The sequence below is a fragment of the Dermochelys coriacea genome, chromosome 5 (genome assembly GCF_009764565.3).
Source record: "Dermochelys coriacea isolate rDerCor1 chromosome 5, rDerCor1.pri.v4, whole genome shotgun sequence".
In the NCBI taxonomy this organism is placed as follows: domain Eukaryota; kingdom Metazoa; phylum Chordata; order Testudines; family Dermochelyidae; genus Dermochelys; species Dermochelys coriacea.
Genome location: NC_050072.1, coordinates 74,372,040 through 74,444,128, shown reverse-complemented (window position 1 = coordinate 74,444,128; position 72,089 = coordinate 74,372,040). Strand labels below are relative to the sequence as shown.

The 72,089-nt window shown below is 43.7% G+C and overlaps 1 protein-coding gene and 1 long non-coding RNA gene across 3 annotated transcripts; one reads left to right on the top strand and one right to left on the bottom strand.

Annotated features, from left to right (window-relative positions):
* Positions 1-34,233: 34,233 nt before the first annotated feature.
* LOC119856066 lies at positions 34,234-43,157 on the bottom strand. 2 transcript variants are annotated; one of them, XR_005293140.2, is made up of 3 exons: positions 42,201-43,157; positions 37,831-37,937; positions 34,234-35,424 (listed from the first exon to the last, which is right to left on the bottom strand). It is a non-coding gene; the product is annotated as an uncharacterized LOC119856066 (long non-coding RNA). The 2 variants fall into 2 exon arrangements; XR_006281768.1 differs by lacking the exon at positions 34,234-35,424 and having other exon boundaries at positions 37,721-37,937.
* A 1,298-nt stretch (positions 43,158-44,455) lies between these two features.
* TMED7 (transmembrane p24 trafficking protein 7) lies at positions 44,456-52,639 on the top strand. Its single transcript, XM_038402218.2, has 4 exons — positions 44,456-44,577; positions 44,767-44,990; positions 48,792-49,037; positions 51,660-52,639. The coding sequence occupies exons 2-4, from the start codon at positions 44,796-44,798 to the stop codon at positions 51,894-51,896; spliced, it is 678 nt and encodes a 225-aa protein (XP_038258146.2). The 5' UTR covers positions 44,456-44,577; positions 44,767-44,795; the 3' UTR covers positions 51,897-52,639.
* The last annotated feature ends 19,450 nt before the right edge of the window (positions 52,640-72,089 follow it).

The window sequence follows — 72,089 nt, the reverse complement described above, 5'->3', positions numbered from 1 at the left end:
TGGCCAGCATATCTTCAAGTCTTTGCTTTGGCAAGATGACTAGTGCATGTCTAAAACATTTCCCTTTTAAACTTCTAGAGCCAGTTCTTTCAAGAAGAGATTTTGCCCTCTGTGCTGCGGTGCTTTTTCAAACACAATTGAAGAAACTGATGGAAAATGAAGAGAATTAGCAACTGAGTTGATGCTAGGTTCCTGCTCAGGCCAGGCATCTGACTCTGAACTAAAACAAAGCTAACTTCCAGCTCTGTCAGCTGGAGGGCAGTAAACCTACTAGAACTTTTGCATCAAAGGATGAGGTCAGGTCTCATCCCTCTGTTGACACAGAAAGATTTGCTTATATACCAAAGATTGAGGAGAGTTGTGACCCCTCTTTTCATTACACAAGCACAGATGGACAGTCTTGCTGTAAATTCCCTGTAATAAGGCACCTTGTGAAAAAATTGGCTTGTGGTTGTTGGTTTTTGTTTGTCCCTCAACCCCAGAGCTAATCTATTCCTCGTTTTATTCCTTACCGTTTAAACTCACTCAGGTGATGAGAAAAAGTAACAGCTCAAACAAATGCTAATTTGAAAAACAACCAAACTTTTGTATTACTACTATTATTAGCATTACAGTAGTGCTTAGAAGCTCCAGCTGAGATGGAGTTCCCATTATGCTAGGCATTGTGCAGACATGTAGTGAGAGACCATTCTGGCCCCAAAGAGCTTACAACCTACACAGACAAGACAGGCAAAGGGTAGGAGAAAGGATGTATTACCATTCTGTTTTTCAAATGAGGAAGTGAGGCACAGAGAAATTAAGAGACTTGCTTAAAGCTACACAGGGAGACTGAGGCAGATCAAGGAACTGAACACAGATCTGTGTTCCAGTCCAGTGTTGCAACTGCAAGACCATCCTGTCTTTCCATTTTGATGCTATGGGGCAAAATTTTCACATAATACATTGTGAAAAGGTGGTGAGATGTAAATGTGACCGACTGACAATTTCCCGCCATATGCTGAATGAAATTTACTGAATTAAGTTAAACATTATTGAATTAGGTTTAACATCTTTGGGATTCATTGTACTGAAAATGAAGTTGTGTGTGTGGTACTGTGGAATTGTAAGTATTTCCATGGGAAGGGTAAATAGGAGAACAACAAGGGCTGATAAGGCAAATTCACTCAGATTGTAACACCTCCAGAGAAGCCACCCCCTGGAGAGGTGTGCAAATACTACTTCAGATTGGATACTCTGGGGACCAACAGACAAAGAAATGGTTTTTTGTTAAGTAGGCTGGCTTTAAACTGGCTCAGGGCCTTCTTCCTGATCCAGTAACGGACAGGATACCTTATCGATGGAGGACACCAATCCATACGGTAGGGTTGGAAGGGCTGGGCCTGCTGAGGCCAGGTAGGAGTGTGCGCTCATTCTGAGCTGAAGCTGTGGTAAACTTGTACCCACAGGGAATCCCCCTGGGATAGGGGCCTGAAGGACTGCTCCTGCCAGTTGGAGTGAACTCTGGCAAGCTTGTTAGCATGCATGTGAGTTCTTTTATTGTGTTTAATATGTTTTCTCTGTAATGCTGTGTATCTTAAGAATAAAGTAGGCTCTCTTAGAAGAGCTATGTGGTAACTTATAACTGCAGCAATTACTGTTAACTGTCTTTGCAGAGAAATCAAGCAGGTGTCCCTGGGCAACCTGTCTGTGCTGGGGAATTACACAGTGAAAGCAGGGAACTGTACAGCCAGGAGATATCCCAGTAAGAAGGGAGAGAGACCCATGTCTGCACCCAAGAGAGGTGATGGCCAGGGGAGCTGGAAGCCTGAGAGTGAGCATCCTTGGAGGGCCACTGAAAGAAAATACAGGAGCAGTTGCCCTGAACTCTGACAGTAAATACATACAAAGATCAGCAACTTGGCCATCTATGCTCAAATCCTGACTTGGTCTTTCACGCATGTGGGGGAAAAGTTGGCCAGGAAGGCAAACATGGGATGCAATTTTCCAGCAAGCTCTTCTGGTGATGATGCTGGAATAGAACACAGAATTCTTAGGGGTAGCAGTTGGGAGGAAGGGGAAATTATGTTACCTGGAAACTGAGGCTGTTTGATATGGACAACACGGATAAACACTAAACCAGGAACCCCATCTGCCACATTCACAGAAGCAGTTTTTAGAGCAGAACTGCCCTTTGTGGGCTCAGTCCAAAGGCCATTGAAGTCAATGGGAAGCTTTGCATTGGCTTTAGGTCAGATGGTGAAGACTTAACGGCATGCTTGCTCACCTGTCTGGAATCCCTGCTTGACTGCAGTCACTGTGGGGATGTGCTAGTGTTTCAAGCATTCTGATTGGCATGACAAAGCCTATACACAGTCCAAACAGAATGCAGATGCATGTCCAATGCTATTTTGTAACACAAGTTTTTATGAATCTTAAGTGTCTCTGGTTACTGAGCCTTGCTGTGTCCATTTAGTGCAGAATACTTCTCCGCTTTAGCATTCTAGAACAATCATGGGGTTAGGAAATGGACAGAAATTCAAACTACTTGAAGGTGTTCTTTGTTAACCCTTTATGTGGTTTCACTGTAATCCTTGGGGGGATCTTATTTGCAGATGCCTCACTAAGGTGATGTGTTGCCTGAGCAGAATTCTTACTCTTTTGGTAGGATCAGTCTCCCAGTTATGAATGAAACATTTGTAATAGTTCTCATTTAGGAGCTTTGTTCTGTGGCTTAGGTTTATGGGAAGCCAAGGGTAGAAGAGGGACTAAGAGATTGGCATATATACACCTCTGTTCCTTTTATTGGAAACTGTTTTAAGATTGATTTTCTTCTATCATTTCATTCCTAAAACCAACTCCAGAAAATTACTACATTATATTTACTACTAGACTGAAATGCTATGTGGATCAAAGATATTGTATATCAATATTAATGTAGTGGGAGGAGACACCTGCTATCTTCTTATTCTGTTATATTGATGCTCTGAGCCCCTGAACCAAGGCACCTCTCTCTGACCTCCACAGTCTTCTGCTGTTTAATAAAGTGCCACAGGGCAAATTAATGCAAAGAGTAAAACACTGCATTAAATAAGCAATAGGTGAATACTTAGGAGCCATAATTCTTGTGATAGTAGGTATACAAATGGTTCTGTACCAGAGCTTATCTACTCAGGAGGTTGAGAAATGGATCCTGTATCCAGGGTGTGAAAGTCTGGCTCCAGGGAAGTCAATGGCAAAACTCCCAACGAGAACACAACAGTTGATGGTCTACTGACGTTTAGGAGTAGGGATATTGGGGCTAGGGGACTGCACATCTTCCTCTTTCCACTGTCTTGCTATTTTGTCTTGGTGCTGCTGCCAACTCTTTCAGGTGTATTTAACATGGATAAATTGTGCTGAACATTAAATTATTTAAGTCTCATTCTTGGTTGCTTGCCAGAGAGAAAGACAATACGTAAGATCCCTACTTCCAGTGTATTTTCCTTCCATGGTGTGGAATAAGTTATGATCAATTCTGCATTATTCTTTGTATAGCCATTTTTTTAAAAAGTCCATATATGACATTCCGAGCCTCTGAAATATCTTGCCCCACACCAGCAAGTGCCAGCATCTCCATCTATCTGGAGGGCAGGGAACAGCATGAATCTTTTGTGCCACTTAGATCTACAGGACATTTAAAAAGAGAGAGAGAGATGTGTGTTCCAAATAAGAGAATGGGGCAAAAATGGATTGTTGTGTTTTATACTAGCCTTATTGGTGGTTGCTTAGATGAGATGCGTCTTCTAAGGTTAAAAATAGTGAAACCAAATTATTGTTAAAATATATGAAACCCAAAATGTCAGAGCCTAATCCTGAGTTTTTTAAAATCAATCCTTATGCAAACAAAGCTCCCAGTAACATAAGTAGGAGATCAGAATTATTATAAATCTCATCACCCAAAAGACTTACTCCTTTATCTTTGCTTTCCGGCAGTAATATATATTTTAGAACTCCTGAACAGCCAAAACCAAACAATGCTCTTTGCCACTGAGGGGGAGGAGAGGAGGAGGCAGAGTGAATTCCTCAGGAACTAACTTCCTCTTCTGATGAGTATAGTAAAAATACTTAAAGTATAGACTTTAGGACTGGGTCCTATAATAATACACAACGGAAGACCAAATAGAAAATGAACCTCACTCCCACTTGGCTCCCTATAACTTAATACCCTTCCAATGGCCCATCATATTTTCTGGAAGTAATAGATATTCAGGAATTAGGAATGAGAGTTTTGTTTCACTAACAGCTCCTTAAGGGCAAGACTACAATTCTGCAAGCATTCAGAGTGCAGGAGCAGAGGCATTGCTCATAATTACATACTGACATGAATGGTGCTTTTGTGACTATTTCATAGATTCCAGATTCCAAGGCCAGAAGAGACCATTGTGATCATCTAGTCTGACCACCTGTATAACCCAGATCAGAGAACTTCCCCAAAATAATTTCCAGAGCAGGTCTTTCAGAAAAACATCCAATCTTGATTTAAAAATTGTCAGTGATGGAGAATCCACCATGACTCTTGGTAAATTGGTCCAATGGTTAATTACCTTCATTGTCAAAAATGTACACCTTATTTCCAGTCTGAATTTATCTAGCTCAGGGGTTCCCAAACTCGGTTCGCGGCTTGTTCAGGGTAAGCGGGCTGCAAGATGTTTTGTTCACCTGAGCGTCTACAGGTATGGCTGCTCGCAGCTCCCACTGGCCGAGATTTGCCGTTCCCGGCCAATGGGAGCCATGGGATGCAGTGGCCCAGCCTGCACCGCTTCCCACAGCTCCCGTTGGCCAGGAATGGCGAACTGCGGCCACTGGGAGCTGCGAGCGGCCGTACCTGCGGATGCTCAGGTAAAGAAAGTGTCTCCTGGCCTGCCAGGGGCTTACCCTGAACAAGCCATGAACCAAGTTTGGGAACCCCTGCTCTAGCTTTAACCTCCAGCCATTGGATCATATTATACCTTTCTCTGCTGCACTGAAGAGCCCATTATTAAATATTTGTTCTCCATGTAGATACTTATAGACTGTGATCAAGTCACCCCATAACGTTCTCTTTGGTAAGATAAATAGATTGAGCTCTTTAAATCTATCATTATATGAGCTCTTTGAGTCTACCACTATTTCTGTCATGCCTTGGGCTGGAGTAACTTTCCAGTATAATGTCTGCAAGTCACTTAAGATACAGTATATCTAACTTCAAGCAGCTGAATAATTGGGACTACTTATGCTTAAAGTTAGGTACATGCTTAAGTACCTTGCTGAATTGGAACCTAAAATACTAAATGTTATGGGCCCTAGCATGTCAATTTCTAAGAAGGAATTCTATTTATGTAATCTGGCTGTAAATGGCCTATTGCTAAAACAGACCCTAGTGCTCATTCCCTGCTTTGAACTCTGCTTCTGATTCCTAGATTGACCCCAGACTCTGAGACTTGGCTAGATTCCTGATTCCTGACTGTGGCTCTGACCTTAGGCCTGGTTCCTGGTTTCTGACTCGCTCTGCCTCCTAGCTTGACTCCGGGCTCTGATTTCTGCTGCAGCCACCCGGCCCTATTCCTGCTCCAGGTCCTACTCCATAGCCAGGCCACCCACATCTCAGCCATGACAATAACCTCCTGTGCAATGACAACCTTTATGACCTGGTCCAGCAGCAATCTTTCAATAGCAGTGCACAACTCCAGCAGAACAGACCCAACAGTTGGTCTACTCACACCACACTGGTTAGTCCAGATAGCAATGGCCATCCATTTCTCCATTCTGAGGGGAACTATCATGCTGGAGTTCTGCCACTGCAGTTCTGGAGAAGCGCTGCACAGATTTCTATGAAAGGAGCCTTCATTATCCTCAAGTTCTCATTGCTTGTCATCCCAAGCCTGCATCGCTATCCTGTTTCACGAGTCAGTGCTAATTGGCCAAGCCCAGAAGTGTCGCTCCACCAAGTGAAGCTGTTCCAGGATAATGCTCTGCTGAAGTAACTACTTGATTTTATTTACATCCTCCTCTACCTGCATTGCTGCAGAATCACCGTGGCTGTCTCTGAAAATCATCCAAAGCCAAAGACATCCAAAGCTGCATGCCCACCAATACATGATGAGCCACTTCTTCATATTAATGATGTTCAGGATCATGGTACTCAGCAGTGTTCCCTCCATTCTTACTGACAACAATTTGAAAGTGGCACTGGCTCACAAAAAACAGATTAATTATGGGATGCCAGAAGAGAAATCATGGGAGTGGTTAAGTTTGACCCCAAATCCCAGAATTACAATAAGTTCTGGTAGGCACCCCACAATTCACCATGAGAAAAATCTCAGAGTGCACAGAGCCTAGGGACAGAATATTGAACCATGGGATATCTCTCCAGAATCCTGTGCGATTATTTGGGGAAAGTGCAGAGCTGTGTGGATGCAATGATTCACAAGGGAAGTAGCTTAAAGTGGCATAAACAAAGCATTTGGATGCACCCTTTCATTAGTTATAATGTAATAACATATTCTAAGAAACTTTCCAGTGTAGATAAGGCCCTAGAAGCAAAAGCATTGCCTACTAAGCAATATTGACATAATTGCATGGCTGACTGGGCACAAGACAATTCCCATGGTATCTATGTATCAAAAAAATTTTTTTTTTAATGTAATGGCACCCAAGACAATAAGAGAGAGAGAAAACAGTAATCCCCCTACCACAGGACCTTTCATTAAACAACATTCACTTATTTCACTTTATTTGGTTTGTATAGTGTCTTTGTATTGAATGTTCTCTTTGTGCATAAAGGCATCAACTTACATTTGGTAGAAAACTTTGAAATCAGTCCATTATTCAAACAGACATAAAATTGCTAAAAGACTTGGAATACTCAGAGTCAGCATATGCACAGAAATAGGAAATCTAGTATCTGTGGTAGTGAAGCTTCTACCTTTATTATAGGAAGGTAGGTAAATGGAGCTAGCAGTCTGCTATAGTCACATGTGATTGGCATTACTCCACTGAAGTCAATGAAGCAATGGCAATCTACATCAGCTGAGGATCTGTCCGATCTATTTGTAGACAGACTGTGATCCCAGGTTCTTCTCCCCTCCAACATATGCCTTAAAGTAGTAGAGGGAAGGGAATAGGAAGGGAATTTCCTGCCCCCATATTGTTGCTGTTATAGGCTCCCCAGCAATCTGGTAAACTATAACAAAAGAGCTTTAAACCTCCCATGTTCTCAGGAGCTAAAAGAGCCCAGTAGCTCAGGATAGCTTTGACACCATAGACAAATCTATCTGGAGTGGCAAGCCCCAGGGACTTCTAAAATGCTTGGGGGTATTTTTGGGGGCTTTTTTTCATTATAAATTGCTCAAAACTTACAAAACCTGACATTCAAGTTGATAACCTGACAGATGGCAAACTTAGGCCAAGAGTGCAGGCACACCAATTTATCAGATCAAACAGACTCAGACAGTAATTCAGTCATCCTCACTATCCAGGATAGGGCAGATAAGCGGAAGTATATGATACAACATGTGTGCGGCTTTGAAGTGTTCTTGACAATTCTTCCCTGCTTTAGAGCCTTCCCTTATTAAGTGTCATCCTTACCTTCCAAAGGGATGTTTTTGCTGTAAAATAACAAACATATTGTATCCTCTACCAGCTACTGCATTTACATGCAGTCCGTGCTTGCCAGTGTATAGTTGTTTCTTTGTATTTTTTTAAGGTATTAAAAAAAATAAAGGGCCCGATCCTCTGCTGGAGGAAAAAGGCTCTGTTGACTCAATGGTATTCCTCTGATTTAGACCAACTGACGATGTGGCCACTAAAAGCTTATTGGGACAAGACACAGCAGTTTACAAGAGGTAACTCCTACTACTTAGACTGAAAGTCCCTGGGACCACACACAACTCTCTTTTTCTTTCTCTAAATCACCATGGACTGTGGAATAAATTCCACGGATGACAGAAGAGGTAAGAAATGGAATTGCTGGCATTACAACTAACACAATTCAGTGATTAGGCTTGTTTGATGATACACTTCCTGGAGTAAAAAGACTGATCTGAAACTATTTTCCCTTAGACAGTGCAGAAGGTGATAGGATTTCTCAGAGAGTGGTCGGAGGTGGCCCTGACAGGATGGAGTAATAGTCTGAATTATATTGCACATTCCATGGTTTAAACAGTAATTTATTTTGCAAGACATGCATCATAGATTTAGGAGTGTTTGCCTGGAACATTTAATTTGTAAAGAGGTCAATATTTAAAGAGATTTGTGATAGCAAATACATCCTGCAGGATTCCTTGAAAGTTAATATGTCACATTACTCAATAATGATCTACAGCTGGAGTTGTCACTGGGCATACCATCATGTCTGCTAAAACAAGACGTTATAGTGGAGTTTAGTGCCCTCAGTGAGAAACTACTTAAAAACTTCTCAGGAAACTACTGTGTATCTTATAATCAAATTTCAGCAGAGCTTAAAGAAACATCTCTATTTGTGAAATCCCAAATGATCCCCTCTGAGCCATAACAGAGGAACAAAACGGTGCAACTAGGACAAAATCAGTTGGGCTATGTTCACTACCACCAATGCGTAGTGATCAACCGTCCCCTCTGCTCAGCTCCATCCTAAAAGGCAGTATGGGGGAAATAGGTATTCGCAGCAGAAGAGGTGAGGCTATGGAATGTGCAATTGTTCTGGGCTTCTGTAGGACTCAGCATAAAGATCTGCCCACAGTAGTGCTACTTTGAACAGCAACATCCTTGATGCCATGTTAACACCACTAAAAGACTCACATGACAACAGGTGTTGGTGGGACAGTCAACTGCTATACAGCAACTGTGCAAAGTGTGCTGTCTGGACTTGGGAACAGAAAAGGAAATGGAACCAGAATCTGATCTCATTTGCACTGATATAAATCCATTGAAATCAGTGGAGTTACTCTAAATGTATATCAGTATAGTAGATTAGAAAGGATTTATAGAATCCTTTGAGTGCCAATGGCCCAAGAGTTGCAGGTTTGTCCTCTGCTAGTCCTGAAGATTTTAGGCAGCCAGCCCTTCCCCAGACCACACCTCTTTCAGATCCTTATTCCTACAGACTCTGCTGCCTCCTAGAGGGGATGGTGCTGCAGACCAGAATGTGCCCACAGCAGCACACCTTTTGAGGTGGGTATTTGCCCTCTGTGCACATTTCTGACTGAAGGGGAAGCTATAACCCTAAATTGTTAGTGGACAGATGAAAGATGTTTGAGGAATTCCCACAATTTTCTGAGTCTTAAAGATACTTTGCTTTTATAATCCCCTTTTTGTAAAGGGGGTTTATTTAATTAGATAGAGGGCTTCTGGTTTTATGTAATATTTGCAGCAGATTTGGGTCACCTCAGTTCTGCAAATACAAAGGAAATTAGCCTGGTGAATTATAAAAGTAATTCTGGAGTCTAAAAAGATTTTAGTTGAGGTCCCCAGTGTCCCCACTGCAGTCTCCCCTAAAATGACCTCTCAGCAGATCCCAGAATTTCACAGTAGAAACCTTTAAGCAATTATGACAAATTCTTGAAATGAAAGATGGATCAAATTGGTTTTAAATTTCAAACACCTCTGACTGTGAGGAATGGCTGCAGTAAATCTGAAATATTCCTTTTCTAAAAAAAAACTCCAAACAAAATATGAAAATATATCAAAGGTAACAAATTCTCCTGGCACTTTAATGAGGCTTCATGAATTTGCAACCCTTTCAGCCATTTTCAGATGTGGGGGTAGTTTCTGCTGTGATTTTTTTGTCAATGCCATGTTTTTGTGGATGATAAATGTGTTGCTAAGAACCTACAGATTCCAATGCACAGAGAGAGAGCGAGGACTTGCGGTGACTTTCTAGAATATCATGATGATGCTATTGCAAACACTTACTGTGCCACTCAAATCTTCTTCTTAGTGCATCTTGCTACCACGGGGTATTGTGATAGCAATAGACCAACAGGATTTGCCACCTAATCAACCACCTATGAGCCTGCTAATGCCTTATAGCAACAGGATTTGAGAATTTCAACATCTACCAGGTCACCTTCCAGGCAAGGTCAGAGAAGGATAAAAAGGCCAAAGGAAGGATCAGATTGAAGAGGGAGGTTTGGAATAAATCTAAGGTCTGACAGTTTTCAAGGTAATGATTTTTTGAAATTTAAGAAGACCAGCCATTATGTATAAGTATAACTAAACAGCATGAAACATTTAGCTAACTGATGGAATAATGGTGCTTGTATATTGTCAAATGCTGTAGGACAATAACAAGAGAGAGAAAATGGAGTGTAAGCATTCTGCAGCACCCCATTTTATAAGCTTTTCAATAGTTTAAAGAAAGGGCCAAATCGTATTTTCATGAAACTCCTTAGATTTCAATGAGGTTGGAGGAGTGTTATTGAGAACAAAATTTGACCCACTGTATCAAGTTTTATGCCACAAACACCTACTTATCATTGAAGCATGTCTTCAAAGTACTTGAAAAAACAAGTTCTGTTCTCTTCTTGCAGTTCCTTTTGTCCTCGTGTCTAACGGTTGCCATTCTCCACCTCACTATAGAGTTCTGTGTGCTGTGGTTCCTCAGACGTTCTTGTTAACTGCTGGAAATGGCCCACCTTGATTATCACCACAAAAGGTTTTCCTCCTACCCCCCCCTCCTTCCTGCTGGTAATAGCTCATCTTAAGTGATCACTCTCCTTTCAGTGTGTATGATAAAAACCATTGTTTCAAGTTCTCTGTGTGTGTATATAAATCTCCCCACTGTATTTTCCACCGAATGCATCTGATGAAGTGAGCTGTAGCTCACGAAAGCTTATGCTCAAATAAATTTGTTAGTCTCTAAGGTGTCACAAATACTCCTTTTCTTTTTTGCAAATACAGACTAACACGGCTGCTACTCTGAAACCTATACAAATATGTGGTGCTGTTGTTTGTATTGGCTTTGTAGATATTTATATTTCAGTGCAGTGGGATAGCTGGGGATCTGTAATTATGTTTCTTTATGCTGTTAAGTCTTGATAACTTTTGTCCCTCAGTGGGATTACTAATGTGTTTAAGTACATTGCTGGATCAGTCCCGTAGCGCATAGTACAATGGGGCCCCAACCTGGTTGAAGCCTGTAGTCATTACCTCCATATGTATTATACATTTTATACTTGATATAAAGGCAACTAGGAAAATATTAATCCTGTGGATTTTTTAGGCTGTTTTATGCTTTAAAAAGGCTTCCTGTCCCAACATATTTCATCCCCTTCCTTCCTACACCCTCTTACCTTTTTTGTCACTTCTGCCCCATATCTGCATTTTCTTTTCCCATTTTCTGCTGTTGCTCTTCCTAGACTTGACTTCATTCTGCACAGTATTTTGGGCTAAAATTTGTGTTTTATAGTAAAAGTGAGAATTCTGGCTGCTGAAAGCTTTGCGTTTCTTTCTTTCTGTCTTGGTGTTGGGATGGCTAATAAACAGTAGTAACTAATGTAAAAGAACAGGATCCTCCCGGGACTGACATAAATTTAACTAATGTATCAAGAAGAAACAGCAGCAGCAGCATTAAGGGGAAGTATTTAATCCCCATCTTCCTGTGTGAACCTCAAAAACAATAAAAGGCACACACACTAAAAGCAATGATTTGCAAAAGGCAAGTCTACGCTACAAAATTATGTTGACCTAAGTTACATCGACGTACAGCTGCCACAGTAATTACATCACTTTTGCATGTCCACACTACACTCCTTGTTTCAGCAGTGCATGTCCTCACTAGCAGCGCATATATCAATGCAGAGAGAGCAGTGCACTGTTGGTAGCTATCCTGCTGTGCAACTTGTCACCATTTAGTGCTGGGTGTTTTGGAAAGGGTTTGCAAGCCTCTTGTGGGCAAACACGTCATGCAGGGGTGTCTGAGAACATGATTTCAATGTCCCATGATGCAGTTTTCTCCTGCCCATAATTTTATCTACAGCCCATGTTTTGCGCCTCTTTTTAAAAGCCCCTTAAACCTGTGCACTGGCCATCTCTGTGAGAAGCATGGATCCTGTACAGCTCTGCACTATTGTGATGAGCATTGCAAATGCAACGTGACTGATCCTGCAGTATTTGCGGAGCCGTAGGGAACAAGACAATTCCTTGGAGACTAGCCTGCTGTGGGACATAGAAAGAAACAATTCAGTTATTGTTGGCATTCATGAAGCAGCTGCAGATGCTGGAGTGCCGGTTCTAAGACAGAGAAACAAGCACTGAATGGTGGAATCACATTGCTATGCAAGTCCGGGATGTTGGCTGAAGAACTTTTGGATGTGCAAGGCCACATTTCTGGAAGTGTGTGCAGAGTTTGCCCCAGCCCTTCGGCACAGCATCACCAAAATGAGAGCTGCACTGACAGTGGAGAAGCGAATGGAGATCGCTCTGTGGAAGCTTGCAACACCGGATTGCTACTGGTCAGTCGGGAATCAATTTGTAGTTGGGAAATCCACTGTGGCGGTTGTTGTGATGCAAGTGTGCGTGACCATTAATCATGTCCTGATATGAAGGACTGTGACTCTTGACAATATACAGGACATAGTGGATGGTTTTGCAGCAATGAGGGTCATGAACTGTGGGGGAGTGATAGAGAACATGCATCTCCCTCTTTTGGCACCAGACCACCTTGCCACAGAGTACATCAACTGAACGGGCTACTGTTCTATGGTTCTACAAGCGCTGGTAGATCACTGGGGATCCTTCATGGACATGAATGTTGGCTAGTCAGGAAAGGTGCGTGACGCTCACATCTTTAAGAATACAAGACTGTTCAGAAAGCTACAAGCAGAGACTTTCTTTCCCAACCGGTGAATTGCCATTGGGAATGTTGAAATGCCAACAGTGATTCAGGGGGACCAAGCCTATCTTGCTCTCCTAGCTCTTGAAGCCGTATGCCAGCCAGTATGGATGGAGCGTAATGGAGGCTGGGGGAGGCTAAACTTACCCAAACCTCCGCTAATGCTCCCCACCCCGGGGTTGGGCCACAGCAGAGCTCAGAGTTCCTTTGGACAGCTGGGACTTGGGGTGGGCTGGGGCTCAGGGCGACTTGGGCAGGCTGGGGCTTGGCGCGGGGCAGGCCGGGACTCGGGGAGGCTTGGCCAGGGGGGCCATGGCCAGCTCAGGGTAGCTCGGGCAGACCAGGGCTCAGGGCAGCTCTGGTGGGTGAGTTGGCACACAGGGTGGCTCGGGCAGGCAGGCTGGGGCAAGGGGCTGCTCAGCCGGGCTGGCTGGGGATTCTCTGGCCACAGTGTGAGGAGGGGCAGGGAGGATGGGGCCCCAGGCAGAAGGGGCAGGGCAGGGGGCTAGCCTCCTTGAATGGGGGTTGTTGAGGGAAAAGCTAATATGTACAGAGCTGGCACCTTTTGGCGCCAGCCACTGTCTGTGCAGCACAGACCGCAGCACATTTGGGGAATCGTTTCGGGCCTTGAAACTGTTCTCCTTCCTGTCTTTGTGGTATGTGAGGCACGTTGTGTAACTGCATGTTTTGTTTTAATGATAAAGCTGTTGACATTCTCAGAACACGAGAAAGCACTCACCAAAGAGTGGCTGAGGATGGGGTGAGGATGGAATTCATTGGTTAAGGGTGCCGATGCACGAGGGCAGCACGCGATGTCAGATGGTATATAAGCTTTGCCAGGTTTCAGAGTAGCAGCCGTGTTAGTCTGTATTCGCAAAAAGAAAAGGAGTACTTGTGGCACCTTAGAGACTAACAAATTTATTAGAGCATAAGCTTTCGTGAGCTACAGCTCACTTCATCGGATGCATTTGGTGGAAAAAGCAGAGGAGAGATTTATATACACACACACAGAGAACATGAAACAATGGGTTTATCATACACACTGTAAGGAGAGTGATCACTTAAGATAAGCCATCACCAGCAGCAGGGGGGGGAAAGGAGGAAAACCTTTCATGGTGACAAGCAAGGTAGGCTAATTCCAGCAGTTAACAAGAATATCAGAGGAACAGTGGGGGGTGGGGTGGGAGGGAGAAATACCATGGGGAAATAGTTTTACTTTGTGTAATGACTCATCCATTCATAGTCTCTATTCAAGCCTAAATTAATTGTATCCAGTTTGCAAATTAATTCCAATTCAGCAGTCTCTCGTTGGAGTCTGTTTTGAAGCTTTTTTGTTGAAGTATAGCCACTCTTAGGTCTGTGATCGAGTGACCAGAGAGATTGAAGTGTTCTCCAACTGGTTTTTGAATGTTATAATTCTTGACGTCTGATTTGTGTCCATTCATTCTTTTACGTAGAGACTGTCCAGTTTGGCCAATGTACATGGCAGAGGGGCATTGCTGGCACATGATGGCATATATCACATTGGTAGATGCGCAGGTGAACGAGCCTCTGATAGTGTGGCTGATGTGATTAGGCCCTATGATGGTATCCCCTGAATAGATATGTGGACAGAGTTGGCAACGGGCTTTGTTGCAAGGATAGGTTCCTGGGTTAGTGGTTCTGTTGTGTGGTGTGTGGTTGCTGGTGAGTATTTGCTTCAGATTGGGGGGCTGTCTGTAAGCAAGGACTGGCCTGTCTCCCAAGATCTGTGAGAGTGATGGGTCGTCCTTCAGGATAGGTTGTAGATCCTTGATGATGCGTTGGAGAGGTTTATGCAAATAAGCTTTGCATAAACTGTATACGGAGTCCCCTCCTGACTAGCGGGGGTGGGGGGCACCACGCTCGAGCGTAATACATTAAACACAGACTGGAAACTCTGCAGATCTGGACCTGGTTTTTGGTGCCTCAGCCTAAAAACTTGAACCGTGCGTGACCGATCAGGTATAATTCGCAACAGTTTTGGCACCCCAGATGGGACCTTAGGCTCGTCACAAAAGGCGTACTGAGGTCGCGTTCCTCCTCGCGGACAGCTCTAGCCGGCAAAAGGTGAATTTACCTTGGAGAATTCCGACGGGGGGAAACACGAACAGTCGCTCGGACGATAAGGTGGCACATTAGGTGTCCCCTCGGTTGCCCAATTATGGGCTCTGGGCAGAGTATCAAGAAGGGGACCCCTTTGGCGGAAATTCTAGAGAATTGGAAGAATATTTCAGGCACCCATGGGTTAAAGAAGAAGAAAACTATTGTTTTATGTAAAATAGAATGGCCAGTAATTCAGGCCCTTCCTCAGGAATCTATGCAATGGCCACCTGACGGGTCATTTGCAGGGGAAATATTGACTGCGTTGAGAAAGAGGCTGGAAGATAAGGCTCCAGCCCAGATGGATTACTGGTATGTATGGGACAATTGGGCTTATGCGTGTGCGAAAGGACGTCCTCTTACGTCTTCTTTTTCTTATCTGTCCCAGGGGTCTTCAGCCCCACCCTATCCTCTGCCTACTTCTTCTCCCTTTCCTTCAGCTTATTCTCAGCCTTCTGATTCATGCCCGCAATCCTCCCGGTCGCAGCCTCCCTGTTTATGTGGACCCATTCTGGATCCACCGATTGCTTTGCAAGCCCCTCTTATTCAGCAACCTCTTGTCTCCCATACGGTGGACGGAGGTGAACAAGTTGTTTTCCCCTATGTGCACCGCCCCTTTGGCCCAGGCGACTTGATAACATGACAACAGCAGATGCCTCGCCTGCGTGATGATCCGGAACAGGTATTACAAACGATTCGATCTGTGTTTACTGCTTTTAATCCTGCCTGGGGGGATTTTCAGGTAATTTTGGACACACTTTTTACTCCCGATGAGAAGTATTCCATCTTGGATGCCAATAGGCGCTGGGCAGGAGAGGATAATGTCCCTACTGCCTGGCCCCTTGTTGATCCTGGTTGGAACCCTAATGTTTCTGCCCAAATGGACCTCCTTAAAGCAGGCAGGGACGATCTCTTAGAGGCGGTGCGTAAAGCAGGTAGTAAGTCAGCTAATTAGTCTAAAATTCGTGAATGTCAGCAGGAGGTCACTGAGCATCCCTCTGCCTTCCTAGCCCGCTTGTCAAAACGAGTCCGCATATACGGCGGTGGCGTCGACCCAGAAGCAGAGACAAACCGTCCAATGATGGTTTCCTTTTATGTCGATCAAGCAGCCCCAGACATTAGAAAATATTTCTCTAAACATGTGCCTGATTGGCCAGGGAAACCTCTCCAGGAAGTAGTCCGCTTGGCCACTTTCGTGTTTAATGGCAGGGACGAGGAGAAAGCTAAGGAAAAGCGTAAACAAAAGAAGGAAGAAGTAAGTATGTTGGCAGCCGCGTTGCAGGTCCCAGTTGGGAGTCAGAATTGGCGGGAGCATGGCGGGGTGAGAGGCAGGGGGCGGGGACGAACAGAGCCAAGAGGAAATTGGGTAAATACGAAATTTGGCACTTGTAACTACTGCAAACAACCAGGACACTGGAAAAGGGAATGTCCCCTGTGCCCAAAGGGGGCCCCTTGGCAGGAGCCAGTGCACAATGGCCTGTCCGGTTTTTCCCAGACTTCTCAAGGGTATCCTCCCACCAACCCTTTGAATCAAATTGACCCCCAGTGACTGGAGGCAGAGATTTTGGGAACTTTGGGAGAGTTGGAGTGGGACCTGGGAATGCAGTCACAAATTTACCTGCAAATTGGGGAACGTTTAGTGCCTTTCTTGGTAGATACAGGAGCCACCCTTTCCACTATAACGTTTGTGCCAGGGCCCGTGTCTAATACTAAGGTGTGGGTGCAAGGTATAGAAGGAAACCCCTGCCCGGCTCGGTTATCTTACCCTATCCCCATTAAGCTTGGTTCTCTAAAGCTATCCCATAGGTTTGTTATAATGCCGGAGGGCCCAGCAAACCTTCTGGGCCGAGATGTGCTGGGCAAATTAGGAGCACATATATATTGTGCCCCTGAGGGGCTTCGTCTGATTGTTCCAGATTCGACAGTTGCCTCTCTTATGACATTGACTACGTCTGTTCCCAGTGTACCCTTTGAATTGTCTAGTGTTCTCCATTTTTTATGGAGTACAAATTCCACTGATGTGGGTCTCCTTAAATCTGCGGTTCCGGTGAGTCTAACAACTAAAGATGGGCCGCCCCCTTCTGTGAAGCAGTATCCCTTGCCAAGGGAAGCGGAGGAGAGTATCTCATGTGTTATTGACAGCTACTTGGCACAAGGAATTCTGGTTCCTTGTAGTTCACCCTGTAATACGCCCATCCTTCCGGTAAGAAAACCTAAACCAGGAACTGACGGGCACCCGGTTTATCGGTTTGTTCAGGATTTACGCGCTATTAATGACTACGTTATAGCCCCGCATCCAGTTGTTCCTGACCCGAGTACTATTTTGACATTAATTCCTCACTTGGCCACTTGTTTTACTGTAGTCGATTTGTGTGCCGCGTTTTTTAGTATCCCTTTACACCCGGATTCCCAATATCTATTTGCCTTTACCTGGAAAGGTCAGCAATTAACATGGACGTGGCTCCCCCAGGGATTCTCTGGATCCCCTACTATCTTTTCTCGCATTCTCACAGCAGATTTGAAGGACATTGTTTTGCCCGGTTCTTCGGTTTTGGTTCAGTATGTAGATGATTTGTTGATTGCCTCTTTGGACTATAGCACATGTTTAACTGATTCTGTCGTTTTACTTACTTCACTAGCGAATAAGGGTCATCGTGCGTCCCATCCAAGTTACAGCTGTGCCTAAATCAGGTAATTTATCTGGGTTTTGTAATTTGGCCTGGGGAGCGTTTATTATCTCCCGATAGAGTGCAGGCAATCCAGGATTACCCGCGCCCGACAACAAAAAGACAGTTACGGGCTTTCTTAGGGGCTGCCGACTTTTGTTGACCTTGGATCGTGGGGTTTGGAGAACTGGTAAAACCCCTGGTCCAAGCTACCACGTCATCAACCCTCGACCCGATTTCCTGGACTATGGAGAGGGAGACTGCCTTTACAGCGGTTGAAAAGGCTTTGGTTACGGCGCCCAAAGTTTGGTTTGGGATTCCCGGACTACAGTAAACCATTTTTTCTTTTTAGTCATGAACAACAGGGAGTGGCTAGTGGAGTCCTCCTACAATATCTTGGAGACCGCCCACGCCCCATAGCTTATTATTCAGTACAACTGGATCCTGTTGTCCGGGGCTCTGTTTCCTGTGTGCGGTCGATTGCCGCAGCGGCAATCATGGTTGAGCGTTCGCGACCCATAGTTCTGGGATATCCCCTGACTGTTTGGGTCCCCCACGAGGTTGAAATTCTTTTAAAACAGCATTCTACCCAGGCGTTGTCTCCACAACGCGCTCATAAATATGAATTAATTTTGTTGGCCGCTGATAACATCACTCTACGCCGCTGCAACACTTTTAATCCAGCGACTTTGTTACCCCTCCCAGAGGATGTCACGCCTCATCATGTGTGTATGGACGTCGTCACCCAGAATGGTAAGCCCTGCCCGGATCTAACAGATTCTCCTTTAATGGAGTCCGATCTGCTTCTCTTCACAGATGGGTCCTCATATTATTTAGATGGCTATCGGGTTTCGGGGTATTCAGTGACTTCCCAGACCGATGTTATAGAAGCCGCTCCTTTACCACCATCATTTAGTGCCCAGGGTGCAGAGTTGTATGCGCTCACGAGAGCTTGCTTATTGTCCGCGGGAAAAACTGCTACCATTTACACAGACTCGAGATATGCTTTCGGAGTTTGTCATGCTACAGGCCAGCTTTGGAAACAGCGTGGATTTCTAACTTCATCAGGTGCAAAAATAGCTAATGGTCCCTTGATTGCCGCGTTGCTAGAAGCTATTTTAGTTCCATGCCAGGTGGCTGTGGTACATTGCTATGCACACAAGCACTCCGATAGTGCTGTTTCTCAAGGTAACGCGTTAGTTGATTCAGCCGCAAAAGTGGCAGCTCTACAACCTCTTTCTTTGTCGGTTACCCTCCCCTTGGATGGGTCTTTCCCACCTGCAGATTGGACATTAATGTACACTGATGTATCCTTGGAAGAATTGGGCGAGTGGAAACGTTGGGAGGGTGTGGAGGGCGCGGACAAAATTTGGCGAATCGGGGGCAAACCTATTCTTCCCCGTCGTTATTTACTGGCAGCTGCTCATTATTTTCATTCCCTTGGCCATGCTGGTATTCAAGGCACAGTGGCTGCCATACTCCAATCCTGGGCGGCACCACACATTTATCCTGCGGTGAAGCGTATTCTTGGATCCTGTTCAACTTGTTTGGCATTCTCTGCTATGACTCGGTCTGATGCCAGTTCGCGGGGGGGGGGGGGGGAGACCTTGGGCGAATTTTCCGTTTCAGCGTCTGCAAATGGATTATGCAGACATGCCCAAGTGTTCAGGATTCCATCACCTTCTCGTTATAGTGGACCAGCTATCTGGGTGGCCTGAAGTGGTACCGACGAGGAAAGCAGATGCGAGGTCTGTAGTTAAGTTTCTAATGAAGGATATTGTACCTAGGTTTGGTGTTCCTGAAGTTATAGATACAGATCGAGGCTCGCACTTTACTGCGAAAATTTTGGAGGAACTGTATAAATGTTTGGGAATCACTCGACAATTACATACTCCGTATCACCCTCAGTCTGCTGGTCAGGTGGAACGCATGAACCGAACAGTAAAGACAATGATAGCAAAGTTCTGTAAGGAAACTGGACTTAAATGGCCGGAAATCCTGCCAATCGTCTTATGGCATATAAGGCGGACACCGTGCATGCCCCTGGGCCTGTCCCCATTTGGGGTGTTATTTGGTAGACCCACTTTAATTCCAGGAACCTACGTTCCAGCACATGCTAGTCTCTTGGATGGTGACGAAACTCTGGCCAAATATGTTGCTAGGTTACAAAAGGAGCTGATTGATAATCAATTTAAAGCTCAATTGTGTCAAACTGCACCGTTGGGATTGCAAATTCACTCATTTAAGCCAGGGGATTGGGTTATGGTAAAAAGGATTCCCCGCACAGACCCCTTGGAACCTAGGTGGGAGGGGCCGTATCAAGTTCTGTTATGTACTTATTCTGCTTTAAAGGTTGCAGGAAAGAGCTCGTGGATCCACCACAACTACGTTAAAGCAGCAACAGCGCCTCCCCAGGACCCGAGTGATCCAGCGTACGAGCCATTCCACGGATGAATATTACAACCAACCCGTGGACCGAACCCTCCAATTACTGGAATCTTCACAGCCCACCAGGACTTCTTGTATTTCTCTTTTGGACTTGTATATTGGGAATAGGGGGTTTTGTATGGTACCGGGGCGGATGTTATTATTGGTATGGTTGGCCCGGGGGCTTTTCCTCCTACTCCCAAGTCCAGTACAAGGGTGGGCAGGTAATAGGTTTTTGAATTTGACTCGGGCTATTATGCAGAATATAAATCAAACACAATGTTGGATATGTATCCATACCCCCACATATATTAGTCAGGGAATTCCATTGGTGGGGGTCCCTATCCCTACTAATGAAATGCGGTTGTCTACATTATGGGCTAATACTACCTTTCATTGGAATATCACTATTCAAACATGGTCTATTGACATGGTGGCCCAGGGCAATTATGCAATCTGTGTTAGAAGAAATTGGAATCCTGAAAATGGGAATTTTGTAGGAACTTTTATGGGGTGCAATCGTACTATCAAAATTAGTTCGGGGATGGCAACCGTTTCAAATTATTCAAGGGCCCCTTGGCCCATCCCTGAAGGATCAGGGTGGTATTGGTTGTGTAACCACACAGCCTATAAAGTTCTTCCAGTAGGATGGTATGGTACCTGCACCCTAGGAGCAATAATCCCTGCTGTAACAGTTTATCAGAGTCTAACACGAAAAGAAATTCGCAATATAGTATGGAGGGATCAGCGAAGTATCCCTTTTAATTCCCTTATCGAGCGGCCCACGGGTTTTCATTCCTTTGCGCGCTGGTTTCTGCCATGGTTGGGAGTAAGTGAGCTAGAAAAAGCTATAGTTAATATTTCTGCTGCCTTAGAGCAGATGGCCAATGCCACTGCAGATGCTTTATCTGCCCTCCAAACTGAAGTCACACAATTATCTCAAACAACCCTGCAAAATCGCTTAGCATTAGATTACCTCCTCGCTAATCAGGGTGGGGTATGCGCTTTAGTAAACTCCAGCTGTTGTGTTTTTATAAATCAACACCATAGGGTAGAGACTGATATCCATATCCTCAAGCAACAGGCGACTTTATTTCATCATATCAGTCTTGATAATACCAGTACTGGATTGCAGGAAGTATGGAATTGGCTCACATCATGGATGCCGGATCTCGGGATCTGGGGAAGACGTGCTCTGTACATGTTCATATTGATTGCTGTTTTCTTTGCCATGTTATATGCCTTCAATGTTGTAAAATGTGTTATTCGCAGTTATTAGTCCTTCATCGTGGTTACTCAGCTCCTATATAGTGTTCACTGACGTACAAAAAAAAAGGGAGGACTGTTGAGGGAAAAGCTAACATGTACAGAGCTGGCACCTTTTGGCGCCAGCCACTGTCTGTGCAGCACAGACTGCAGCACATTTGGGGAATCGTTTCGGGCCTTGAAACTGTTCAGCACAGACCGCAGCACATTTGGGGAATCGTTTCAGGCCTTGAAACTGTTGTCCTTCCTGTCTTTGTGGTATGTGAGGCACGTTGTGTAACTGCATGTTCTGTTTTAATGATAAAGCTGTTGACATTCTCAGAACACGAGAAAGCACTCACCAGAGAGTGGCTGAGGATGGGGTGAGGATGGAATTCATTGGTTAAGGCTGCTGATGCACGAGGGCAGCACGCGATGTCAGATGGTATATAAGCTTTGCATAAACTGTATACGGAGTCCCCTCCTGACTAGCGGGGGGGCACCACGCTCGAGCGTAATACATTAAACACAGACTGGAAACTCTGCAGATCTGGACCTGGTTTTTGGTGCCTCAGCCTAAAAACTTGAACCGTGCGTGACCGATCAGGTATAATTCGCAACAGGGTTCACGCCCCACCCATGCCAGCCACATTGGCAGCATTGAGGAAAGATTCAACTGGGGCTCAGCAGGTGCAGAATGACAGCTGAATGCACTTTTGGTAGATTGCAGGGACGCTGGCATTTTTACTCATGAGACTGGATCTCAGGGAAAAAAATCCCAATATTTATCCTGCATAATATCTGCGAAGCAAAGGGGGAAAAGTTGCAGCTGGGCTGGAGATAGAGTAGCTGTTCGCTGAGTTTGAACAGCCAGACACTAGGGCTACTAGAAGAGCTCAAAGTGGAACTATCTGGTTCAGGCAACCTTTGAAAGAGCACTTTAACAGTATGCCACACTAATGCATTGTGGTGTACTGTGCTCTACTTGGCCCTGGTGTTTTGGGGCTGTTAGGAATTGTGTGGTGCTCTGGTGTACATCATTGCATATAACACTGTCAATGCACCCAGACCCACGGACAGCAATTCTGGGCCCCAGGGCAGAACAGTCAATGGGCTCCCGCATGTGCCTAGTGACCTGCCAGCTGCGCTGCTGGGTGAACTCTTCTGGCATGGCCAGGGCTTCCACATGCCTGCCCGGCAGCCTTTGCTGCTGCTAGTACCACCCCGCATGCGCCGAGGAGCACAAGCGCTGACTTCCAGATTTCCCCCTGCTCCGTCCTAGGCCCCTTCCCCCAATGCCCCACTCCCGCCCAACCTCTTCCCACTCCTGTTCCGCCCCCTTCCCTGAGGGCGCCCCATATACAACTGGTGCCTTCCCATAGTGGGGAGGCACAATCTAAAGGGCGGGTCACGTGCCCCCTCAATGCTGGCAATGTGGCTGGCATGGGCAGTGCCTGAACCCCCATTTGAGGAGGCTTGCCCCCTGCCCTGCCCCTTCAGCCTGAGGCCCCACCCGCCCTGCCCCTCCTCCCCTGCCAGGGCCAGAGGAGCTCCAAGCCCCACACCGCAGCCAGAGAATCCCCAGCCAGCTCAGCTGAGCAGCCCCTAGCCCTGGCCTGCCCGCCCGAGCTGCCCTGTGCACCAACCTGCCCGCCCGAGCCGTCCTGAGCCCTGGCCTGTCCTGAGTTGGCCTAGGCCCACCTGCCTGAGCCCATCCTGAACCCAAGTCCTGGCCTGGGCCTCCACGCAGGACTGCCCAGCAGCGTCTCAATGGCTGCAAGGGGCTGGTCCCATCCCTTCCACTCCCGGCATCTGCGCCATGCATCGCCCAGGCCCGCCCCTGCACCGCCTCTTCCCACCCCCCGCTCTTCACCCCCCAGCACCTCTGGAACTCCGCCAAACAGCTGATAGGGACAAGCTGATCAGTGGGTGCCAGGAGGCGTGGGGAAGGAGGGGCCCGCCAGTGGGTGGTCAGCACCCACTTGGCGCCTATGCTTAGGAGCCGTGGCCCGCCCCGTCGATTTAAAAGGGCCCTGGGCTCCCTGCCTCCACCGCTGCTACTGGCCCCTGGACAATTGCCCCATTTGCCTTCCCCTCCCACCATCGGCAGGCCTGAATGCACCTATTAATTTTGTGGTGCTTGCTATACATTTATGATTATAACACTGTGTTTGTCACTGATTCTATGAATTGTGTCACACTGTACAGCCACATGTAAATTGGTGCTTTCAGAACCACTAGGCACTCTGCAGCATACGTTGTGAACTGATAAAAATTATTTTCCAAATAGTAGAATTTTATTCAGTAACAAAATCAGTGCAAAAAAAAATCTGAGACATTTAAAAGCAAATATATTAAAAATTAATAAATTAGTGGGAAAGAACTTAAAGGGAAATAAATTAATGTTAATTTTAGCTACACATACAGCTACTATGGCTCTCTCAGGTCAGTGTATGTGAAGCTGTGGTTGTCCTTAATGTCTCCCATTAGGTAGGGGTAGGGATGCAGCCCCAGATGCCATGTGGAATGTTGAGGGTTGGGTGTTGGGAGGTGCTGCAGAGGAGCTTCCCATTGACAGCAAAGGTGAGCACGTGATTATTGAACCTGTGGGTCCACAAGAGGCAGCAGTATTGGAGTTTGCTGCCAGAGAAACCCCATTATATCCTGGTGCATCTCCCTCTTCTTTACCTGCTGGGGCTCCTGAGTCTTTCTCCTGTCTGCTATTTCCTTCTCCAGGCTGCAATGTTCACTCTCCAGGGCCTGTGCTCACAGTCTGATGCAGCACTGGCTTGTAGGATCTCCCTGAACATGTCATCCCGAGTCCTCTTCTTAATCCTCCTTATCTGACTCAGGCATTCCACAGGGGTGGAGGGGGAACCCTTTGAGGCCACACAGCAGAAGCTGCAGATAAAGCATCTAGAGGTACCATTGTCAGTATAGTCACAATGGAAAGCCAAAGTTAAGATTCAGAACTCCATTCCCTTGCTCCCCTAAAGTTTTTAAGAAGATATACTTACTGACACTTGTGCTTGTGCATGGTGCCACTCACAGCAACAGCCGTGGTGAGTCGGAGCCACCAGGGTGAAGGAGATGAGGAGAGAATAGCTCAATTGCATGAAACGATGAGTAAAGGGCAGTGGCACTGAACACTGGCACCATTTTCCACAGGCAGTGGTGATTTTAGCTGATCTCTCACTCCTGAGGATAACAAAGGCAAAGAGAGAATAGCAGCTGCTATCATCCCGAAACCATGTACTGCAATGGCGCCTGCAGAAGTTATCTCCAAGTGGTGTGGGAAAGTGTCTTACCATGGAGGAAGAAATAAGGCTGCCATCCGTAGAAACCTTCAGGAGAGGGTTGCGGAATATCCCCCGGAAAGTGTTGTTGAGATCTCTCAGGAGGATTCATTGGACATCCCTGTGTGCACGAAGAAAGTGATCTGCTGCCCCTCCTCCCCGCATACTTCTACAGGGGAATCAAAAGCAGATAACAATGCTCTCTCTCTTTGTCGTATTGCTATCTCTTTTAGTATGAGTAAATTAATGAAAGGTCAGTAGCTGTGTCCTGTTACATTGGGGGCGCCATCAGTGCATCATTGTAATGGGAAACACAATTACACATTTACCCAAGGTTTCTTCCCTGGCATTGGACTCACCTATGCTCAATTGCTGGGACTGACTGAACTGCAATGGAGTCTCAAACAGGTCCTGGCTCGCAGCATAGCTGGACCTCCCCAGTTGCATGTCCCCCATCCTCCTCCTCTTCCTTCTCTACCTCCTTGTTCTTGCTGTTTGCACCATTGGCCGTGACTCAGGCTCCTCAGAAGTATCCACAGTGGTCTATGGGATGGTAGTGGGGTCTCTGTCAAGGATGGCAGGCAGCTCTTTGTAAAACTGCAGCGTGGCCCCCAATTGGTTGTTGGCCTCCTTGGCTTCTGATATGTCTGACACAGTTCCTTTGCTTTCATGCGGCACTACTGCTGGTCCCTGACATAGCCATTCTCCTGCATCCCCCGTGCAATCTGCTTGTAGATGTATACATTTCTATGGCTGGTCTATAGCGCAGCCTCCTCCTCACAGGCCCAGGAGATCCAATATCTCCTGTCTACTCCAAGCTGAAGCAGGTCTGGAATGTGTAGCTGGCCTGGTCAGCTAGGCAGTTGCACACAACAGGAGAGAACTGCTAGGTGTGCTTGCCAAGCTGGAAAATCAGGAAAAGGCATTTCAAAAATTTGCTGGGCTTTAAAGGGGAGGGGGGCCTGCTGGTCTCCAGGATCCTGGGAAATGGCGCTCACAATTGTGACCAGAGCAATCAGTGTTTGGGCATTGTGGGACAGCTGCTGGAGGACTGTTAGGGTCAACATAAGTAATGCAGTGTCTACACTTGCAGGTGTTGACCTCCAGTACATCTACCATGACTCAACGCTGCTTGGGGAAGTGGTGTTACTGCTTCGCTGTAATGGGGCACTTACCTGGAGAGAAGACAAATTTAAATTAGACACATGCCACAACTAGGTCCGTGCAAACTGGCTTACATCAACCTAAGTTTGTAGAGTAGACCAGGCCTAAGATGTGAGTTGCTAGAACCAAAACTTTTAATTAAGTGAACAATCCAGCTTCTGAATTTGTGATTCAGTTATGACTGGATACACACAGTACAAAGAAACCCATGTTGTTTAATCAGCACAACTGTATGCTTGGAGTTCTAGAGGATGATGTTTGCTTGGCAACAAGTTGGATATTTTTATCAGTGAAAGGTGAAAGTAAATGTAGATCTCTGGTTGTTTATCTTCCAGATTATCCCTTTATGTAAACTGAGTTGTGTACATGTACCATATTATGGGCTAGTTGGGGGTAGAGTGGTGGTAGGGAACTCTAGCGTAAAATAAATGTCAAAACTATGGGGTACCATGATTTCTCTGTTCTTGTGTACTGCAGAGCATGGAGAACTTAAAGGGGACATGCTTATCCCCTTTTTTGCTTTTTTATGCTGTATAAAGATAACCTAAAAATGTAAGGGCTTTGGGATGGGGAGGGAGTGGGGATTTTTTTAACTTCAAAAGATCAGGAATATAAAAATGTATCTTCTGTAGTTTTGTTGGATGAGCAATCAGAAGGATAAGGAATGTGTACAGTGAGTTCTTACTACCTTAATAGAGGTGCTGAGGATGGTGAATCTTTAACAAAAGCTTTTTATTCACAATGTTAATTAATGATTAAAGATAAACAGGTGTTAGGAAAAAAACTGTGTGTTAAACAATCCATCTAAAATAACAAATCCAATCTAAAGATTCCATCCCTTCTCTATAACTCAATTTTTACTTTCTTGGTCCTTACAATGTCACCATTTCACTAGTTCTCCAGTCATAGCCCTGGTCTATACTAGGAGTTGATGTCAAATTTAGCAGCTTTAAATCGATTTAACCCTGCACCCGTTCACACAATGAAGCCCTTTTTTTCGACTTAAAGGGCTCTTAAAATCGATTTCCTTACTCCACCCCCGACAAGGGGATTAGCGCTGAAATCGGCCATGCTGGGTTGAATTTGGGGTACTCTGGACGCAATTAGATGGTATTGGCCTTCGGGAGCTATCCCAGAGTGCTCCATTGTGACCGTTCTGGACAGCACTCTCAACTCAGATGCACTGGCCAGGTAGACAGGAAAAGGCCTGCGAACTTTTGAATTTCAATTTCCTGTTTGGCCAGCGTCGCAAGCTGCAGGTGACCATGCAGAGCTCATCAGCAGAGATGACCATGATAGAGTCCCAGAATCGCAGAAGAGCTCCAGCATGGACAGAACAGGAGGTACAGGATCTGATCGCTGTATGGGGAGAGGAATCCGTGCTATCAGAACTACGTTCCAGTTTTCGAAATGCCAAAACATTTGTCAAAATCTCCCAGGGCATGAAGGACAGAGGCCATAACAGGGACCCGAAGCAGTGCCGCATGAAACTTAAGGAGCTGAGGCAAGCCTACCAGAAAACCAGAGAGGCAAATGGCCGCTCCGGGTCAGAGGCCAAAACATGACACTTCTATGATGAGCTGCATGCCATTTTAGGGGGTTCAGCCACGACGACCCCAGCCGTGTTGTTTGACTCCTTCAATGGAGATGGAGGCAACACGGAAGCAGGTTTTGGGGACGAGGAAGTTGAGGAGGAGGAGGTTGTAGATAGCTCACAGCAAGCAAGCAGAGAAACCGGTTTTCCCGACAGCCAGGAACTGTTTCTCACCCTGGACCTGGAGCCAGTACCCCCCAAACCCACCCAAGGCTGCCTCCCGGACCCGCCAGGTGGAGAAGGGACCTCTGCTGAGTGTACCTTTTAAAATACTATACATGGTTTAAAAGCAAGCATGTTTAATGATTAATTTGCCCAGGCATTCGCAGCTCTTCTGGATGTACTCAGAAAGCCTTTGCAAAAGGTTTCTGGGGAGGGCAGCCTTATTCCATCCACCACGGTAGGACACTTTACCACTCCAGGCCAGTAGCACGTACTTGGGAATCATTGTAGAACAAAGCATTGCAGTGTATGTTTGCTGGCATTCAAACAACATCCATTCTTTATCTCTCTGTGTTATCCTCAGGAGAGTGATATCATTTATGGTCACCTGGTTGAAATAGGGTGCTTTTCTTAAGGGGACATTCAGAGGTGCCCGTTCCTGCTGGGCTGTTTGCCTGTGGCTGAACAGAAATGTCCCCCACTGTTAGCCACGGGGAGGAGGGAAGGGCTAACCACACGCTGGGGGAAGGCAAAATGCAACCTTGGAACGAAAACATATGTGCTATGTATGTAATGTTAACAGCAAGGTTTACCGTGAAAGAGCGTACCCATTGTTCTATAAAATGTGTCTTTTAAATACCACTGTCCCTTTTTATTTCTTCACCAGCTGCATGTGTTTCAAGGATCACAGGATCTTCTCCTTCCCAGAGGCTAGTGAAGATTAGAAGGCGAAAAAAACAACTCGCAATGAAATGTTCTCTGAGCTCATGCTGTCCTCCCACACTGACAGAGCACAGACGAATGCGTGGAGGCAGACAATGTCAGAGTGCAGGAAAGCACAAAATGACCGGGAGGAGAGGTGGCAGGCTGAAGAGAGTAAGTGGCAGGCTGAAGAGAGGGCTGAAGCTGAAAGGTGGTGGCAGTGTGATGAGAGGAGGCAGGATTCAATGCTGAGGCTACTGGAGGATCAAACTAATGTGATCCAGAGTATGGTTGAGCTGCAGGAAAGGCAACAGGAGCACAGACCGATGCTACAGCCCCTGTGTAACCAACCGCCCTCCTCTCCAAGTTCCATAGCTTCCTCAACCAGATGCTCAAGAACGCGGGGGGGGGGGGGGGCCCCCCGGCCACCCAGCCACTCCACCTCAGAGGATTGCCCAAGGAACAGAAGGCATTCAATAAGTTTTAAACTTTTAAACTTTTAAAGTGCTGTGTGGCCTTGTCCTTCCCTCCTCCACCACCCCTCCTGGGCTACCTTTGTAGTTATCCCCCTATTTGTGTGATGAATTAATAAAGAATGCATGAATGTGAAGCAACAATGACTTTATTGCCTCTGCAAGCGGTGATCGAAGGGAGGTGGGGAGGGTGGTTAACTTACAGGGAAGTAGAGTGAACCAAGGGGCGGGGGGTTTCATCAAGGAGAAACAAACAGAACTTTCACACTGTAGCCTGGCCAGTCCTGAAACTGCTTTTCAAAGCTTCTCTGATGAGCACCGCACCCTCCTGTGCTCTTCTAACCGCCCTGCTGCCTGGCTGTGCGTAACTAACAGCCAGGCCATTTGCCTCAACCTCCCACCCCACCATAAATGTCTCCCCCTTACTCTCACATATATTGTGGAGCGCACAGCAAGCAATAATAACAGTGGGAATATTGATTTCGCTGAGGTCTAACCGAGTCAATAAACTGCGCCAGCATGCTTTTAAACATCCAATGCACATTCTAGCACCATTCTGCACTTGCTCAGCCTGTAGCTGAACAGCTCCTGACTACTGTCCAGGCTGCCCGTTTATGGCTTCGTGAGCTGGGTCCCCAAGGATAACTATTGTCATTTCAACATCCCCAACCATTATTTTCTGGTCTGGGAATCAAGTCCCTTCCTGCAGCCTTTGAAACAGACCAGAGTTCCTGAAGATGCATCATGTACCTTTCTCGGCCATTCCACGTTGATCTTGGTGAAACGTTCCTTGTGATCCACCAGTGCTTGCAGCACTATTGAAAAGTACCCCTTGCGGTTTATGTACTCACCGGCTTGGTGCTCCGGTGCCAAGATAGGGATATGGGTTCCGTCTATGGCCCCACCACAGTTAGGGAATCCCATTGCAGCAAAGCCATCCACTATAACCTGCACATTTCCCAGGGTCACTACCCTTGATATCAGCAGATCTTTGATTGCATTCGCTATTTGCATCACAGCAGCCCCTACAGTAGATTTGCCCACTCCAAATTGATTCCTGACTGACTGGTAGCTGTCTGGCGTTGCAAGCTTTCACAGGGCTATTGCCACTCGCTTCTGAACTGTGAGGGCTGCTCTCATCTTGGTATTCTTGCGCCTCAGGCCAGGGGAAAGCAAGTCACAAAGTTCCATGAAAGTGCCCTTACGCATGTAAAAGTTTCGCAGCCACTGGGAATCGTCCCAGACCTGCAACACTATGTGGTCCCACCAGTCTCTGCTTGTTTCCCGAGCCCAGAATCGGCATTCCACTGCATGAACCTGCCCCATTAGCACCATGATGCCCACATTGCCAGGGCCCGTGCTTTGAGAGAAGTCTGTGTCCATGTCCTCATCACTCTCATCACTGCGCTGACGTTGCCTACTTGCCCGGTTTCGCTTTGCCAGGTTCTGGCGCTGCATATACAGCTGGATAATGCGTGTGGTGTTTAATGTGCTCCTAATTGCCAAAGTGATCTGAGCGGGCTCCATGCGTCTGGTATGGCGTCTGCACAGAAAAAAGGTGCCGAACGATTGTCTGCCGTTGCCCTGATGGAAGGAGGGGCGACTAATGACATGGCTTACAGAGTTGTCTTACAGGGAATTAAAATGAACAAAGGGAGTGGCTTTGCGAGAAACAGTATGGCCCCCTCAAGGATAGAACTCAAAACTGGGTTTAGCAGGCTGTTGATTTCACAGAGGGAGGGAGGGAGGAGAAAATAAATACAAAACAAATCTGGTCTATTTCTTGTTTTGAGCCACTTCATCTATCTTTATACATCTTGCTGGCACCAGACTGTGCAGTACGACAGCTAGCCATTGTCTTCTCCTGGGTGCTCGGCAGAAGATGGTGCAATATGACTGCTGGCCATCATCTTCTGCTGGCTGCTGATTAAAAGACAGTGCGCTGCCAGTAGGACTCAATCGCCATGAGACGAAACTTAAAAGGGAAATGACCTGGCTGAGTCACTCCCATGTTTGCTCAGGCGCCCCTAACTTCATCGAGGTCGGTTAAAAGAGCACCTAGGACTACGTCGACGACGGCTACCAGTTATACTGCACTGTCTGCTGCCAAAAGGCAATAAACTGCTGCTGTGTAGCAATGCAGTAATATGTCTGCCAGCACCCAGGAGACATACAGTGACAGTTAGCTGAGTGGGTTCCATGCTTGCTGTGGTATGGCATCTGCACAGGTAACTCAAGAAAAAAGGCACAAAACAATTGTCTTCCCTTGCTTTCACGGACGGAGGGAGGGAAGGGGGGCCTGGAGATATGTACCCAGAACCATCCGTGACAATGTTTTAAGCCCCATCAGGCCCTGGGATTTCTACCCAGAATTCAAATGGGCGGCGGAGACTGCGGGAACTGTGAGATAGCTACCCACAGTGCAACGCTCCGGAAGTCGACGGTCGCCTCGGTACTGTGGACACACTCCGCCGACTACATGCATTTAGAGTATTTGTGTGGGGAAACATACAATCGACTGTATAAAAACTCTTTCTACAAAACCGACTTCTATAAATTCGACTTAATTTCGTAGTGTAGACATACCCAAAGAGTCTTCCAGCCTAGGATCTGAATTTCTGAGGTAAAGTCAAACAAAGAAAAAAAACTCCAAAGCAGAATTTAAAATAATTTTTGGGGCTTGTATATGTAACAAAGAAGCAAAAAATGATTGAAACCCAATTTTCTTTTTCCCTTGCAGGTCACTTTTAAGAAAGATGGACAGTCTCAATCTTTTATCAGAACTGAACTTTGCTGATAAACTTCATTCCATTTTGTATTAGAACAGAGTATGTGGGAATGGTATCAGTATAACAATACATGGATGGAAAATAAAAAGGTAAATATTATACTGTTTGTGATGTGTGAAAGGAATACCCATTTATAGCTTGTCTCATTGTTGGACCAGATCTCCTGAAAAGAACTGCATTTATTCTTCGCTAATAAATATAAAGCAGAGCAAATAATCTAATTGATAAGAACATTTTTAAGAACTTTTTCTTTGATTTTAACTGTCTGGCACAGATACGGCCATGTGGCTAACTTTTCACTTGTATACAGATATAAAGTAAAAGTTTGAGTCAAGGCTCTTAACTAACTTGTGTTTCAATGTCATGCATCAGCCTGTTACTCAAATACTATTACCACATCTTTGTTATTGCAGTAAATGGCTGAGGTCATTTCTGAAGTATCTGCTGCATATATGGAATGAAATCCTCACTTACACACACACCCACCTTGGAATCAATGTCATTGACTTAATGAGGCCAGCATTTTTCCCATAGGATACTGAATCAATGTTTCATTTTTACTGAGTTTTCTGAGATTGAGTATGTTTTCAGTGCCAGTGCTTTTCCTTAATCTAAATAAATAACATTTTTACTGTTTTCCTTGAAGAAGCTAAAAAAAAATAAAAGTAAGGATTTATGTTGTGGGGTGTTGGTGGTTGCCAGCAAGTGTGTCTTTGATCTATGGGCAATCACAGAACTGGCTGCAGCTGATATGTATGGTAGCCATCCTTCATTCTGGCTAAATGGAAGTAGCAAATTAGGCTCCCTTATGAAGTAAGAAAACTGAAACAATAGAAGCCACCATCCAAACTACATAGAAAACCTAAACAAGAACTAACTCAGGGAGATCAAGAGGGGATTCCCAGGGAACTGACTGGTAAAACAGGGACTGGGACATTGACTGGATTGTAGCTGAGTGTGTCAGAAGCAGCAAGCAAGCAGAGAATCAAGAGAAAGCAGCCAAAAGAGCCAAGAGAAAACCAGAGAAGCACTGATAGTGTGGCCTTGAGAGGAAGTGAAAAGATAGAGCTTCCTTTGGCAGAGTGCTGGCAGGAAAGGCAGGCTTAGAATTGTGAGAAAGGAAATTTCCTCCTGTTGTTTGTTCCTAGTGTGTTCCAGGAAACCGGACTTTGTGTACGTTCATTGTAAATAAATAGGATTGCACCAAAGAAATACCTGACTCATAATCAATTTTTTCTCCTAACAGAAACAATCCAGCAAGGCCCCGAATATCAACGAACTGTGCAGGCTAAAAATGGCAAATATTATACTGTTTAGAAGTAAACAGAAAGTTTTTAAAAACTTAAAAGAAGAAGAACTGGGTTGTAGATCTTTGGTAGATATGTAAAAATAATTGCAACATACATTACAACCTAATAGGGCAGAAGAGTATGATTGCCCACAATCACGTGCAGGATTGCGGCCTGAATTATCTTTCTTTCCTGATGGGGAAACATCTGAAATGTAAATGTTAGCCATATATTCTAAATTTAGAACTAAACCAAAGCCACAATTGTGAGTTAGTGGAACCATGGCTGGCAGTCTCTTCAGAGAGACCAAAAGCTGAATGAACTGGCTTGGCAACTGAACTACCATTTTATCACCTCAATCTGGTTCCCCTCCAGGAGAGGATTGAGACCGAGTGGTGTGCAGAAGCTAACAGGGATTGCCCAAACGTAAGCTCTTCTGTAGGTAGAAGACCTCGGTCTCTAAAACCCTAAATTAAGCACCTCTTGCAAGCTCTAAAATTTCACTTTCAAAATGCTTTTGAGTGAAAGCCTCCCAAGTGGTAGCATGGTATTTTTCTGAGGAATATTTTACAGCCAAACCTTTTAAACTCAGACCTCAGAGGGAAAAAATTCACTGGTTTATTTGCATCATATATTTGAAGAACTGGAACAAATGAACTTCTGTGTTTCAGAACCTATTGAAACAGAAAAAGACGGAGATCTCTCTTACTTTCATGTCCCCCCTGCATAATAACTTTGGCCCTTACTGATACCCCACGTTAGTTGATTTGCCTGTTAAGCTTTACAAAGGAGAAGATAACTTCTTTTCAGAGCCACAAGAGATCATTTCACAATTCTCTATAAGATGCAGTTCCCAAAGAAGAAGTTATGGTCCCTGGACACATCCTGTATCACTGCACCAGACATCTGCTGCAGCATAGGTGGCAAGTCTTGTGATGTTGAACATGTTCATACTGTTTAAAACGTTATTTTTGTAGATAAAATAGTACACAATCATGTAATAAGACTGTACTGCGAGGCATACCCACTAGAGAGCAGAGCACAGTCAGCCTTAACTTTGGTATTTCCTGACTTTAATGTGTTTTACTTTGCCATCTTAACATTTTTAATATGGTTTTCTTGTGTAGAATATATATCTGAGAAAAGCATACAGGGCCAGCTCTTCAACTAGTGTGAATGAGCATAGCTCCACTGGTTTCCATGGAGTTCCACTTATTTACACCAGCTGAGCTGCTAGCTCATAACAACTTACTTTCTGCAAGTTCATCAGTGAATTTTATACATAACAAACTTCAACCAACCAAAGCTATGAAAAGGGGAAAATGTGGGAGGGGAGACTAAAAGAACCAACAAGAGAAAGTGGATGATAGCAAATCGCTTTGAATCCTACCCTATGAAAGACAGTAGCTATACGTATTCAAATTTCATTTATAGGTAAGCATTAAAAATTGGGCATCTGGGTGGAGGCCTAAGGCTGGGTTGCTTTAAGGGAACTGTGTTGTTGGCTTCTGGGTAACCAGTAAGGTATTACAGAAGCTGTTTTATACTGGCTTGGTAAATCTAAGTATTGGAATATCCACCAGCTTTGGGGATTGTCTGCCCCATTCTTTGCAGTTGACCATAATTGAGTAACCTCAGTGCTGCTCCCTGGGACTCCCAGTCACAAATGCTCACTGTGATTGTGTGCCTGAACTCCAGAAAAGCATCCGCTTGTTGCTTTGGTTAGGCATCAGCCACCATCACAGCATTCAGCTTGCACCAGTTCAACACACAAGCAGAAGGACCTGTTTGGCTTCATTATTAGGACAGGTGAAGTCCACAGTCTTTCTGAAGATCTAATGACACCTAGCTATTTTAAATATGCTTTTTCACTCTTTTTCACTGTGATGGGGTCCAAAGGCATTACCGTGTTCCTTACAAATGACAGATTAAACAACAATTCAATCGTACACAAGTTTTCCAAAGAGGGACCCATGAAAGTGGCTGTTCCAGGAACAGAAGGAGACTACCAACTGAAGGCTGGGCTCTGAACCTGAGCCTGTGGATCTGGATTAGAAAGCCTGAGCAAAGGGACATTTAAATGACTGGTTGACCAAGGTGTTTTTTATTGTGTTGTTGTTGTTGCTTCACCAGTCTAAAGTAAGCTGTTGGATATCCTTACTCATCCTCATGTGTTTTCTTTAATAATAGGGTTTCTAACATATTCAGCTAGAGGTACTCCACACTTTGCAGAGAATCCAGCAGTTGCTCGTTGTAATACCACAATTTATAGCTGCTGTTTCTGTACTTCTATCGAACTATGAGTATTTCACAGAAGTGATAGCTGAATCATGTTGAAAGAGAATGTTTGTTATAGGTGTAAGTACAAGGGCAACTTTCCTCTTGACCTCTATCCTCCTGGCTGCCTTGCCTCACATAGCTAGTACAACTCTGCCAACTGTGGAATAGATTATTGGCCAGAAGTACTTCTTAGGCAAACAAGCTTTTGTTCTTTTTAACCCTTGGAATCGAGATAAATGCTATGGGTGTTTTGCAGTAAGTGTTCTGTATTGCTGAGACATGGTTACTTCCAGCTAATCCCTCCATCTTCCCTCTGTCTGTAATACATACCAGTGATAAAGCCACTGTTTTCCCAGAGTACCATGTCTTGTTAGATCTTCACCAGCAGCCTCTTAACTAGTAAATTCCCTGCGAAGTTTCAGAAAATATTAGTATTTAGATTCTCCTTAAACTTCTCCTTGGATTTGGTGGCATCATCAATTATCCTTCCATCTTCTCATTTGTCCCAGTCATTCTAAAACGTTTCTTCCTTCATTTACCTCTATTCTGAACACGTTTATAGGTACCATCTTAAGAGCTTTCAAGATCACTGTTATCATAGCAGTCTACTCCCATCAACTATTTACTCTGATTCTGGGTAATAACACAGGCAATCTTATTATTTTATTTAACACATATTGTATTAGTGTCCAAAGACCCCAACAGGGTCAGGGCCCCACTGTACTAAGCACTGCGCAAACACACACCAAGACATAGTCTCATCCCCAAAGAACTTACAGTCTAAAGTTCTTATTTTGTTCCTTTAAATTGTATCCCATTATGGCAAATGGAGATCATTGAATATATCCACTTCATGTTCCCCTTGACTTTTCAGCCCAATAATACCCAAACTGAGGGATTCTGAGAGATCTAGTTAATCCTGTAGTTGGAATAATTTAACATGACAGTTCTTGCTTTGGCTGGATGCAGCTACTGTGTACCATAAATTGTTTAACACCTGTGATCTGTCTTCTTCTTCAACGCTTAGCCAAACAGTTGGCCATAGTGATCATTCGCCATTTGGTCCGTTTCTGAGCAAGCTCAAAGGCTTGACGGCCTGAGAGCCCAACATCGGAACAGACTTGATGAACCCATGTAATAGGGGGTCTGCCTCTGAGCCACCTCCACCCCTCAGTTGGTGGAATTTTATCCCGGATGTTACAAGCCACCCGGAGTGATCTGTAGTCCTTGTGTTACCTCACAACGAACATGGCTCACTGTCCTCCTCTGATTGGATCTTGCACAGAGGCTTAATTAGTTTAAAACTGCTTGGCCTTTACTGCTAAGGCTGAAAGACGTCCTTTATCTCAAGTAATGAGTCTCCTTATACCTTTACATCTGGCCTTAGCGGACAAAGATGTATTGTGTTAGCATTAGCACCTAGTTCCCATTAATAATGCTTACTGACTTAAGAGGTTTCTTTTTCAAGTATAGATGATCTCCACATTCATGGCAATAACCTAGTAACTTGCCACAAATGGTCCTGGTCTCAGGCTTTGCCTTGCTCCTTTGCTTTCTGAATGAGGAAGTTGAATGATCGTATGACCAACCATTTGGCACAATCACAATTTCTTTAAGATCCCTTTTGAGTTGAAGTGGGGAGTCTGAAATTGGTCAGGGCTCTAACATAGCTGGCATATTGCTCACCTTATTGTACCTATGGTCTTTCACACCCCCCTGATTTCAAGCACCAAAGGATCACGGTCACTTATGACAGGTTTCAGAGTAGCAGCCGTGTTAGTCTGTATTCGCAAAAAGAAAAGGAGTACTTGTGGCACCTTAGAGACTAACAAATGTATTTGAGCATAAGCTTTCGTGAGCTACAGCTCACTTCATCGGATGCATGCTTATGCTCAAATAAATTTGTTAGTCTCTAAGGTGCCACAAGTACTCCTTTTCTTTTTGGTCACTTATGAGTCTGCCGGCTCAGGAGTTTTGTGGGACGAGGGTTTTCTATCAGCTAACACCACTGTTAAGCCTTTGTGGCACACTCTGTAACTGTTTGAGGTGCCATTCACATTTTATTTTCTCCATGATACTGGCGTGCACTCTCTTCATCCATGTATTAGAATTAGTCACCAGCTATCACCTAAGTTCAGAGTAACTTTCATCAGACCCTTCCTTGGCCTGCTAGGGGTGTTTACTTCAGCGCCTGATCTGATTCTTTTTATAAGCTTGCCTTTCACGTCAACATACCCTTTGAAGTCCTCTCATTCAGGGGTTGGAAGGAAAAAAAGCTTGTACCATTTTGAGAGGAAGGGGACAACTGAAGGGGTCCATACATCATCCTCTAATTGATAACATACAGTTCCTAAAATGCACATATATGTGAATTTATATCACACTCTCCAAAGGAGTAAAATAACTTCTTGACACTGCTCCATACATATCTGTTCCAACTCTCCTCAGTGATTGGTCTCTGTCCACCTGATAATGACTTCATCTATTAATGCCCTCTTCTACAACCCAATGCATTGCTTTTCCAGGTGCATGTGTGTTTTCTCAAGGAATACCTGAGCTCTCCTGACCTAGGGTGACCAGATGTCCTGATTTTATAGGGACAGTCCTGATTTTGAGGGCTCTTTCTTATGTAGGCTCCCCCCGTCCCCATCCCGATTTTTTACACTTGCTATCTGGTCACCCTATCCTGACCAGATTTTTTTTCTTTTAATCCACCAGTTATTCACAGCAAAACCCTGGTAATTTTCCTTTTTATTGTACCAAAAGCTAAATTCCAATCTGTGGTTTTAAACATTGAAGCTTCAGCTCTCATACCTTTTGTGTAGATCCACTTCTTTGTCTCATCTTTCTTTTTAAATTCAATTCCCACTTCTCCTTTACCAAATGTTGGCATAGCTGATATTTTTGGATCCCAAAGTTGACTGCAAATGGGAAAGTAGAGAGGAAACAAAATTTGTTTAAACTACCACCAGACTCTCCTTATTTACTTGTGTGAAGTTCTGTATTGCCTCCTTCATCTCTCTGAAAATATAATAGTAGCATGTTTATTTGAGAGTTGATCATATTAAGGTTCTTCCTTCCCTAATTACTGTTCCTTATAACTTTAAACAGCAGTCATAATATGAGGGAAAGTAACAGACAAATGCATTCTTATTTTTAAGACTTAACTACAGACTGCGAATGACCAGCAGGGTTTACTATAAAAGAAGCAGAAATATACTCATATTTAATAGAAAGGAAAATTATGTAAAGAAAAATAATTATCTCTGTACAAAGATGCTTGCTTTTCCCTTTTTAAACTTCCTTATTACTTATATAGTATCATCAACGTCCTAGATGCATTATACGCATGACAAGATCCCTGCTCCAAAGTTCTTGAAATCTAAATAGGTAACTTAGAAATGGAGAGGAAAGAATGGAATGTAACAAAAGTCCTTAGACAGATAAGAGGCAGTCTCTTGGATCACCTGGGACATTTCCTACTGTGTACATGGTCCATTTGGGGAATCCCCCTTTCTTCCACTGCATCCAGTGAGCTGGAACAACCTTCTCCCAAACTCAAGACATGCAGTTGGGAGTGAGTGTCCCAGTTCAGACATAGGCTCCGACTTCTGCTGCTGCTGGTGGGTGCTCAACCCCCACCTCTGCCCCCAGCCCTGCCCTGACTCCACCCTGGCCCCACCCCTTTCCAACCCACCCCCATTCCAACTGCTTCCCCAAAGTTCCCACCCCAACTCCGCCCCCTCCCTGCCCCTATTTCAACTCCTTCCCCAAATCCCTGCCCCAGCCCCGCCTCTTCCCTGCCCCCTCCCCTGAGTGTGCCGCATTCCTGCTCTTCCCTACTCCCTCCCAGAGCTTGTTATGCCGCATAACAGCTGTTTTGCGGTGGCAAATGCTGGGAGGTAGGAAAAGAAGCAGGGACACAGCGCGCTTGGGGAGGAGGCAGAGGTGAGGTGGGGGGTTGGGGAGGGGAGCTTGGCTGCCGGTGGGTGGAGAGGAGTTGGCGCCTATGAGTTCAGGTAGAGAGACTTCTGGTAGCAGAGCTCATGCTAGCTAAAAATAGCTGTGTGGCTGTTGCAGCATTAATGGAACACTAACCACCTGAGCTCAAGTCCATCCTACTCCTTGGGTCTGAGTTTGGGTGGCTAGCCCAATTCTCTATCAGTACAGCAATGTCCACACAGCTATTTGTAGTGTGCAAGTGAAAGCCCTGCTAGCACAAGTTTATCTACCTGGGCTGGGAGACACTCCCCGCTGCAGTGTAGCCATATCCTAAGGGTATGTCTATACTACCCACCAAATTGGTGGGCATCATCAATCCAGCGGGGGTTGATTTATCGCATCTAGTCTAGACACGATAAATCTACCCCCGAGTGCTCTCCCGTCAACTCCTGTACTCCACTGCCACAAGAGGCGCAGGCAGAATCAACGGGGGAGCAGCAGCCATGAACTCACCGCAGTGAAGACACCGCGGTGAGTAGGTCTAAGTATGTCGACTTCAACTACATTATTCACATAGCTGAAGTTGCGTAACTTAGATCGATTCCCCCCCACACTAGTGTAGACCAGGCCGTGTCCAGCTCTACACTCAGAGAATATACCTGCTTGTTTGAGATCCAGAGCTCAAGTGAAGTCCTGATTTCATTTGTTTACCTTAGAAGGGAGGTGAGTAAGAGGGGGACATGACAAACGAGTGCAAAATCATGAGCCACATAGACGTTCCCAAATTACCTTCTCTATTCACCCTTTTTATAATACAAGAACAAGGGGACATCAAATGGAAATGAAAGGTAGCAAATTCAAAGCAATAAAAGAAAGTATTCTTTCACAGTGCACAACTAGCATATAGAATTCATCGCTATAGGATAACATTGAGGACAAGAACGAAGCAGAGTTCAAAAAAGATTGGACAGTCATAGGGATAGTCAAAATATCCAGTACGTCCCTTGGCCCACGCCGCTTCCAGCAGCTCCCATTGGCTTGGAACAGCGAACTGCGGCCACTGGGAGCCACGATCGGCCAAACCTGCGGACGCGGTAGATAAACAAACTGGCCCGGCCTGCCAGGAGCTTTCCCTGCAGAAGCGGCAGAACAAGTTTGGGAACCACTACACTAGAGGTTAGGAGGAAACATTCTTCGGGTACAGTTTATCATATAACTGTCTAATGCAGAGTACCTTCCACTGCTTTCTGAAGCAGCTGGTGCTGGCCACTGTCAGTGACAGGATGCTAGATTAGATGGACTACTGGTCTGATCCAATATGGCATTTTCTATAAACCAGTTACCTGGAAAGGAAAGGTGTATTGAAAATTGCATTTGTCTTCTTAGAGATGTCCTCATTCCAGGTTTTGCACCCAGCTGAATCCCTCCTACATCATGGGACAGGTAGTCCTGCATCATCTCCACACAACCCCTTAGAAGTCTGAAAACTAAGGGTCTCATTCTGGGAGCTTTGGTAAGTAGGTCTATGTTACCTAAGATTGGGAATGTGGGTGTTCTTTGTATTGTTTTAATATTGTAATATTACACTTTAGTTCAATGGAAAAAACACATCCGAGCATAAAAAGAGTTTAAGCACACGATACTTTGAACATAAAATGGGGAAAGGAACTTGAAAACTGTTCTAACTAAATAGCTCCCCCAAGTGTGTTTAAGAAATTATGGTAGGTAGCAAAAAAAACAACAGCAACAAAACCTAATCAGCAATGAGTTTCTGCATATATGTCTGCACATGTGTGCAGTTGGAGATATGCAAATTTGGCAGGGTTTGCAGTGGGTTTAATACACCCTGCAATGAACCCTGCAACTTGGTTTGTGGGGACTGGAAGAGAACCAAACTCTGCAGATTCACAGTGATTTCAAACATCCAAAGCTTCTTTTTGCCTCAACCAATGAGCACTGGAACCGTCACTTCTTATTTTAAATTTTATTATTATTTTATCAGGGCTGGGAGGATATCCTCGCCTTTGTTGGGGCCTGGTGGGAGCAGTGCAATTTGTTGGCTTCCTAGAGGTGAATAACTCATTCCAGGGTCACTGAACTTTAGGAAAGAATGAGACTTCAAGTGAGTAAATGCGTTGAACTTAACCAGAGGTGGTTTTAAAGTTTGGTAGTTTTTCCTCTACACTATGACTTAACACAAATCACAATGGTAATAAATACAAGAGTGTTTTACAGGTGCCAGGGATGCTCAGGGTCAGTTCTTCAAGTATGAAGAGCAATGTGCTATTGTCAGCCCTTTTAATTTTACAAAACCTTACCAAGGTGAAAGAAAGAAAGACATTATTTAGATATCAAAGTCTGATTATTAATTTAAAATCTGGTAGCCAAGATTTTGATGGGTATATAAATGGTAACTGTACTTTGACATGCTGGTCAGAGTGGCAGTAGTCAACTCAGGCAAGAAACTGTACATCTTGGTAGATTGCATGTACAGTGCAATATATTTTAAAAGAGAACTGTATGCAACGAATAGACTGGATCATCTTAGCTGCACTCGTACAACTGCATTGGTAGGAAAACTGAATGATTTATCAAATCTTTTCTGCCGCCAATTTCTATAAACCTATGAAAAAATCTTCAATGGGACATTTGCATGAGTAAGTACTTCAGGATCGAACTTATTGAGGTCTTTCCATTTTAACACCCAAACAAAAAGAAACCTTGCTTCAGTCCTAAGCTCTCATTCTGATCTCACTGACTCTGGTTAAACTGGGACCAACTCCACACAAGTCAAAAAAACTGTTATTGGTATAAAACTGTATCTAAAATCAAACCCAAGTCCATAGTCTCTAAGTATTATCAAAGGTTGCCTCTGCTAATTGTTTCAAAGCAACAGATTTGAAGCTTAACACAGCTATTACCCAGACTGAGAGCAAGATAAAAAGGAACATGTATTCCTGCTTTTCTTCTTGCTTCTAGCTTTCTTTAGTTTTTCTCTCCACTTTCCATTCCTTCAACTTTATATGTCCTGCCCTTCAGGGAACGAACTGCCTGTGCAGCCAAAGTCTGTCAGCATTCCTAGACAGAACATGTTCTAATCCATTTATCACTGTGCAAGAGAGGTTTGCTGTTTTGTGAAGGTATTTTAATCCTCTTTCCAGCCCCTCACAATGTCACCTATACATGTGCAAAAGTTGATGTCAAGCTAATATAACAATACAATAGGGTCTTTTTCTACTCACCGACTGAGAGCCATATTCTTACTTCCAATATCTCCTGAGTATGAATGACCTTCATCCAGCTCCATTTTCCTGCAGCTCCAGCACTCTATAATCAGAAAAGGGACAACCTCAGCATTAGTACAGTTTAGCATTTTAAGATATTTATTGACTTTCTTTTCTAGGGAGTCGGTGTTTATATAAGTAACCTATGCCTAGGTTTCTTAGCACTGAAGCTAAGCTGGGTAGTATTAGCAGTACATCCCTCCACTGGGTTCTGAGGGGTCTGTAAGCAGTGTCTTTTTTATATTAACAGCAAACATAGCATGTGGTTGCAACAGAACGGTCAGCTTACAAAGGTTTGTGCCTGCAGAATTTGCAATACACTTGCTTCAACCTTAACAGATTGGGTTCCATGGTAGAGAAAAATCTAAATACATTAACACTTACTTTATATGGCATTGAGTGTAAAAATGGAATGGAAAATCTGCAGTGGGAATAAGGAGATATGGATAAAACTAATAATGTTTTGGGTTTCTGTGTCTCTGAACAAAAGGAAAGACTTCAGGACAGGAATTTAGAAAAAACAAGAAAGCAGAAAATCATCACCTCTCTCTCTCTCTCTCTCCTTATAAACAAATAAGAACAGGGTAATACCCCTCTAGTGGGACTCACTGTTCTATTATTGTAAAGTCCGCCAGAACACAGCCAGATCAGCAGTGTGTATGTAGCTAGACGAGGCCTTATTTATAATATTTCTGTAGGTTTTGTACATTAACCATGATTATTTAGGACCCAAATGTGCCCATGTGGTATCTTCATATTATTTTTGTTGTGTGAAGAACGAAAGACCCAACTGTGAGGGGTTGGACCCCTTGGGAAGTCACCTGATGTGCTGAGATACCACTGAGGCTACCTGTTCTGCCAGCATGGGCCCTCTTTAACCTGTCTTGCTGAGACAGACTCTTAAAACCTCCTCTAACACACACAGGCAGAACCACACCCAGCTGCAGATCGGCTCTGGGAAGACTCAGTTTAAGGGACTTACTCCAGCACTCAGATGTCCACTTCCCTCGGACCCAAAGATACATTATGAAATTTGCCCCCTCCCTCAATGTGGAGAGTGTGCACCCTTCTAGACCCCCACTTTAGAAATTACAGAAACTGGGTTTAATAATAAATAAAACAAATGTTATTAACTATAAAAGGCAGATTTTAAGTGGTAAAAGGGTGGGGAGAGTTCTTCTTTTATCACTTAACTTCTCTTTTGTTGTGGTCTTGTTATCCTTCACTGTTTCACCTGATGCTAAAGTGACAGGGGAGCAATTTGAATGAAAGACGCTGCCAGCCGCAGACCGAGATAGCTGGATGCGAACAGGCTCATAGTTGCGAATTTAAAGTCCTGATTAGTGACCAGGCAGCATTTACGCCGTGCAATTGCCATGCAATCTGCTGTGACTGGGATGGAAGCGAAACCAGCTGCAGGCTGGGCTGGGGCACAGGCTGAACTACGGGAGGCAGCCGGACCAGTGCTTCAGGACACAGCCCAGCACGTTACCAACAGAGCTGCTGCCAGCACCTCGCCCCGGGGCCCAGACACCTTGTTGCGGCTGCGGGTCGTGCCACCTGCCTCACCTTTCCCCCGCCGCCATTGTCCCCTGCCGCCCCGCCCCACTGTCCTAGGCCGCCCCGCCCTGCCCCATTGTCCTCTGCCGCCCCGCCCCACTGTCCTCTGCCGCCCCGCCACATTGTCCTCAGCCACCCCGCCCTGCCCCACTGTCCTCTGCCGCCCCGCCCCACTGTCCTAGGCCGCCCCGCCCTGCCCCACTGTCCTCTGCTGCCCCGCCCCACTGTCCTCGGCCGCCCCGCCCTGCCCCATTGTTCTCTGTCCTAGGCCGCCCCGCCCTGCCCCACTGTCCTCTGCTGCCCCGCCCCACTGTCCTAGGCCACCCCGCCCCATTGTCCTCTGCCGCCCCGCCCTGCCCCACTGTCCTCTGCCGCCCCGCCCCACTGTCCTAGGCCGCCCCGCCCCATTGTCCTCTGCTGCCCCGCCCCGCCCCACTGTCCTCGGCCGCCCCGCCCTGCCCCATTGTTCTCTGCCGCCCCGCCCCACTGTCCTAGGCCGCCCCACCCTGCCCCATTGTCCTCTGCCGCCTCGCCCCATTGTCCTAGGCCGCCCTGCCCTGCCCCACTGTCCTAGGCCGCCCCGCCCCGCCCCATTGTCCTAGGCCGCCCCGCCCTCGCCTCTCCAACCACCACGTCGACAAAACCATGAGAAGCACTTCCGGTTCGGAGGCGCGCGACCGGCGTAGCTACTTCCGGGTTCCGAATTCGTTCGCTCCTCTTCGCCACGCCGCACAGATACTTTCTGCCGCCGTCTACTGCATCCGGGCCTCTCGCAGTGAGTCCTCCCGCTCTGCGCCCGCTCCCCCCGCGGCGCAGTCTAGCTCGCGGACCCCTGCCCCTGGTCACGGTGACGGGCTGTGCGCTCGGCCTGCTCGCTGCGGCCTCCGCTACTCCCCCCCCCCCCCGGCCGAGCGAGAGCCGCTCCTGGACCTGCTTCGACTCATTCTCCTCCTTCACCCCTTAGCTGCTGCCCCTCCCCGTCCCACTGGGGAGATGCTGCTGCGGGACTTGCTGGGCCCTGGTGCCGCGGCCTGGTCCGCGATCTCGGGGCTGCGGGGGCTGGTGCTGCTGCTGTGCCTGGGGGGCGCCGTGCGGGCCTCCGAGATCACATTCGAGCTGCCTGACAACGCCAAGCAGTGCTTCTACGAGGAGATCGCGCAGGGCACCAAGTGCACGCTGGAGTTCCAGGTAATAACCCCATCCAGGGGCTCTTCCCGGGCAGCGCACCGCCCAGGCCCGACGCCAAGCGGTGCTTCGATGGGGATCGTGCGGGCACCCACGGGGGCCGATACACAATCCCCTCGTGCACTCCTTACATCCAGCGTCAGACACCTGGCTTGGGTCAAGCCCACGTCTTGTTTTAGGCCTGAGGCACCTGTACCCACACCTCAGCAAGTCAAAGGTACCCCCAGCTTGATAACGTTTCCCTGAGCAGATTGCACAGGGGATCAGGTGCCCCCTGGAGTTCTGGTATGTGTTCTGTTTTCTCTTAGCCAATTAGAGATACTTAAAACAGCCCCCCAATACACTCTCACCTAGCCAGCATTGCTTCATAATTTGCAAAAGAAAAGGAGGACTTGTGCACCTTAGAGACTAACAAATTTATTTGCGCATAAGCTTTCGTGAGCCACATCCGATGAAGTGAGCTGTAGCTCACGAAAAATTATGCACAGATAAATTTGTTAGTCTCTAAGGTGCCACAAGTCCTCCTTTTCTTTTTGCGAATACAGACTAACACGGCTGCTACTCTGTAACTGTTTATAATTTCTAGTTTAGCAATAAGTAATGCTCTTATAAAGTGATCTTGTAGGGCACCAGGTGCACCTTACTATTCCAGATAACGTTGTCCTTAAATCAGCTTAATATATGCCTGTTTGGTTGTGTGGGTGAAGTAGTGTTGGCAGTCAACTAGTATCCCATTTCTGTGTCAAGCCAGCTGTTCTACTAAGTTAACCTACACCACCCTCACCACACACCTGTTGGCTCACACTCACTTTCCCTGTCTTCCCTTTCACTGTGTGATTATCTGGTTTGCAGCTGATTGATATTTCTAACCCATGTGAACTAAACAAGGCTGTCCCTGAATTTCATTGTGATTGAATTCAAACCCTAAATCCTACTTCAGTATTAGGTTTTGAGTGATTAAACATTAACCAGTTGTGATCCTGGAATATTATTGCCCAACAACTTGTATGCAATGCTGTGCAATTGTTACGTGGGAGGCAAAGATGTAAAAGTGCTATGTTCTTGATCTACAGTAAAAGCCTGTGTTCGTTGTAAGCTTCTTGGAAAACTTTCCAAAATGGATCCATTGTATGTATTTATGCATACATCACCTGTGTGTATCTGTGAAACTCACATCAGCCTTGTAAAATAGGCAATTTGCCAAAATGATGTTGCTATAACAGGATATTCCTTGAGCTTCTTAGGGATTGTACTACTTGGAGCCTTATTCATTTAATTGGTGAGACTGTTTGCCAGCCTAATAAAACTGTTAACTGTACAACATTTTCACTTGTGAAAGGCACTTAACTTTCTTGTTTTATCTTGTGTTTTGAGACCTGTTGGAGAAGGTAAATTTTGGAATTATATTGCTACACTTAATATACTTGACATTGGAAGAATTATGTCTTTATCCGTAAATGTGTATTTCACCATACAGGTACTAAACTGACAAATACTTCTGTTGATAATAGAAATTACATATAGGCAAAGTAAGAAAAATACTGCTTGAGAACTTGAGTCCCACCTCAATGTGTATAAAACATGTTGTAATAAATGCTGCATAAAGCATCTATTTACAGCTCTGATAAAACAGCCAGCTCTGGTGTTCACAAAGTGAAGCTAAACAAAATTATGTAGCATTCATAAAGCTTAACTTTTTTTAACACGTGGTCTGCTGTCATCCACATAATTTTCCAAAATGATGAAAATTTAAATCAATAAAAATAGAAAAAACTGCTTAAAAATAAACAAACATTGATATTATCCATCAAAATTGTATATAAAAAATGAATTCTGCCAAGCCTAAATAGAATACATCATAAAATAATAATGAATTAATGCAGTTGCTTTTCAGTGTTTAAATGTGTCCATACTTTCTGGAGGAATTGTGCATCAGTAAATTCTGCCCCAGATACCTTTCAGCTTGTTCTGCACCCATAGAAAAATCATTCTGGTGGTTTTCTATTTCTATCAGTTTTGTCTTTCAAATCTAGCATTAAAACAAGTCCTAATCATTTGATACTTAGCCAAATTAATTGTAGCTCTTTGGTAGTAATTGAATCTCCCACTTGTAGTTAAAGATTGCTGATCAAACGTGCAATTTCTGAGGCTGCTTGCATCTAAAGAAACTAAGATTTCTTTGAATACAGATACCCAAATATTTCAGTCATCTGTGTATTGTTCAGAAGAATTTTCCACAAAAACTGGGCTTCTTTCTTCTATCTGAGCTATTTTAATTTGTAAGGGTAGAAGTCTGTCCTAAACATTTTTCTTTAATTATGTCTAAATGTAATATCTTTGGGACAAACCTTTCAAACTGATGCACCCATTTGTATCTGAATTGTGGAAGTTGGAGATAAGACCTGTTGGGGCTAATCTGTCCTCTGCAGGATTGTTGTTTTCTAGGACTTTGTTTAATGTTTTAAAATTTGTGGTGTTTCTATCTTCTCCAGTCGTAGGCTTTTGAACAATCTGTTCTTGACATTGCTAGTCAGATGAGCTTGTTTTTATTTCAGTTAACGTCTATGGATGCACTCAAAATGTTCATATTAAAAGGGTGTAAAATGCTTGCTCATATTTAAATTTGTACCTCGTTATCCAGATATAAATCAGCGTTTTCTAAATTGTCAAAGGCTTTCTTTTACATTGTCTATAAGTTTCAGTGTGATTTCGGGTGCTGTGAAAATATTTTGTTTTATATATTTTTACTTTGAGTTACACTCAATCACGTGAGGGTTTGGGACACTTGCAAGCTTTGGCTAACTTCACTCAGTGTTGGGAGAAGACACAAGCTCTGTTCGAGGGAGACGTAGAATTCCTACGTCTGCAGCAAAATCCCCTAAATGCTACTGCAATAAAGTTTTCTATAAAGTTGTGCTGAAATCAAACCTATCTGACTTGTTTCCAGTGAAATTTAGAAACTAGGTTTACTACGAAGACTGTCTATAAAACCTATAAAGAATTCTTAAATGCATAGTATCTGTATCATAAGGATACATCTTTTTTATTTAAACCTAGTATGCTTTTCTCTCACTTCCAAAACTATGCTGATAAAGGTTTGTAAAAACAAGGGGCCATATCCAGTTCCCATTTTTATGCCACTCTGCAGCACAAAGCAGGAATAAAGCTGGCGTAACAGGTTGTCTATGTGCAACACGGTTCCTGTCACGTCAGAAGCAGGCGTAGCTGGGACATTGTTGCATTCTGGCAATTGCAACCTGCTGGAACAGCTCCAGCCTGTTTAATACTGTATTGTTTTTTTTCTCGACTTGAAAAGTGGGCCTAAAATACAGTAAATCTTACTGTTCTAACATAGTATTACTTTAATGTTATTGTCTCCTTGTCAGGTTCTTGTACTGTACCTATCACAGAAATATCTGAGAAACTTAAATAAGATAACTTAATTGAAATGAAACTTTCTCTCATGTATTTGTATAAATTAATGTTTGAAAAAAACATATCAATCTTCTATAACTGAATGGATGTATAGTATTTTATTCTGAGTTGTTCTTGTTCTGTTAGTGTGTAAAACCCAAGTTCATTGCTGTAGGCTAATATAAACTGATACTCTTGAATTGAACAACTTCACTGGTGAACTCTGTTTTATTACAGCTCTCTGTATCGTCTCTATTCTTGGTTTAGTGAATTAGTTAAATTAAATTAAAGAAGTCAGATCGAATGACTTGTAGAGGTGTTTAGATATCTGTAGTACTAGGAATAACTTTCTACTCTGTTAAAGTGCCAATAATCTTTCACACTCCACAGGTGATCACTGGAGGGCATTATGATGTTGATTGTCGACTGGAAGATCCTGATGGCAATGTGTTGTACAAAGAGATGAAAAAACAGTATGATAGCTTTACCTTCACTGCATCTAGGAATGGAACATACAAATTCTGCTTCAGCAATGAATTTTCTACTTTCACGCACAAAACTGTGTACTTCGACTTCCAGGTTGGAGAAGATCCACCTCTGTTTCCTAGTGAGAACAGAGTCACTGCACTTACCCAGGTAAAGGGCTGATTTAAAGTGACTGGATAGCCAAACAAAAGATAGAGCAGATGAGGCTTGGATTTTCAAAGGAGCCTAAGGGGGTTAGGTACCTATATTGCATTGAAAGCCAATAAAATTGGGCATTTAACTTCCTGAGACTTCTTTGAAAATCCCAGCCTGAGTTAACTAGGGAGCTCTATTAAATCAAAGGTTTAATGTTGTTAACAATGAACTTTTGTCTACTTAAAGTTTGGATGTAAAACTGAGCTTGTGGAAACTGGAGTAGCAGTCATTAATCATGGAAGTAGAACTAAGATTTTTAGGGATTTACCTCCCAGTTAGCAAAGAGCAAAGCCCCTCACAACAGGACATTGTTTAAGGAAATGATTAGGATGAGAAGATGTTGGAGGAGTACTATGTCGCAGGTTCAGGAAGGAATTCAACAGCAGACATGGTTTCTAGACACTGTTCTGGAAGGAAGTGGCAGGTAGGCAAGGGATGGCAAGGAGGCCTCTTCCACTATTTTTGTGCTTTTTTTCTTCTAGACTGTGGGTCAAAGTAGAGTTTAATTGGACCCTGGCATCATTGAATTTTGTACAATCTGCTGTTTTGTCAACAGTGATACGTGCATCAGTCTGTAGCCACAAAAGGTTCCAGTCTCGGCATGATTTGTGGAGATGAATGGGATTGCAGGAAAGAAATGTAGTGTGGATGAATAAAATGCACTTGAAAGGTTACAGAGTAAATATATCTGAATTCACAATATTTTAGTAATGGCAAGTCATCTTTTATACCATCATGGCAAAATCTTGAGATTTTATACTAAAAGCTAATCTGCTTTTCCTTTACCATACTAACTGTTTAACTAAAAATAGCTGCATATAATGAGACTAATAATTCTTTGAATTGTTTATATCACAGACAGGTGTATTTTCTTAAGGAAGCTGCATTTCAGTGCTATGACTGCACTCATGTCTGAAAGTTGAAGTGTTGGTGCTTTGAACTTTTTGAACAGTTTGTTTCTAAATTCTACCTTTCTGTAGAAACATCAAGTAATAAAAAAAAAAAAAGAAGTAAAAATAGGCTTTTACATTTCATGCCTCTTTTTAAGGAAAGTAAAACTGAATAAGATAATTAGTAAATGCTCAACTTAATATTTAGGATAGATATCTATCCAATAAGTCAAAATTATAAGAAGCAAAGAAAAGGCAAGCAAAACAAATTGAAAATAGAGCATGTTTCACATCTAGTTGGTTAGTATTGTTATAGATGTTTAGGCTTTTTTATTTATGTACAGTAGGACAGGAACACTGCTTCCCCACAAAACAGGCTTCAAGTGTGTGAAGGTTTATTCTTAAACCTAAGTCTTATTTCTGTTTTTGTTTTTTACAAATCTTTCTGTGAGCCTCACTTCGTTTCTCCTAAACACAAACCCATTTAAATGTGTTCAGTACATTACCCACAGACACCTTGTGTGCTACCAACTGGCAGCAAACTCACTCCAAAATTGCTATTTAAGTGAGTGTGCTCACCATTCAGTACTTTGGAACCAAGGATATAAACACCATTCCTTAGCTATCTTTCTTCTTGGCTGAGTGGACCCAAAGATCTCTCTCTTCCAGTGCATTTCACAATTAAGTGCTGTTGGCAAATGAATGTAGGAACTTGAGGACTCCTGAGTTCAATTCCAGGTTTTGTAGGGGAGTTTGCTCTAGTAATTAAAGAGCTGTCTGTCTCTGTCCCCCTTCTGCTCCTATCTACCCTGCCTCTTTCTGGTTCCTGTCCTCCACCCTTCCTCTCTATTTTTCTATACTCTCTGGCTCCTGCAACTCCCTCTCCTCCTGACCCAGATCCATCTAATGCTGCTATGCTCTCTTTCTCCTCATCCCTGTGCATTCCAGTGTGGCTGCTTCCTCCATGCTGCGTGGGCACCAGCAGTGGGAGCATTGAGAACACTGGGTTCTTGTCCTGCACCATAATGTCCCTTTGCTGCCAGAAGGAGCAACTACAAGGGAAGTTCTATTCAGTGCAGGCAGACTCTTCAGTGAATTTTAGGGATCTGAGCATGTATGAATTGCGATTTTTCTAAGTGCATGGCCAACTTGGACAGATTTTCACAGGAATGGCAAAAGGCATATCCCTAACACTCAGGTGGCCCCTATCGAATTTTAAGTCCCTGCTTCAAAGGCTCGAGGGTTTCTCAACAAACCACTGAAATTTTTTTTTTTTTTAAATATGGGCAACACAATGTGTGTTTCCCTAATCTTGTTCTCTGAAATGGCTGACCCATTTTAGCTGAAACAAAATAAAAAGAACAAAACAAAAAAAACCTGAGGCAGACACTTGGCATAGAACATTTCAGCCTGAACAGTTAGTTTGGCCAAGTTCTAAGTAACTGAAAATGAGGCCATATAATGGGAAACATGAGGCAACTTTAATGATATTTTTGTGCGGTTGGGGGGGAATATTTAGTATATTGGTTAATGTGGGTTAGATGTGACCGAGCTTAAAACATATTAGTTGAGAGAATAAATATACTCGCATCTAAAATTACAGAAGTCCTGGCTATATATGCTCAGATGCAGCACAAAGAGAATTCTTTCAATGCTTTTCTAATTCAGAAATTTTTTTTTTGTCTAGATGGAGTCTGCTTGTGTTTCAATTCATGAAGCTTTGAAGTCTGTTATCGATTATCAGACTCACTTCCGCTTGAGGGAAGCACAAGGTCGCAGCAGAGCAGAGGATCTAAACACCAGAGTAGCCTATTGGTCAATAGGGGAAGCCATCATTCTTCTAGTAGTTAGTATTGGGCAGGTATTTCTCCTCAAAAGCTTCTTCTCCGATAAAAGAACCACCACAACCCGGGTTGGATCATAACCAGTAGTGAAATGATGCTTCAGATCCACTGTACTCTGTTCATCTGTAAACTTACTGTTCTCCAGTTAATTGTAGATACAAAAGAACTAAAGATGGGCAACATTTTTAATACCTTTTTACCCCTTCCCATTCATTAAAAATTACAAAAAGTAGTCAAAGTTATGAAAGGGACACCTTCTTATTTGAAATATTTGGAAAAGTTGAGAACTTACTATTTTTTGATGTTTGTGTTAAGCATCCAGCAGTGATCTATTTTTCCTTTATTTGTATTCACTGATTAATCTGTGGTATGCTTTGAAAAAAACCCAAATAGTTGATATGGAAGACTGTACATGTGAAAAATCGATATTTTAGCTTTTCAGGCTGAAGGTATTGGATTAAAAACAAAAGCAAATGTGATGAACGGTAGTCACAAAGCATTGAACTGCATTGTTTTGATTTGCTCTGAAAAATCCAATCCATATATCTTTTTTTGCTGTAGAACTGTTGCAAATTAACACTACATCATGGCATAAATATGGTTCTATAGAATGGTAAGTCTCCGCCTTTCAAAATTGTTAAGTTTTATATTTAAACAAGTTTGTTTAACAAAAAAAAACCAGACATTCTTCCTATATTAAAATATAATGAATTTCCTGTTTTACAATATTTTTTTTGTAGAACAAATTGGTTTCCTGAGTAGTCTCAGTTTACAATTTTCTATACTCTATTAAAATCAAAATTTCCAAGGCGCACTTTTTTTTTTTTTAAAAAAAAAATGCAATAAGATAGGGAGAATCCTGTAACTTTGTCACTGAAGTTGTGTAGTCTCTGTAGTTATGTGTGCTGCTGTGGCTCTTCAAAATTAGGACAACAGAGATAAACTGGCTTGTTAGGCAGCACAGCACTGACACTGGATATAGTTGTATGCCATCTGTGAGAGGCACATACAAAGCTTTCTAGTAAATCATTATCAAGTCCAATTTGTTATTTATACTGCATTGTATCTCCATGGTTGTGATACATTGTTGCCTTGTGCATCCAACTGCCACTTCTGGTTTGCTAGTGGTCATGCAATGTTTCAAAAGTTTCAGGGTGTCTTTTTTTTGATAGGTTTGTAGTCCACATTGTTGTCATTGCTCATGTCTTTAATAGATGCTGTATTGTGTACTCTGAAAAGTCTTGTTTTATTAGGATGTGGAAGTTGGCAAACATACATAAATTATTTGAACTAAGGTATTCAAAATGAGGTTAAAAGCTAGTACAGACTAGTCTGGAAGGACTAAGGTAATTAACCAATTCACGCGTGCACAGGAGAAAAAACAACCTAAAGACACAAGAAAATGTAGGGTTTTTCACCATTTTCTTAATTCAAAAGAGGTTGTTAACTTAAACTGTTAAGCTAGCACACAGTAAAAGGAATGTAATTCTGATTTGTTGCTAGTGTTGATCAGACATTTCCAACTCTGGAGAAACTAAAAAGTTTATTTATATAAAAAATAAAAAAGTCATACTTGGGCACATGACAAAACTCAGGGCCATCCATTTAAAACAGTTTAAAATGCAGTGGTTGTAGTAAAAGGAGGTTCTAGATTTGTTCTTACTGTGATTAAATCAATTACCTGTAGTCTGGGACGTCCAAGAAAAATTTGAGCTAATTCCTGTTTTGGGGGTCACTGAGGTTGGTAGGTGAAAAACAGGATCTTAGTTTAAGGAATCTAGTTGATATTCTCATACCTTGTATTGATTTTTTTTTTTTAAAGCATCTACAACTTCCTTTATTTGAATGGGTAAAAACAATGCCAATGCTGGTTACAACTTTTCAAAAATAAACTAGAACACAGATTCTTTTCCTGAAAGCCACAAGCCTGCGCCTGTATGTGCTACTCTTCCCCGATTGTGTTTGGCTGCTTTATTGTGTGGCAATAAGCTGATATTCTTCTGCAGGATTCTTACAGACTTAATTACATGCAGTAATAAAGCAAATGGGTGCAATTAGGGCAAGTGTTGCACCTTTGCCATTATAACAATTTGATGAAAATGTGATTTGATTTTTGGCAGTGTCCGATTGTAATCTTCTGAAGCTTGAACTATCACTTGTAAGTAGATCAGTTAATGAGTAGCTTTAATTGCAATGAAAATGTTTGTTTTAAAGATGTGAAATAAGTTTTCCCCCCCCCCCTTCAGTTGCTTTATGTTGCTGTCAAAATTGCTAAATGGTGTAGGCCAAATATTGGTTTATATCGTCACGATACACTCTCTGTGTTTCTTTCGTGTCTTTTTATTTTTTCCTGTTTGAATGTGTAAAGTGGAACTGTTTAGCTCAGTATACCTCCCACTGCAGAGGTCTTGTGGAATTGACTGTTAAATTGAAGTTGGGTATTCAAACCAGTCCTCCTGTATCTTGCTGCATATTATGCAGCCATAGCTTAAAAAAAGCCTTTATTTTTCTGTTCTAAAAACATGGCACAAAACCACATGTTTAAACATAGCTGTATATATTTTTTAGAATAAGTGATTGAATAAAATTAATAGGATATAATACCCATGCTAACAAATCAACAGTGGGTGAAAAAACACATTTTAAGGTGTTACAATTAAAGCTTCATCTTTTTTTCTATTAAGCACATGGTTCAAATAAGAGGTGTATGGTACACAGCTAAATCACCCAGTGTTCGATAAAATACAATTTTATTATGTACTGCAAAAGACACCAGTTTTTTACTATTCTTTGGATGTTTATGTTTACGGAACCTCTTCTTGTGGCCTGAAATGTCAATTCCTGTTTTAGTTTGAAAACATTTGTTAGTTTGAATAAGACAAAAGGCAGACCCTGTGAATATTGTATGGGAAAATAAAAATTAATATATGAATATGGTCTGAATGGATTTTTATTTTGAGGCTGGATGGGAAAGGAGTTTTCTCAAAAGAAAATAAGTGAGATTGAGCCTTAACCTATATTTTAGAATAAGTATTTAAAGTACTTATACATCCATCCATTCATTAATTCATTAGATGCCACTTGATTGCTCATCATCCACATTTCTTTACATTTGAGATGCGATTATTGCAAGGCACTCCATATGAGGCTATACTTTAAGGCCATTTAGAGACTTGAGTTAGTGCAATAAGGTTTCCTGTTTGTTAAGCAATGCATCATAATGAGTGCACTGCACCAGTTCTTTGTAACATGCACCTATTGGATTGAGTGAAGCTTAAGGTGCAGTTTTGGCTTACAAAGAGACTGCCCTTTTTGTGATACTGCCACAAGTATGAGGTTGTTAGAGAATAGTATAGTTATCTAAATGTAATTATCAAGTTATATATTTAAACTGTACATATCAAATGGGATCTGGGGGTTATAGTGGGTCACAAATTGAATGAGAACAATGTGATACTGTTACGAAACAGACAAGTGTCATTCTGGGAAGCTTTAACAGGAGTGTCTTTATATAAGGAAATGGGAGGTAATTGTTTAGAAAATGACCGACAAAGAGAGGTGGAAAGAATTTGGTGTATTTAGTCTAGAGAAGAGAAGGCTGAGGGGGGACAACAGTCTTAAAATATATAATAGGTTGTTATAAAGAGGATGGCGATCAGTTGTTCATCTTCAAGGGTAGGACAAGAAGTAAAGGACTTAGTTTGCAGAAAGGGGGAGATTCAGGTTAGGTTAGTTTTTTTTTTGTTTTTGTTTTTTTTTAAATTAACTGTAAGGATAGTTAAGCACTGGAACGGGTTACTTAGGGAGGTTGTGAATCACCATCATTGGTGGTTTTTAAGAACCAGATAGACAAACATCTGTCAGGGATGGTCTAGGTACATGTAATCCTGTCTCAGCGGAGCCATTGGGAAAAGAAGGACTAACTAGGTGACTCTTTAGGTCCCTTTCAGCCCTGTGTCTAAGTCTAAGGCTTTGTCTACACCGGAACCTGAAGACCACAAGTTTTGTCGTTCAGGAGTGTGGGGAGGGGGAACCCCACCCCAAACGACAAAAGTTTTGCTGACAAAAAGCGCCAGTGTGAACAGAGCTCTCCTGCTGACAAAGCCACTGCCGCTCATTGGGAGTGAAAGTTTTTTGTTGGTGGGAGAGCTCTCTCCCGCTGACAAACAGCGGCTATGGTGCGCGCCTTTTAGTGGCATAGCTGTGTTGCTAAAAGTTGCATACGGTAGACATAGCCTAAGTGCCTAAGGCTGTAGCATAAGAATTCTTAAAAATTTGATTTTTTTATACGGTACGTGGAGTTCTGATTTTTATACCAGACTGCTGCTGAGAAGAGTAACTGACGAGATAAATATTTAGTAAATGAAGCAAATCGAAAATACTTTGAAAACTACTCCATTCGGCATTTTATGTTACCAATCCCCTTGGTACATGGACACCTTCCAGAATTGTGTTTAAAAATAAATAAAATTTATGCCCTTCCATTTCTTCCTCTTCCCCATCTATATAGTATTCTGTATTGATCTTTATACTGTGTTCATTGCCACCATATCCCTTTAGGAGTTTTACATATTTTTGTCCAGCAAGTAATTAGTAGAAATGCTTTTAGGGAAAAACAAGATTCAGGAGGTGGTTTGTGGTTATTCTTTGTTCATGGAATGAATTCCACAGACTCAACCCACCTGTCAAAGTTGTTTCCTGTATACATAAGTGTTTGGGTTTGAGATAGGACCAATGGAATCATCTGGTCTGGACTGAATTGAACTGAAGAACTTATGGATCTAAAGGTAGAGGAGGCCTGGGATTACTTTAAATCAAAGCTGCAGAAGCTATCGGAAGAAAGGGGAAAAAATTCATAGGCAGGAGTTGTAGACCAAGCTGGATGAGCAAGCATCTTAGAGAGGTGATTAAGAAGAAGCAGAAAGCATACAGGGAGTGGAAGATGGGAGGGATCCGCAAGGAAAGCTACCTAATTGAGGTCAGAACATGTAGGGATAAAGTGAGACAGGCTAAAAGTCGAGTCGAGTTGGACCTTGCAAAGGGAATTAAAACCAATAGTAAAAGGTTCTATAGCCAAATAAGAAGAAAACTAAGAAGGAAGAAGTGGGGCCGCTTAACACTGAGGATGGAGTGGAGGCTAAAGATAATTTAGGCATGGCCCAATCTCTAAACAAATACTTTGCCTCAGTCTTTAATAAAGCTAAAGAGGATCTTAGGGATAATGGTAGCATGACAAATGGGAATGAGGATATGGAGGCAGATATTACCATATCTGAGGTAGAAGAAAAACTGAAACAGCTTAATGGGACTAAATTGGGGGACCCAGATAATCTTCATCCAAGAATATTAAAGGAATTGGCACCTGAAATTGCAAGCCCATTAGCAAGACTTTTTAATGAATCTGTAAACTCAGGAGTAATACCGAATGATTGGAGAATTGCTAATATAGTTCTTATTTTTAAGAAAGGGAAAAAAAAAGTGATCCGGGTAACTACAGGACAGTTAGTTTGACATCGGTAGTATGCAAGGTCCTGGAAAAAATTTTGAAGGAGAAATTAGTTAAGGACATTGAAGTCAATGGTAAATGGGACAAAATACAACTTGGTTTTACAAAAGGTAGATCATGCCAAACCAACCTAATCTCCTTTTTTGAAAAAGTAACAGATCTTTTTAGATAAAGGAAACGCAGTGGATCTAATTTACCTAGATTTCAGTAAGGCATTTGATACCGTGCCACATGGGGAATTATTAGTTAAATTGGAGAAGATGGGATCAATATGAACATCAAAAGGTGGATAAGGAATTGGTTAAAGGGGAGACTGCAACGGGTCCTACTGAAAGGCGAACTGTCAGGTTGGAGGGAGGTTACCAGTGGAGTTCCTCAGGGATCGGTTTTGGGACCAATCTTATTTAATCTTTTTATTACTGACCTTGGCACAAAAAGTGGGAGTGTGCTAATAAAGTTTGCAGATGATACAAAGCTGGGAGGTATTGCCAATTCGGAGAAGGATCGGGATATTATACAGGAGGATCTGGATGACCTTGTAAACTGGAGTAATAGTAATAGGATGAAATTTAATAGTGAGAAGTGTAAGGTTATGCATTTAGGGATTAATAACAAGAATTTTAGTTATAAGCTGGGGACGCATCAATTAGAAGTAACGGAAGAGGAGAAGGACCTTGGAGTATTGGTTGATCCTAGGATGACTATGAGCTGCCAATGTGATATGGCTGTGAAAAAAGCTAATGCGGTTTTGGGATGCATCAAGAGAGGCATTTCCAGTAGGGATAAGGAGGTTTTAGTACCGTTATACAAGGCACTGGTGAGACCTCACCTAGAATACTGTGTGCAGTTCTGGTCTCCCGTGTTTAAAAAGGATGAATTCAAACTGGAGCAGGTACAGAGAAGGGCTACTAGGATGATCCGAGGAATGGAAAACTTGTCTTATGAAAGGAGACTCAAGGAGCTTGGCTTGTTTAGCCTAACTAAAAGAAGGTTGAGGGGAGATATGATTGCTCTCTATAAATATATCAGAGGGATAAATACAGGAGAGGGAGAGGAATTATTTAAGCTCAGCACCAATGTGGACACAAGAACAAATGGGTATAAACTGGCCACCAGGAAGTTTAGACTTGAAATTAGACGAAGGTTTTTAACCATCAGAGGAGTGAAGTTTTGGAATAGCCTTCCAAGGGAAGCAGTGGGGGCAAAAGATCTATCTGGCTTTAAGATTCTACTTGATAAGTTTATGGAGGAGATGGTATGATGGGATAATGGGATTTTGGTAAGTAATTGATCTTTAAATATTCAGGGTAAATAGGTCTAATCCCCTGAGATGGGATATTAGATGGATGGGATCTGAATTACCCAGGAAAGAATTTTCTGTAGTATCTGGCTGGTGAATCTTCCCCATATGCTCAGGGTTTAGCTGATTGCCATATTTGGGGTCGGGAAGGAATTTTTTCTCTAGGGCAGATTGGAGAGGCCCTGGAGGTTTTTCGCCTTCCTCTGTAGCATGGGGCATGGTTGATTTGAAGGAGGCTTCTCTGCTCCTTGAAGTCTTTAAACCATGATTTAAGGACTTCAATAGCTCAGACATAGGTGAGGTTTTTCATAGGAGTGGGTGGGTGAGATTCTGTGGCCTGCGCTGTACAGGAAGTCGGACTTGATGATCAGAATGGTCCCTTCTTACCTTAGTATCTATGAATCTAAGGAGAAGAGTTGGTGGTAGGGTGAGGTAGCCATTTGGTCCTGTCTATTGAGGTTGTTGAGGGGCTGAGACATTAAATTTAACCTGATGTTGAATAAGTGAGTCATTTCAATAGTAGCATATATGAGTAATATATCTTCAGTGGTGTTTGCTGCTGAAAGCGTGAAGCTGCTATTTTCCTGCACCAGTTAGTCTTTTCAAAACCAGTGCTTCAGTTCAAAGACACTGCAGTAATTCCATCTGGAGGTAACAAATGGTATCTGTGATCAGTCAGGTGGTTGTTGGAAAGAATGGGATGAAGTCTAACAAACTGACCCTATGATTCCATCAGGAATCTAAGAAAGACTGCCTAGATAATTTGGAGAGAGCAGGGTAGTAGCCATCTCTTTACTATTTCATTATGCCTACCAGCTAACTAGCTTTTTTTAACTAGCAGTTTACTCAGGAATGGGGGATTTGACACTAGGTGATAGCTGGCAAATTCCAGTGCAACCAGTGAAGAGTTGGCTAGGATTGGCCAGTACAGAGTGCTCAGTAACAAGGAATGCTGAATTCCTTCTCTGAGGTGGCGCTCACTTAGAGAAAGAGGTCCTATTTATTCTTGACTCACTTTCACCATCTGGGAGGGGCTGATTTTCTTTTGTATTGAATTTTTGGTGTGTGAAAAGCTGAACTCTAAGTCCAAAGATCGTTTTGGGATAACATACCACCTTATTCCAGTCGTCATGAAAAATCAAAGAAAATGGGGCAGGAATCGGAGCTGCTTTTCATTTCAAATGTCTGCCAGTATTCTGAGGAAATTAGATTTTTTTTTGAGAATTCTCACTTTAATTTATCACAAAAGGTTTTTTTTTCAGCCTGTCAGCTTTATCTGCCCTGCTCCAAAATAAATTGTTCTTTGTAATTCACTTTTCCTTCTCCCTCAAAAAAAATCCATGCACACCAAAAACAAAACAAAACCTCTGTCTAAAAGCTGGATGATACCTAAACTCATTTCTGTTTTACAGTAGAATAAATAATAATAGCATTGGCCATATTAAGATGTAGTAAAAAGCACTGCATAAACTTCTTACTAATTCTTTGAATGTACTGTTATAATAGTAAGGGATGTCTCTAGTCTTGTTTTTTATTAAAAGTATTGGAGATTTGTCAGGTCATCATGGAACTTCTCTTATTTCCAAGAGTAACCTTCCTTTTCTGTATCATAGTATTCTTCACAGTGTAACCTCAACATAATAATAGCTATACTGGGTCAGACCAATGGTTCTTCTAGCACAGTATCCTGTCTTTCAATAGTGACTGGTGTCAGATGCTTCAGAGGGAGTGAGCAGAACAGGGCGATTTATCAAGTGATCCACCCCATCATCCAGTCAGAGCATCTGACCTGAGGTTTAAGCACACTCAGAACATGGGGTTGCATCCCAGACCATGGATGCAACTTCATGGCTAATAGCCATTGATGAACTCATCCTCCATGAACTTGTCTAATTCTTTTTTTTATCCCAGTTATACCTTTGGACTTCACAACATCCCCTGGGAACAACTTCCACAGGCTGTGTGTTGTGTGAAGAAGCACTGCCTTTGTTTGTTTTTAAAACCTGCTGCCTATTAATTTCATTGGGTAACCCCTGGTTCGTGTGTTATATAAAGAGGGTAAGTAACACTTTCTTATTCATTTTCTCCACATCATTCATGATTTTATAGATCTCTCTCAGATCCTCCCCTTAATTTTCTCTTTTCCAAGTTTAACAGTCCCTGTCTTTTTAATTTCTCCTCATATGGAAGCTGTTCTGTTGTTGCTCTTCTCTTTCCAGTTCTGGTATAACTTTTTTCTTTTTTCAGTTGGAGCAATCAGAACTGCATCCGAGATTCAAGATGTGGGTGTACCATGAATTTATATAGTGGCATTATTTTCTGTCTTGGGAACCATTAGGAAAGGGATAGCTAACATAGATAGCTTTTTTACTTCTGCTGCATGTTGATCAGATGTTTTCAGAGAACTACGCATGACTCCACAGTGGTTCTTGAGTGGTAACAGCTAATTTAGACCCTGCCATTTTGTATGTATAGTTAGGGTTATGTTTTCCATTTTGCATTACTTTGCATTTATCAACACTGAATTTAGTTGCCATTTTGGTGCCCATTCCTTTGTAACTCTTTACAGTCCGCTTTGGACTTAACCATCTTGAGTAATTTTGTATCATCTGCAAACATTGCCACCTCACTGTTTACTCCTTTTTCTAGATCATTTATGAAAATGTTGAACAGCACCGATCCCAGTACAGATCCTGGGGAGGACACTATTTACCTCTCCCCATTCTGAAAACTGACCATTTATTCCTACCCTTTGTTTCCTATCTTTTAACCAGTTACTGATCCAAGAGAAGACCTTAATTCTTATCCCACAACTTCTTACTTGCTTAAGAGCCTTGGTGAGGGATCTTGTTAAAGGCTTTCTGGAAGTCCAAGTACACTACGTAAGAACAGCCATATTAGGTCAGATCAAAGGTCCATCTAGCCCAGTATCTTGTCTTCCGACGGTGGCCAATGCCAGGTGCCCCAGAGGGAATGAACAGAACGGGTAATCATCAAGTGATCCATTCCCAGCTTCTGGCAAACAGAGGTTAGGGACACCATCCCTGCCCATCCTGGCTGATAGCCATTGATGGACCCTATCCTCCATGATCTTATCTGGTTCTTTATTGAACCCTGTTATAGTCATGGCCTTCACAACATCACAGTACATCACACTGTATCAATTGGATCACCCGTGTCCATATAGTTGTTGACCTCCTCAGAGAATTCTAATAGATTGGTGAGGCATGATTTCCCTTTACAAAACCATGTTGACTCTTCCCCCAACAAATCGTGTGTCTGGTAATTCTGTTCTTGATGATAGTTTCAACAAATTTGCCTGATACTGAAGTTAGGCTTACTGGCCTATAATTGCTGGGAGCATCTTTGGATTTTTTTTTTTTTAAATAGGTGTCACATTGGCTATCCCCCATTATCTGGTACAGAATCTGATTTAAGTGATAGGTTACATAACAGAGTTAGTATTTCTGCAATTTCATATTTGAGTTCCTTCAGAATTCTTGAGTGAACATCATCTGGTCCTAGTGACTTATTACTGTTTAATTTTAATTTATCAATTTGTTCCAAATCTCCTCCATTCACATCTCAGTCTGGGACAGTTCCTCAGATGTGTCCCCTAAAAAGAATGGCTCAGGTGTGGGAATCTCCCCATCATCCTCTGCAATGAGGACAGATGCAAAGAATTCATTTAGCTTGTCTGCAATGGCCTTGTCTTCCTAAGTGCTCTTTTTGCACCTTAATCATCCAAGAGGGCCCCACTGATCGTTTGGCAGGCTTCCTGCTTCTGTTGTAATTAAAAAATATTTGCTGTTAGTTTTTGTCTTTAGCTAGTTGCTCTTCACATTCTTTTTTGGCCTGCCGAGTTATACTTGACTTGCCAGAGTTTGTTCCTTTCTATTTTTCTCAGAAACATTTGACTTCCAATTTTTAAAAGATGCCATTTTGTGTCTACCTGCCATTTTTATTCTGTTTAGCCATGGTAGTATTTTTCTGGTCCTCTTTTTTTTATTTATTCATATAGTTTGAGCCCCCATTATGGTGTTTTTTAAAAAAGTTTCCATGCAGACATTTCACTCTTGTGACTTTTTTCCTTTTAATTTCCCTGTAACTAGCTTTCTCATTTTTATGGTGTTCCCTTTTTGAAGTTAAATACTATTGTGGTGAGTTTCTTTGGTATTTCCCCTCCCCCCCCGCCCAAAAGATGTTAAATTTAATTTAGGACTGTTTAACTGCGGTTAACTCGTGCGATTAACTCAAAAATATTAATCTCTATTTAAAAAATAAATCGGGATTAATCGCTGTTTTAATCACACTGTTAAACAGTAGAATACTAATTGAAATTTATTAAATATTTTGGATGTTTTTCTACATTTTCAAATGTATTCATTTCAATTACAACAAAGAATACAAAGTATACAGTGCTCACTTTATATTTTTATTACGAATATTTGTACTGTAAAAATGATAAATAGTATTTTTCAATTCACCTCATACAAGTACTATGCAATCTCTTCATTGTGAACGTGCAGCTTATAAATGTATTTTTTTGTTACATAACTGCACAAAAAAACAAAACAATGTAAAACTTTAGAGCCTACAGGTCCACTCAGTTCTATTTCTTGTGCAGCCAATTACATTTACAGGAGATAATGCTGCCCACTTCTTTACAGTGTCACCGGAAAGTGAGAACAGATGTTCACATGGCACTTTTGTAGCTGGCATTGCAAGAAATTTACGTGCCAGATATGCTAAACATTCGTATCCCCTTCATGCTTTGGCTACCATTCCAGGGGACGTGCTTCCATGCTGATGACACTCATTTAAAAAAATGTGTTACTTAAATTTATGACTAAACTCCTTGGGGAAGAATCATGTGTCTCCTGCTCTGTGTTTTGCCCGCATTCTGCCATATATTTCATATTATAGCGGTCTTGGATGATGACCCACCATGTTGTTTGTTTTTAAGAACGCTTTCACTGCAGATTTGAGAAAACGCGAAGAAGGTACCAATGTGGTATTTTTTAAAGATAGCCACAGCACTTGACTCAAGATTTAAGAATCTGAAGTGCCTTTCAATATCTGAGGGCATATCTACACTTACCTCTGGAGCAATCGATCCAGCGGGGGTCGATTTATCGCATGTAGTGAAGACGCAATAAATCTACTGCTGAGCGCTCTCCCATCAACTCCGGTACTCCACCAGAGCGAGAAGCATAGGTGGAGTCAATGGGGGAGCGTCAGCAGTCAACCGACCACAGTGAAGACACCACTGTAAGTAGCGTCAACTTCAGCTACGCTATTTTCTTAGCTGAAGTTGCATAACTTAGATAGACTTAGCTCGCTCCCCCATTGCCCCTCAGTGTAGACCAGGCCTGAGAGGGATGGGGTGCGATACATGCTTTCAGAAGTCTTAAAAGAGCAACACTCTGATGCAAAAACTGCAGAACCCAAACCACCAAAAAAAAGAAAATCAACCTTCTGTTGGTGACATCTGACTCAGATGATGAAAATGAACATGCATTGGTCTGCGCTGCTTTGGATCATTATCGAGCAGAACCCATCATCATAGGAATATTTAGCGCATCTGGCACGTAAATTTCTTGCAATGCCAGCTACAACAGTGCCATGCGAATGCCTGTTCTCACTTTCAGGTGACATTTTAAACAAGAAGCGGGCAGCATTATCTCCTACAAATGTAAACTTTTGTCTGAGTGATTGGCTGAACATGAAGTAGGACTGAGTGGATTTATAGGCTCTAAAGTTTTACACTTTTATTTTTGAATGCAGTTATTTTTTGTACATAAGTCTACATTTGTAAGTTCAACTTTCATGATAGAGACTGCACTAAGTACTTACACTAAGTGAATTGAAAATTACTATTTTTTACAGTGCAAATATTTATAATAAACAATAGAATACCATTTATATAAATATTTTGGATGTTTTCCACGTTTTCAAATATATTGATTTCAATTACAACACAGAATACAAAGTGTACAGTGCTCACTTAATATTTATTTTTAACAGCATGATTAATCACAATTTTTTTTATTGCTTGACAGCCCTAATTTAATTACATTATAGTCGCTATTACTGAGTAGTTCAGCTATAATTCACCTCTTGAGCCAGATCCTGTGTTCCACTTTGGACTAAATCAAGAACTGCCTCTTTCCTAAAGGATTGCAGGACTAGCTGCTGAGGCTGGGCTGTGTAATTCACACTTGGAGGGAGGCCTCATTTCTTGGAGGATAGAATTAGGGAGGTAAACAGATGATTAGGCTGAAAACAGAACATTTGTGCTAAATAAGGTAAGTAAATAGGTCAGTACGCTAAAAAGACCAAATGTCTGAGCCAGCTAAGATAAAAGGGAGAACATCCAGTTCACCATTTACTCACAGTGGAGAAAATAAGTTAGGAATGTAGACAGAGCATGCTGCCCAGGGATTAGTTCCTGCAAAGTTACCATGACCGTCCAAAAACATGTGATGCAATATGTAGTAAATACAATACAACGTGCAAATACATATAAAGAAAGAGGTTTGCTGTGTAACTTTGCATGTGTGGTATGTCCCATACCCACCACCTATTCATGAGTCTGCTCAGCTCAGTAGACCTATATGCCAAATAAAGGAACCTGAGTGACTAAATGTGGAGTCTGAGGTTTTTTTGGATCCCAGAACCAGAAAAAGTATTCCAACTAAGCTGAGTGGAAAAGATCTCCAAGGGAATCCCAACAGTTGCTCCAAGAAGCAGTCATTCATGGTGTCTAGAAATTTTCTCTCTGCATCTTGTCCAGAGGTGACTTGTTCCCAGAAAATATGGGGATAGTGGAAATCCCCCATTATTATTGGGTTTTCTGTTTTCTGTAGCCTCTAATCTCCCTGAGCATTTCATAGTCACTGTCATCACCCAGGGCAGGTGGTCAGTAGTATGTTCCTACTTCTATTATTATTTATTATGCAAGCATGGCATTTCTGTCCATGGAGATACCATGGTACCGTTTGATTCATTTAATATTTTTACTATATTTGTTTCTATGCTTTCTTTCCCAAAGAGTGCCACTCCCCCACTAGTATGACTATGACCCACAAAGCTTGGGTATAGGAACACCTGCCTAACAATGAATATGGAAAAGGCTGAAGAGGTGCAGGGCTCCCTAGACGAGGCTGCTGAGCAGGTCCGCCAGTGGTTTGCACCTCTCCTGCAGGATGTCAGTGCCTAGTTACAGGCCCTGGTGGAGAAGCTGCAAGAAAAACTGCCTAAATTAGCCCATGGGAGGTGCTGATGCTACAGCAATGTCCTTAGCCCCACCCCTCTCTGAGATAAGTGCCTTGGTCTGCTAGAGATCCATCAATGGGGGGAATCATAGAATACCAGGGTTGGAAGGAACCTCAGAAGCTCATCTAGTCCAACCTCCTTCTCAAAGCAGGATCCATTCCCAACAAATCATCCCAGCCAGGGCTTTGTCAAGCCTGACCTTAAAAACCTCTAAGGGTATGTCTACACTACGAAATTAAGTCGAATTTATAGAAGTCGGTTTTGTAGAAAGCATTTTTATACAGTCAATTGTGTGTGTCCCCACACAAATGCTCTAAGTGCATGCAGTCGGCGGACTGTGTCCACAGTACCGAGGCAACCATCGACTTCCGGAGCATTGCACTGTGGGTAGCTATCCCACAGTTCCTGCAGTCTCCGCCGCTCATTTGAATTCTGGGTAGAAATCCCAGTGCCTTATGGGGCTAAAACATTGTCGTGGGTGGTTCTGGGTACATATCGTCAAGCCCCCCTTCCCTTCCTCCGGCCGTGAAAGCAAGGGAAAACAATTGTTTTGCGCCTTTTTTCTTGAGTTACCTGTGCAGACGCCATACCACGGCAAGCAAGGAGCCTGCTCAGCTAACCATCACCGTATGTCTCCTGGGTGCTGGCAGAGGTGGTACTGCATTGCTACCCAGCAGCAATTTATTGCCTTTTGGCAGCAGACAGTGCTGTATGACTGGTAGCCGTTGGCGACGTAGTCCTGGATGCTCTTTTAACCGGGCGCCTAGGCAAACATGGGAGTGACTCAGCCAGGTCATTTCCCTTGTTTCGTCTCATGGCGATTGAAGAAGCCTACCTACAGTGCACTGTCCTTTAATCTGCAGCTAGCAGAAGACGATGGCCAATAGTCATGTTGTACTGTCTTCTACCGAGCACCCAGGAGATGACGATGGCTAATGGTCGTACTGCACAGTCTGCTGCCAAAAGGCAATAAATTGCTGTATAAAGATAGAGGAAGTGGCTCAAAACAAGAAATAGATCAGATTTGTTTTGTATTCATTTTATCCTCCCTCCCTCCCTCTGTGAAATCAATGGCCTGCTAAACCCAGTTTTGAGTTCTGTCCTTGAGGGGGCCATTTTGTTTCTCGGAAAGCCACCCCCTTTGTTGATTTTTAATTCCCTGTAAGCCATGTCGTCAGTTGCCACTCCCTCCGTCGGGGCAACAGCAGACAATCGTTCCGTGCCTTTTTTCTGTGCAGATGCCATACCACAGCAAGCATGGAGCCCACTCAGATCACTTTGGCAACTAGGAGCACATTAAACACAACACGCATTATCCGGCAGCATATGCAGCACCAGAACCTGGCAAAGCGAAACCGGGTCCTGGTAGGACGTAGGCGACGTCAGCGCAGTGACGAGAGTGATGAGGACATGGACACAGATTTCTCTCAAAGCACGGGCCCTGGCAATGTGGGTAGCTATCTCACAGTTCCCGCAGTCTCCGCCGCCCATTTGAATTCTGGGTAGAAATCCCAGGGCCTGATGGGGCTTAAAACATTGTCACGGATGGTTCTGGGTACATATCTCCAGGCCCCCCTTCCCTCCCTCCGTCCGTGAAAGCAAGGGAAGACAATTGTTTTGTGCCTTTTTTCTTGAGTTACCTGTGCAGATGCCATACCACAGCAAGCATGGAACCCACTCAGCTAACTGTCACTGTATGTCTCCTGGGTGCTGGCAGACATATTACTGCATTGCTACACAGCAGCAGTTTATTGCCTTTTGGCAGCAGACAGTGCAGTATAACTGGTAGCCGTCGTCGACGTAGTCCTAGGTGCTCTTTTAACCGACCTCGATGAAGTTAGGGGCGCCTGAGCAAACATGGGAGTGACTCAGCCAGGTCATTTCCCTTTTAAGTTTCATCTCATGGCGATTGAGTTCTACTGGCAGCGCACTGTCTTTTAATCAGCAGCCAGCAGAAGATGATGGCCAGCAGTCATATTGCACCATCTTCTGCCGAGCACCCAGGAGAAGACAATGGCTAGCTGTCGTACTGCACAGTCTGGTGCCAGCAAGATGTATAAAGATAGATGAAGTGGCTCAAAACAAGAAATAGACCAGATTTGTTTTGTATTTATTTTCTCCTCCCTCCCTCCCTCTGTGAAATCAACAGCCTGCTAAACCCAGTTTTGAGTTCTATCCTTGAGGGGGCCATACTGTTTCTCGCAAAGCCATTCCCTTTGTTCATTTTAATTCCCTGTAAGACAACTCTGTAAGCCATGTCATTAGTCGCCCCTCCTTCCATCAGGGCAACGGCAGACAATCGTTCGGCACCTTTTTTCTGTGCAGACGCCATACCAGACGCATGGAGCCCGCTCAGATCACTTTGGCAATTAGGAGCACATTAAACACCACACGCATTATCCAGCTGTATATGCAGCGCCAGAACCTGGCAAAGCGAAACCGGGCAAGTAGGCAACGTCAGCGCGGTGATGAGAGTGATGAGGACATGGACACAGACTTCTCTCAAAGCACGGGCCCTGGCAATGTGGGCATCATGGTGCTAATGGGGCAGGTTCATGCAGTGGAATGCCAATTCTAGGCTCGGGAAACAAGCAGAGACTGGTGGGACCGCATAGTATTGCAGGTCTGGGATGATTCCCAGTGGCTGCGAAACTTTTGCATGCATAAGGGCACTTTCATGGAACTTTGTGACTTGCTTTCCCCTGGCCTTAGGTGCAAGAATACCAAGATGAGAGCAGCCCTCACAGTTCAGAAACAAGTGGCAATAGCCCTGTGGAAGCTTGCAATGCCAGACAGCTACCGGTCAGTCGGGAATCAATTTGGAGTGGGCAAATCTACTGTGAGGGCTGCTGTGATGCAAGAAGCCAACGCAATCAAAGATCTGCTGCTATCAAGAATAGTGACCCTGGGAAATGTGCAGGTCATAATGGATGGCTTTGCTGCAATGGGATTCCCTAACTGTGGTGGGGCCATAGAGGGAACCCATATCCCTATCTTGGCACCAGAGCACCAAGCCGGCGCGTACATATACCGCAAGGGGTACTTTTCAATAGTGCTTCAAGCACTGGTGGATCACAAGGGACGTTTCACCAAGATCAACGGGGGATGGCTGGGAAAGGTACATGATGCTTGCATCTTCAGGAACTCTGGTCTGTTTCAGAAGCTGCAGGAAGGGACTTTCTTCCCAGACCAGAAAATAACGGTTGGGGATGTTGAAATGCCTATAATTATCCTTAGGGACCCAGCCTACCCCTTAGTGCCATGGCTCGTGAAGCCATATACCGGCAGCCTGGAGAGTAGTCAGGAGCTGTTCAACTACAGGCTGAGCAAGTGCAGAATGGTGCTAGAATGTGCATTTGGACGTTTAAAAGCCCGCTGGCGCAGTTTACTGACTCCGTTAGACCTCAGCGAAACCAATATTCCCACCATTATTATTGCTTGCTGTGTGCTCCACAATATCTGTGAGAATAAGGGGGAGACGTTCATGGCGGGGTGGGAGATTGAGGCAAATCGCCTGGCTGCTGGTTACGCACAGCCAGACAGCAGGGCTGGTAGAAGAGCACAGGAGGACATGGTGCTCATCAGAGAAGCTTTGAAAACGAGTTTCATGACTGGCTAGACTACAGTGTGAAAGTTCTGTTTGTTTCTCCTTGATGAAACCCCCCGCCCCTTGTTTCACTCTACTTTCCTGTAAGCTAACCACCCTCCCCTCCTCCCTTTGATCACCGCTTGCAGAGGCAATAAAGTCATTGTTGCTTCACATTCATGCATTCTTTATTAATTCATCACACAAATAGGGGGATAATTACCAAGGTAGCCCAGGAGGGGTGATGGAGGAGAGAAGCACCAAGAGGGGTGGTGGTGGAGGAGGGAAGGACAAGGCCACTCACCACTTTAAAAGTTTAAAATTTTAAAACTTATTGAATGCCAGCCTTCTGTTGCTTGGGCAATCCTTTGGGGTGGAGTGGCCGGAGCCCCTTCCACCACGTTCTTGGGTGTCTCAGGGAGGAGGCTATGGAACTTGGGGAGGAGGGGGTTTGGTTACACAGGGGCTGTAGCGGTGCTCTGTGCTCCTGCTGCCTTTCCTGCAGCTCAACCATATGCTGGAGCATATTAGTTTGATCCTCCAGCTGCCTCAGCATTGAATCCTGCCCTCTCTCATCATGCTGCCGCCACCTTTCAGCTTCAGCCCTCTCTTCAGCCTGCCACCTCTCCTCCGGTCATTTTGTGCTTTCCTGCACTCTGACATGATCTGCCTCCACGCATTCATCTGTGCTCTGTCAGCATGGGAGGACAGCATGAGCTCAGAGAACATTTCAGCGCGAGTGTGTTTTTTGGTTTTTTTTTGCCTTCTAATCTTCACTAGCCTCTGGGAAGGAGAAGATCCTGTGATCCTTGAAACACGTGCAGCTGGTGGAAAAATAAAAAGGGACAGTGGTATTTAAAAAGACACATTTTATAGAACAATGGGTACACTCTTTCATGGTAAACCTTGCTGTTAACATTACACACATAGCACATGTGCTTTCATTCCAAGGTTCCATTTTGCCTCACCCCAGCACGTAGGTAGCCCCTTCCCCCCTCCCCGTGGCTAACAGCGGGGAACATTTCTATTCAGCCACAGGCAAACAGCCCAGCAGGAACAGGCACCTCTGAATGTCCCCTTAAGAAAAACACCCTATTTCAACCAGGTGACCATAAATGATATCACTCTCTTGAGGATAACACAGAGAGATAAAGAACCGATGTTGTTTGAACACCAGCAAACATACGCTGCAATGTTTTGTTCTACAATGATTCCCGAGTACGTACTACTGGCCTGGAGTGGTAAAGTGTCCTACCATATTGGATGGAATAAGGCTGCCCTCCCCAGAAACCTTTTGCAAAAGCTTTGGGAGTATATCCAGGAGAGCCACGAATGCCAGGGCATATTAAACATGCTTGCTTTTAAACCATGTATAGTATTTTAAAGGTACACTCACCAGAGGTCCCTTCTCCACCTGGCAGGTCCGGGAGGCAGCCTTGGGTGGGTTTGGGGGGTACTGGCTCCACGTCCAGGGTGAGAAGCAGTTCCTGGCTGTCGGGAATACCGGTTTCTCCGCTGTGTGCTATCTTCCTTGTCCCCAAAACCTGCTTCCGTGTTGCCTCCATCTCCATTGAAGGAGTCAAACAACATGGCTGGGGTAGTGGTGGCTGAACTCCCTAAAATGGCATGCAGCTCATCATAGAAGCGGCATGTTTTGGGCTCTGACCCAGAGCGGCCGTTTGCCTCTCTGGTTTTCTGGTAGGCTTGCCTCAGCTCCTTAAGTTTCATGCGGCACTGCTTTGGGTCCCTGTTATGGCCTCTGTCCTTCATGCCCTGGGAAATTTTGACAAATTTTTTAGCATTTCAAAAACAGGAACGTAGTTCTGATAGCACAGATTCCTCTCCCCATACTGACAGGTTTCAGAGTAGCAGCCGTGTTAGTCTGTATTCGCAAAAGCATAAGCTTAAGCATTCGCATAAGCTTTCGTGAGCTACAGCTCACTTCATCGGATGCATTTGTAGCTCGCGAAAGCTTATGCTCTAATAAATTTGTTAGTCTCTAAGGTGCCACAAGTACTCCTTTTCTTTCTCCCCATACTGCGATCAGATCCCCTACCTCCCGTTCAGTCCAGGCCGGAGCTCTTTTGCGATTCTGGGACTCCATCATGGTCACCTCTGCTGATGAGCTCTGCATGGTCACCTGCAGTTTGCCATGCTGGCCAAACAGGACATTGAAATTCAAAAGTTCATGGGCCTTTTCCTGTCTGTCTGGCCAGTGCATCTGAGTTGAGAGAGCTGTCCAGAGTGGTCATAATGGAGCACTCTGGGATAGCTCCGGAAGGCCAATACGGTGTAATTACGTTCACAGTACCCCAAATTCGACCCAACAAGGCCAATTTCATTGCTATTCCCCTTGTCAGGGGTGGAGTAAGGAAATCGATTTTAAGAGCCCTTTAAGTCGAAAAAAAGGGCTTTGTCATGTGGATGGGTGCAGGCTTAAATTGATTTAATGCTGCTAAATTTGACCTCAACTTCTAGTGTAGACCAGGGCCAAGGAAGGAGATTCCACCACCTCCCTCGGTAACCTATTCCAGTGCTTCACCACCCTCCTAGTGAAAAAGTTTCTCCTAATATCCGGCCTGGGACCCCCTGTGTGAGTACCC

What these genes read in the sequence shown, in the direction of transcription:
- TMED7 (XM_038402218.2), top strand. Translation starts at nt 44,796, where the DNA reads ATGCTGCTGCGGGACTTGCTGGGCCCTGGTGCCGCGGCCTGGTCCGCG. An exon ending in AGTGCACGCTGGAGTTCCAG is followed by an intron (nt 44,991 to 48,791) that starts GTAATAACCCCA and finishes CACACTCCACAG; the next exon opens with GTGATCACTGGAGGGCATTA. An exon ending in GAGTCACTGCACTTACCCAG is followed by an intron (nt 49,038 to 51,659) that starts GTAAAGGGCTGA and finishes TTTTTTGTCTAG; the next exon opens with ATGGAGTCTGCTTGTGTTTC.